The following is a 72,089-nucleotide window of genomic DNA, read 5'->3' as shown; positions in this document are numbered from 1 at the left end:
GCAGGAGTGGGTAGCACTACCTGATTGTATTGGTGTAAATTATGCTTAAATAGTGACAAAAAAAAAGAAGTTAGCCGATGCTTTATCTAGCTTGTTAGCACTTGCCAAGAATAAGGAGCTTATTCTTGGCAAGTGAGCTAGCAGCGCTAACAAGTTAGCAGCGCTAGCTGTTTATTAGCAGGAGTGGGTCGCACTAGCTGATTGTATCGATGTAAATTATGTTTAAATAGTAACAAAAAAAAAAGAAGTTTACCAATGCTTTATCTAGCTTGTTAGCGCTGCTAGCTCATTTGCCAAGAATAATCTCCTTTTTCTTGGCAAGTGAGCTTGCAGCGCTAACAAGTTAGCAGCGCTAGCTGTTTATTAGCAGGAGTGGGTGGCACTACCTGATTGTATTGATGTAAATTATGTTTAAATAATAACAAAAAAAAAAAGAAGTTTACCAATGCTTTATCTAACTTGTTAGTGCTGCTAGCTCACTTGCCAAAAATAAGCTCCGCACTTCCTCTGCTATCTGACACACTCCCAAACCTTACCAGCTTCTGAAAACAACTAACGTGCCAGTAATTTTGTTAAACTACTTTATTTTTCCACTTTTATGGTCAAACAACATTCTCAAAGCCATCTTGAAGACTTGGCATTTCGGCCGCTAGTAAGAAATAAAGGATGTCTAAAGCGAAGGTTGATTTCCATCCAAATGGCCACCGGGCTCCACCGGACTCAGTCTCTCTCTACTCGTCGTCGTCCTTAAAGAACTCATGGCAACAGACGGTAACGACGGCGATGAATGTCATGAACTCCTGGAAGTCACACTCGGCGTCGCCGTTGACGTCCAGACTTTCCATCAGGCCGTCCAACGTGGCCTGGTCTTGTACGTGCTGCGGGAGGAACAGGAGCTCGGGTTTAATAAGTTTGTTTATTTGTCTTGACTTCTACTTTCGGCGTTTGTGCTTATTCCACTTGCTGTGCTTCCATATCCTCTCATTATTTTAACAGAGAATATTTGCTAATACTTAACCACTATTTGCCTTTTTTTTTAAATATAGCATTTGAACATACAATTCCAAATGCTGCTAAAATGTGGTCACTGACAATGCTTAAATAAAAAAAAAAAATAAAAAAAAAAATAATTAAATTAAATAAATTCGTACAGTTTGGAAGTTTAGATTTTACTTTAAATCCAAAGTTTTCAATCACTCCATCGTGAACTAAACATGTGCATCAAGTTTACTTTTGTACTTTCTTGATAAACCTTTTCTCCTTTTTTTAAACTTCAAAGTTTTTTTTAAATGTCAAAGCTTTTAAAATAAATAAAATTCCATATTTATTTTTCACACAGCAGCCTCAAACCTGCTTATTTTTAAGTATTTTTTTTCAGCTATAGCACCCCAACAAAATTAAATTTAAAGGTAAATTAAATAATATTTCATTTATTTTGGGGCAGATTTTTGAGCTTAAAATCTTGATTAAAATTGAATGACAAAGCTCTTCCTAAATTATCTGAAAATAAAAAAGCGCAGGTCCATCTCACCCCCAGCAGGTCCGGCATCTCGTCCTGCAGGAGGTCCTTCAGCTCGCTCTTCTTCAGTTTGTATTTGTCTCCTTCTCGCTCGGAGTACTTTTGAAACACGGCGATGATGGCGGCCATCGAGGTCTCCAGGCCCGTCATTGTCGTTGTTCTGCGGACAAAACCGCAATTGAAGTCCAGCTGGGGAAGAACTCTCTAAAAATAACTCCTTTTTTGTATAATTATAATATTCTAAGGTGTAGTTTAACATGAAAATAAAACTCATATTTTGTTGTCAACAAATAAACATCATTTTAAACTTGAATTTGAAGATGAGCTTTTCTTGTCTTTGCACAAAAATGTTTTTAATATAATTTCATTGATTTTATAAAAAAAAAAAATCGACATGCCAAAAAAAAAAAATAGGATCATTCTGTCGCCAGAATTTTATTTGTACTTAAGAGTTAAAAAGAGTAGAAAAGTGCAGCTTTGGGAGGATGAGGGTGGATCCTGTCTGTGCAGAGATGAGATGCAGAGAGGAGATCTTAATCAAATTTTTTCTTGTCTTTGCAAAAAAAAAAAAAAATGTTTCTAGTATAATTTCATCGATTTAAAAAAAATCGACACGCCAAAAGCCACATGCATTAAAGGAAAAAAAAAAATCATCAAAAAAAAAAAAATAGGATCACTCTGTCGCCAGAATTTTATTTGTTTTTAAGAGTTAAAAAGTGCAGCTTTGGGAGGATGAGGGTGGATCCTGTCTGCGCAGAGATGAGATGCAGAGAGGAGATCTTACCTCAGGCTGCAGGAGCTTCCCGGAGTGGCGGCTGATGCAGGACGCCGGCTTTTATACGCCCGGCGGTTGGCCTGCCTGTCAATCACACCGCCGGCCAATCAGACGCGTCCGCCTCCCCTTCACTCCACTGCAGCCGGGGTAGAAATAAAGCAGAATACTTAGAAAGGGGGAGAAAAACCACGTCACTTTTACGACTTTTAAAATAGAAAGTGTGGAATATTTGTTTTTCCACCCGTAAGGTGCAGGCTAGGATTCAAATACTGGTGTGTTTGTTTGCTGTTTCTAAATCCTCCTCTCTGCAAAGGAAAGATCACAAACTTCATGCTCTTCTACTTCACTTCACTGCAAAAACATTGTTCTCCATCTGAAGCCGCTCGCATTTGTTTTGAATTATTTGCTGGAACTTTAAGCACAAAGGAAACAAGAGGATTAGGTTTCTGAAATAATAATGATGACCTTTAGGGAAAAAAAAAAAAAAAAAATTGAAAAAACTTTTTTCACATTTAAAAAAATTTGACAAAAAAAATGGGGATTTAAAAATAAGGTTTCTGAATCCTGACTCGCTTGATTAAAATGTAATATTTCATTCTCACCGTTGGGATCTGGGGTTATGTGTTTTATATGTCTGAGTGCAGCTCCTTCCAGTTCTTCACCAGTGAGCCTCATTGAGCAGGAGGATGGAGACCATCAGGTCTCATCAAGCAGAGCTTAGAGGAGCTGGCTGTTAGACTTTTGGGGCCAGATTGTGGTCTAGAGTGGGTACCGTCACACGGACACCTCTCTCGGATCCCATTCAGAGTTCCAAGTTCCAGAAGTCTTGCCTTTCCTCAAGAGTTCCACAATCCAAAAGTCAACGTCTTATCTTACCTTGCAAGATCCAGATGTTGAGGCCTCGCTGTTCCTCACGAGTTCCAAGTTCCGGAAGTCGAGGCCTTTCCTTCCCTATAAAGTTCTAGAAGTTGAGGCCTCGCCGTTCCTCGCGAGTTCCATGTTCCAGAAGTCAATGCTTTGTCTTACCTTGCAAGATCCAGATGTCGAGGCCTCGCCGTTCCTTGTAAGTTCTACGATCCAAAAGTCAACGCCTCGCCTTTCCTCATGACTTCCATGTCCCAGAAGTCGAGGCCTCTCCTTCCCTATCAAGTTTCAGAAGTTGAGCCTTTGCCGTTCCTCGCAAGTTCCACGTTTCAGAAGTTGGGGCTTCATCTTTCCTCACGAGTCCAACGTACCACAAGTCAATGCTTTGCAAGATCCAGAAGTTGAAGCTTTGCTGTTCCTCACAAGTTCCACATTTCAGAAGTTGAGGCTTCATCTTTCCTCACAAGTTCCACGTACCACAAGTCAACTCTTGCCTTTCCTCAAACGTTCCACTTTCCCGAAGTTGAGGCCTCATCTTTCCTCACAAGTTCCATGTTCCGGAAGTCAATGCTTCGCCTTCCCTCGCAAGTTCCTCGTTCCGCAAGTTGAGCCCTCGCCTTCCCTTGCAAGTTTCAGAAGTTGAGGCCTCGTCTTTCCTCGCAACTTCCAGAAGTCTTGTCCTTGTCTTCCCTGGCAAGTTCTGCGTACCAGAAGTCAACACCTCACCTTTCCTCACGAGTTCCATGTTCCAGAAGTCGAGGCCTCACTTCGCTTGCAAGTTCCAAGCACCTGAAGTCAATGCCTTGTCTTTCCTCAAGAGTCAATGGCTCTCCTTCCCTTGAGGCGTTGCCTTCCCTTGCAAGTTCCAGAAGTCGAATTCTCGCCGATCCATGCAAGTTCCATTTACCAGAAGTTGAGGTTTTGCCGTTCCTCACAAATTCCACATTCCAGAAGCTGAGGCCCGGCTTTCCCTCGCAAGTTCCGTGTTCCAGAAGTCAATGGTTTGTCTTACCTTGAAAGATCCAGAAGTTGAGGTCTCGGCGCTCCTCGCAAGTTCTATGATCCAAAAGTTTACACCTCGTCTTTCCTCACGAGTTCCATCTTCCAGAAGTCGTGGTCCAACTTTCCCGATCAAGTTCCAGAAGTCGAGGCCTCTGCGTTCCTTGCAAGTTCCACGTACCACAAGTCAACATCTTGTCTTTCCTCAAACGTTCCACGTTCCAGAAGTCTTGTCCTTGTCTTTCCTCGCAAGTTCCACGTACCAGAAGTCAACACCTCATCTTTCCTCACGAGTTCCATGTTTCAGAAGTCAACGCCTCGCCTTCTTTTACATGTTCCAGAAGTCGAGGCCTCGTCTTTCTTCATGAGTTCCAGAAGTCGAGGCCTCACTTCGCTTGCAAGTTCCAAGCACCAGAAGTCAATGGCTTGTCTTTCCTCAAGAGTTCCACGTTACGGAAGTCAATGGCTCTTCTTCCCTTGAGGCGTTGCCTTCCAGAAGTCAAATTCTCGCTGATCCATGCAAGTTCCATCTACCAGAAGTTGAGGCTTTGCCGTTCCTCGCAAGTTCCATGTTTCAGCAGTCAAGGCCCGGCTTTCCCTCGTAGATTCCTCGTTCCAGAAGTTGCCGTTCCTTGAAAGTTCCCAGTTCTTGAGACTCCCGTGAGACGACCCCAGAGGCGACCTGGATCCAGCTCAGTCATCCGTTCACTTCCTTTGTAATAAACCCCTGAAAAGACCTCACCTCCTCAGAGTGTCTTTGCTTTGGGGTCAGACACACCGTCTGAAGAGCACGACACTCACGGGATGAAATCAATGATGCACCACTTATTTATTTCAAAACAAAATGTTATGCATCTTATGCATACGCTACATTCCAGTCAGGTAATGCAACCCATTCACTATAAACCAACTCCATGCTGTGAGGATATCCTGTGAAATAAATGCTTTACTATATAAATATGGAGGTGCAGGCTGTCCTTTCAAAAGTGTTTCATGAACTGAAAGTTTATGGATTTATTAATGTGACCATCAAGTGATATTGACTATAAACAATGCATTATATAATGACTGTTAAAGAAGGCTCGATCTATGACTGTAAACAGTTTATTTACAAAGAAGCGCCGGAAAAGGCGAAGGCCTCCCTCCCTGCGGCCGTCTCTTCGTCACCGACGGCCGACCGTCGATCCGCTCGTCTTCCTCGTGCTCCTGCATCTGCCGGGCGACAAAGAGGCGTTTGAGAGGAAGCGTCTGGCCGTGAATCTCAATGACGGTGCTCTTTTCACCGCCCGAGTTGGCCAGACGTCGCCCCCCCTGCGGCCCGGGCTCACATCGGCTGCCGCGGCCAAGCGGGCGCAGGCTGAGGGGCCGGGATGCCAGAACTTAGCGGTAAACAACCTTCTGAGACTCTTTAAAGGGGAGGCAAGGGGGTGGAGGGGGATCGCTCAATATGCAGAGTCATTTCAGGGGCTCACAAACCCTTACCTGGATTCTATGATAACAATAAAAAGTTATAATAATAATTATTATTATTTTTATTGTTATTATCATCTTTATTATTATTGTTATATTATTATTATTATTACCAGTATATTATTTTTATCATTATTATCATCATCATCATCATCATCATTATTATATTGTTATTGTTATTGTTATTTTTATTTTTTATTGTTTACTATTGTTATTATTTTTATCATTATTATCATCATCACCATTATCATGACACTATTATTGTTATTATTGTCAATGATATATTATTATTATTATTATTATTGTTATTATTATTGTCATAACCATCAGCATGATATTATTATGTTATTATTATTATTTTCATTATCATCATCATCGTTGTATTATTTTTGTTATTATTATTATCTTTATCATTATCGTAGTCAGGATCCTTATATTCTTCTTCTTCTTCTTCTTCTTCTTCTTCTTCTTATTATTATTATTATTATTATTATTATTATTATTATTATTATTACTATTATTGTCATAACCATCAGCATGATATTATTATGTTATTATTATTATAATTATCATCAACATCATTGTATTATTTTTGTTATTATCATTATTTTTATCATTATCATAGTAGGGATCCTCATATTATCATTATTATCATTATTATAATCATTATTATTATTATTATTATCATTATTATTATCACTATCATCATCAGGATCCTTATGTTATTATTAACATTATATTATTATTGTCAACATCATTATCATGATCATGATATTATTATTATTATTATTATTATTATTATTAATAATAATAATAATGATAATAATAGTAATAAAAATATCAATATTAATATTAACTATTTTACAGCAGAATGACATGACAAGTCCACAATGTGCTGAAGTAACCAGATGACTTCCTCCTGCCCCCCTCATCTGACCTCCGACCCCCAAACACACTTCTTCTCTTTTTGGAGAACAGAACCATCTATCAGATGATAAGCCGTTCCTTTGTCTGGTCTTGCAGCGAAAAACTTCTGACTGAGTCTTTGTTTCCAGCCGAACACTGACACTCTATGCGGCCGCCTCGACTCAGAGCCCATTGGGATTCATCACATCTCCCTACTCGGACTTTTGCAGAGTCAGGAGGAGGAGGTGGAGCTCCAAACCACAGGAAAAGAACAGGACAGGACTTTTCGGGGTCGAAGAGGCGGAACCTCGCTGTTTCTGCGCTTCCTGCAGGGGGAGACACAAGGGGCTCCCAGCTGATATCGAAAAAAAAAAAACCCAGAAAATCACCTTTTGTGTAACAAAGTCGTGCTGAAGACAAAAGATAGGAGCAGAAATCACTTGAGAAGAGTGAACTGCAAGGAAAATGTCTCCCCAGAGCAGAAGTGGCAGATATGTATTTTCATGGGTTCATGCGAAAAACGAACAAACAAAAAAATGTAGAAATACTAAATAATAAAAAAAAAAAGTTCAATGAACAAAATGGAACGGAATGGTAAGACTTTATGTTTCTGGTTTCTTCTAATACAAACCTACTAGCAGTAACTTCTGCTCGCTCTAAGCGATCTCAGGCAAAACTGTTCTCAGTTCTACTACCTCAGTGGTGGAACAAACTTCCGGAAGCAACAAGACCTGCATCATCTCTCTCAACCTTCAAGAAACAGCTAAAAACTTTTCTCTTTCAGGACTATTTTCTGCGCTGACGCCCCAGATCAGGTTAGGCACCAAGTTAGGCTATGCAGAGTGTGTGTGTGTGTGTGTACGTATGTCTTTGTGCTAAAAAAAACAAAACAAACCAAAAAAAAAAAAAAAACAGTTTACTGTTCTGTATATTTCCTGTGCATCTTGCATTTGCAAGCGTTATTTGCAGTGCTTATGTCCTCTATTGTAAGTCGCTTTGGATAAAAGCGTCTGCCAAATGTAATGTAATGTAAAGTAATGAAATGTAATGTAATGTAATGTAATGAACAGAAAGAGAAGGAAGGTTGGAGGGTGTGGAAGTGTTTCACAGCTGCAGCCGTGACCTCATCCTCATCCCGTTCGGCCAGGAGAAACCACTTTTTCTATCCCGGGGCTGTCGAAATATCCCCCGTGTTGCAGAACTTTTGAAACGGCGTTTCCCGTCTCAAGACAACTTGTAATAATGTGTATTTTATCCGAATATATTCCCCCCCCCTAAAACCAGGCCCTCGAGTTCCCTCTGCTCTATTCGATCACCGACGCTTTCTCCTCCTCGATTGTGTGTTCCAGCATTTTTCTCCCGAGAGACGAAAAACGATCGAGGCGTCCCGAGAGCCGGCTCGACCGGCTGCGCCGTCGCCGTGGCAACAGCCGAGCATCTCCCGGGGAGGTGGAAAAGGTTTGCCAGGCCGTTGAGTCATCGGCTGGCAGCGGTTCCTCCTCCATTTCCCGGAGTTTTAGCGCTGAGAGCCGGTGTGTTTACACTTAACCCTCGACCCCTAACCTTTGACCTTTGCCTCAGCCAGAGTTTGCAGGAAAAAAAAATGTTTTGGAAACTTTTTTTTTTTTTTTTCATCTACTGCCATTCAAACAGTTGTCCGCTAGAGGGCAGCATTTATTAATATACAAATAAAATACCCTGTAACATGTCAGATCACATGACTCAGCCTTCAACATCCCATAATACTCCAATAAATCCTCATTATCATAATGTAATCATCAATTAAAAGGGATTTGTTGAAACTTCAGACCAAGGAACTTGTTATTAACTTGTTATTTTTCAACTCCAACCGCAAACATAATCAGGGGCGTCTGCTTTCGCTCATCTTTGACTAAAAAAATCAGGTATAAAAATTAGGAGAAATTATTTAATCCTGAAATTATCGCTCGTCGACTTATCGCAATTTGTTTCATGTAACCGAGGCAGCGAGTGAATTGAGTCCTCCAGTCACAGATCTTTAAGATTTCGGGCGGTTGCTGGTTGATTATTTAAAAAAATACAGATTCAAAGAAGCGTCTGATGCGTTCCTTCAAGTGCGTTTGCATAAATATCTTTCGCTTAAAAGACCAAAGCTGTCGTTTTGCACGGTAAAGTGATACGCAAAGTAACGATAGCGTAATTAAACGGAATATGCAAATATTTCACAGAGTGAATAAATGAGGATAAATGAAAAGAAGTGTCTTCACCCCTGTGAAAAAAGTAAATGAATAAGTAAATCGATAAAAGGCGTCGAGAAGAACAAAAGAAGATCAATAAAATTTGCTGTTGTTCAGATAAAAAGAAAGAAAATGACTTCATACCCTGTGGAGGAACTGGAAACCTTTTAAGAGAAAAGAGAAAACTAAATGATAGGGGGACATTAGAATATAACATTTCTTAATCTATTTTCAAGACAGCATAAATAATGTAAAAAATTACATTTTTAAATTGTGAGCTGTTGAACCGAACACATCACATCAACGGTTTGTGGGTTTAAGCGTCCAATTTTTATTAATTTTTTTTGGGTGAATATCCGCAGTGATAAAAGTGTTATATCAGCAAATAAAGGGCTGAAATTGAAAAAAAAAAAAAAAAAAAAAAAATTAAAAAAAAAGAAGTTATAAAAGCTGCTCAGAAGCCTGCAGGAGGAGGAGGGGCGGGAAATTGGTCCCGCCGCCGCCGCCTCCACGCCCAGACGAGGTCGGAAGTCGCGAACCTGAAGCCGAGAGGAGATTATTTCTATCTGCTGGAGTTCACCTCCGCTCTAATCGTCTGGCTGACCTCGGCCGTCAGAGGAGTGTGTGCACGCCGCGCACACGCACACACACACGCACACACACACTCAGAGATAAGTTGTATGAAAACCTGCCTGGTGTGTTTTCACTGGACCGGTTTGCGGAAGAAAGCGCGCGCTGCAAAAATGAAAAAAAAAAAAAATATATATATAACGTCATTTCCAGACTATTGAGCGTGCCTGAATATAAGCCGCACTGGGTAAAAATAACGAAATTAATATATTTGTGCATATATAGGACGCACTTGTCTAAAAAACAAAAACTGTGCAATACTTCATTTCACTGTGCAATATTCAGAACTGTGCAATATTTCATTTCATAACAGCTACACTACAATTTTTCCTTTTATCATACTATTGTGCACTCCTTACCTCACTTGTTACTAAGACACTTATAGTTTTATCACTTGTTTACTAAGACACTTTATAGTTTCACTGAGACACTTTATAGTTTATAGTTTATTTTTATTTCTAATTCTGCCTTTTCTTTTTATTATCTATTACTGTTATATTTTCTGTAACTCTGGCACAACTATTTCCTTCGGGATTAATAAAGTTGTTCTTATCTTATCTTATCTTATCTTATCTTATCTTATCTTATCTTATCTTATCTTATCTTATCTTATCTTATCTTATCTTATAAGCTGCAAGCGCCCATGTTGTAACATGAGATATTTACACAGAATATTTGCACTTTTAATTAAATACACGTAGCCAACATCCACAAATATGTGCAGGAAATGCTTTTTTTTGAATAATCAATATTACAATCCATCCATTTTCCATCCCGTCTTTTTCCTCCTCCAGCTGATGGCTATCTTGGTCTTCCTCCCGCGCACTAAAACCAACAAAGTCGTCTTTTTCGGTGTCGGAATTGAACGGCCTCAGAATTTCACGCTCATTTCATCGCTCCGATGTGACCGGGTTAAATGTTTTGGCGGAATGAAGCTCATTAGCTCAAAAAAAATCCATAAATTAATCACATTGTTGTTCAAAACGTGTGCAAAAAGTAGCGGAAATGATGGTATATCAAATATTGTGTGTCACCCTATGCTGAATTCTTGTGAGTGAGTATGTTTTGTACGCGCTTATAATATATTCATGCAAATATAAACACTGAAGGCAAAAAGGTAAAATAGCACGGTACAAATGGCCGATGTATGCAAATACCGTGCGGTAGAAACGGGTTTCCCAACAACACTTGGACACACCGGGAGGAGCCGGGAATCGAAACAGGAATGTTTGGTTCCATGCAGAAAATACATGTTTCTGTGTTGCATCTTTTTCTGTGTAAATATCTCAAGATACAACGTGGAGACCTGTTTAGAGAAGTGCGACATGTATATGTGCACATTGATTTATTGAGTTATTTCAAGTCGATGCGGCTTTTATTCAGGTGGGCTCAATAGTCCGGAAATTACGGTACTTAGAAATGAGTTTAATGCAAACATTTTCTCTAAAAATTGAAAATTAGTCGTTCACACTTCTTTTAACCCTCTTATTGTGTTAAGGGTCAATTTGACCCATTTCACCCATTGACCCAATGGGTCAAATTGACCCTTAACATATCAAGAGGGTTAATACACATAATATACTTTTAATAAATGTAAAAACATCAATATTAAATCCAATTGTTGTCCATTGCCTATTTATTTGTGGATTTTTTTTTTTTTTTGTCTTGCTATCTCCTGTCTTCTGCCTTTCTATTTATATTTATACTCATAATTATTCATATTTATTTCCTTTTTTTTTTTGCATTATATATGTTCCACTGCTGTGATAAATAAATTTCACGTGTGGGGATCGAAAAAGTTTATCTCAGCTTAAATATGCATGAATGGCATAAAAGTCCGAACATACATTAACATGGGACATTTAAAAAAATGATTGCCTACTTTTTTTTTTTTTTGTCTCGCTATCTCCTATCTTCTGCCTTTCTATTTATATTTATACTCATAATTATTCATATTTATTTCCCTTTTTTTTGCATTATATATGTTCCACTGCTGGGATAAATAAATTTCACGTATGGGGATCGAAAAAAGTTTATCTCATCTTAAATATGCATGAATGGCATAACAGTCCGAACATACATTAACATGGGACATTTAAAAAATGATTGCGCCTACGGTTGAATTACGGGTTTCAGAAAAGTCAGAGTTGAGGTGATAACAAGGTGAAAAAGGTGAAATTCCCGAAACCACTGCAGTGGATTTATCGGCGCCCTCGTCCTGGCGTCCACGGCGACCCAGAACGCGGCGGCGTCGTTGGCTGCGGCTGCCAGAGTGGCCATCTCATGTCGCATCTTCCCCTCCCTAATCCCATAATCCTCTCCAGCCTCCACTCTCACCCCCCCGATCGGATTAGAGCCTCCTGGATCTGAGTGTCTATCCTCCACACACACACACACAAACACACACACATGCACACCTGATGGCCTACATAGCTTTCCTCCTTCCAGTTTGGTCTAATTGGACAGACGGGAAAATAACAAACAGGTTTACGGTCCAACACAACAGAGGAGGAGTGAATAAAGGTCGGCCGTGAATCACCGACCGCGTCAACACGCCGCTTTTAAGCTGTTTACCCTCGCGTTGGCCTTTTGAAACGTTTTCACGGCAGAGAAGCACACGCGTGGAAAAGGCTCGTCAAAAAAATGATTTAATTTTCGCAGTTTTATGCGGGATAGATGGCGAATGAATGAATATTTTCGGTTAAACATCTCGTCTATGTTACTCGAAATTGGTTGTTGTTTAAGTCGTGATTCTAGATTCAAGTGTGTTTGTGAATTTGCGTGCATGTTTGTGTGTGTGTTTTCCTTTTCCTGAGCACAAAGACTGAGGGCAGGCTGATGTTTGGTTGGCTATTAACCCACAAAATCTGAAAAAAAAAAGCAATAACTGAACCCGGGAATAAAATCCAAACTTTGAAAGATTAAAAAGAGATGCTCAAAAACAGTCTGTGTGTACTCCGTGTCCTTGTGTGTGTGTGTGTGTGTGTGTGTGTGTGTGTGGTCCAGGATTGCACCTCATTTCCCAGAAGCCTTTCACTGCTCAGAGCCAAAATGGCCGACGTCAACGAGCCAGTTTCCTGTGCCCCAAAAGCGAAGGTATAAGGCCTAATAAACTGAGAAATATTATGAGAAAGGAAGACAGTTTGAAGATATAAACACAGATGAAACATGAAATAAATGCTATTTTTGATTTTAATATAAATCACTTACTTTTCCATCTGCTGTGAGGATTTATTTTTCAATTCTTATGAATGCCGGGTTAGTCAGTCGCTCCCGTGGCTTAGAAGACCTCAGAGATCTTTACATTAAATTCAGACTTTTCACAGCTTGTGATTGAAAATGCAATTGCAAGCCATAATTCTTATGGAAAAACCAAAGCGTCGGAAACATCCCGTGTACATATTTCATTAGATATCGCCAAACAAAACATTGTTACACTGGTTCTAGAGCTCTTCACTGACCTGTCTAAGTAGATTAACAACTCCAGATCTCCCGAAAAGCTGCGGAAACAGACAAGCTACAACTCGAGGAAACGCAAGAAATAACACAATAAAGGGCTGACAACAACAGAATGATAATAAAAATGAACATAAAAGTATAATAAAAGAACAAAAATAACACAAATAATAATGATAACAATAATAATAATAACAATAATAATAATAATAATAATAATAATGATAAAGCATAATTAGATAACTCAAATAAAACAACAGTAATAACAATAAATAATAAAATAATAATAATAATATAATAAAAAACTAACGCAAATAAAACAACAATAATATTAATAATAAAAATAAAAGAGTAATGATGATAATAATAATAATAATAATAACATGATATAATAATAATGATAATAAACTATAAAATAACTCACATAAAACAATAATAATAAATAATGAAATATAATAATAATAATGATAATAAAAATATGATAAAAACTATATTAAAATAACGCAAATAAAATAATAATAATAATAAATCCAGGAAGTAGGCGCCACGTTTGGAGGAAACTTTCTCCATGATGATCAAAAAGAAGCTTAATTTCCCATCTTTGAATTTCTGTGACAAAAGTCGCTTAACCGTTAACTGTTATCACTTGTTTTGCCTTTTAGTGTCATTCACATCCGCACGTTCACCTGTTCACTCATATTTGCAAATACGGACGTTCCTCATTTGAAGACAGGGTTACGTTTCAAGGAGTCTGTCGTTAAGCGATTTCGTCGTCAAGCGAACCCCTACCTTACGACGGATAACTTCATCGGCACTGTGTTTCACGTGCTTGTCAGTGCTTTGTTTTGAAGTAAATAAAAGATTCATTGGTATTTTTTGGGGCAATTTGGTCATCAAACCAAATGGAAAGCAATTTGTTCCATTTTGTGCACCAAACCTTTTCGCTGCCTGGTTAATAATGCATTATATCCTGTTCATGTTCCTGACATTTCCTTCTCCTTGCTTTTGTCCTCCAGGATACGAGAAGCCATCACTGTTAACAATCACTCGGACCTTCTTCCCTCCTTCATACTCCTTCATTATTTTGCTTTTTATGTTTTTGCTTTTTTATCCTCTCTCACGGCGTCCATAGATCTTCTCATTGGTCTTCCTCTGGACCGGTGTTTCCAAACCTTTTTATCGCCGCGGACCGGTCAACGCTTGACAATTTTACGCGGGAAAACTTAGATTGTTTATATTGCAACTATAATAATAAATGTGAATCCGCTGTGCACCCGTATGCAACATTATTAGTAGCTTCCTCGTAACATTGCGCCAACAACATATCATGAGTTTAATGAAGGCTTCGCTTCCTCATTGCTGCATAAATCCACATTTAAAGTAAAACTGTTAAAACTCTGTCTGTTAAAATCTTTTTTTACATGGAAGTTGTAGGCTTTTCCCCTTCGAAAAGAAACTTTCTCTCCGACTCACTTTGCTAGCTTGTGGGCTACATTTTTGCCGCTCAAGAGACCGAGATGTAACCGAGAAATTCCGGTCATTTTTCAAAACAAAGATTGTTCAGACTCAGATAATAAATCCAACGGAAATAATCAATTATTTCTTGGGCGGCCGGGGACCGATTGATCCCCGGACCGGTGCAGGTCCGCGACCCGTGGGTTTGCCAACCATCTCCGACCTTCTCTCCAAAACATCTAGCATGTGTCGTCCCTCTGATGGACTCGTTCCCGATCCTCTCCATCCTGGTCGCTCCCAGAGAACCTCAACATCTTCATCTCTGCGACCTCCAGCTCTGCCTCCTGTCTTTTGGTCGTTGTTCCTGTTTCTTTGCCATTCAGCATCTCTGGTCCCACAACTCCACTCCCAGTGCATCCACGCGTATTTTAATTTTACCGTAACTCCGAGTCTTCATCAACCGAATACGTCGTCATACATCACCTGTAAAGTTAATTCATCAACTTTATCTTTTTTTTTCTCTTCTTTGACAACTTTTCATGTCGTCAAATTGTATCGTGTTAAACAGCGAGTCCAGAAACATCACGTTATATCTGATCTTTGTTTCCGTGCAGACAAAATAAGGAGACTATTCAGATGATCCGTGCGGTCCAATTTTCAACAATCATTCCCCGCCCGGTTCTAAACCCGTGTCGTGCGAGAAGGGGCACGTATTGCGTTTCCGCGGCGAATGCCCGCCGTGACAGCGACCACACAGGGCTAATCTTCCGCCCGGTCGCCCCCGCCGACGCTAGAAAAGCCCCCGCCGACCACAACACCATATGGTGGACGCTAAGCTGCCGACGGCTCGCAACAACAGGCCTTTCCGGCTCTTAGCGGCCGGAGGATTACCGTCGTCCAGGAAACCGAGCCGGCCCTCGTGTCGGGGATGGCGAGCCCTCCTTGAGGAACGGGGGCGCCAGGAGGACGTGATGGCGAGAAGAATAGGGGTGAATTCAGGAGTCATCGAAAGGTCTCCGTCTGCCGGACGTCCGAGACGGGCTTCTCAAAACCTACCCGACTTTGTCCTCGCCAAGTCTTACTGGCAAGGAGATTAGCGATTTGTTTTAAACTGGTTTAACGGCGCCGCCGCGGTGCCTGGATCAAAACAAAAACCGTCGGGATGCGGCCGATGTTTATCTTTCTAATTTTGTTTGTTTTCTCCAAAAAAATTCGGCACGAGTTGAGATTTTTCTTGGAGTCGAACATCCAGAGTCTGGAACTTTTCATAAACTGAATAAATGATGAAATAAATGAAAGATGAGCTTTGGTTTTCAGCCTGTTCAGATGTGTGGGGGTTACTTTTGATGTTTTTTTTTTTTTTTTTTGGAAACATAAAAACTACGCATTTGGAGTTGTTTTTGCTAAAGGAATTACACTTCTTCTTCTTCTTCTTCTTCTTTTCCTTTGGGCTTTTCCCTTCAAGGGTCTCCACCAACCTTCTCCATCCAGTCCTATTCTCTGGATCCTCCTCTCTCACACCAACTACCTTCATCTCCTCTCTCACAACGTCCATCAATCTTCTCTTTGGTCCTCCTCTGGACCTCCAATTCCAGGATCAGTCTACCAATATCTTCACTCTCCCTCCTCTGTCCATGACCCAACCATCTCTGACCTTCTCCTCAAAACATCTAACATGTGCCGTCATTCTGATGGATCCTGATCCTCTCCATCCTGATCCCTCCAAAGAGAACCTCAGCATCTTCGTCTCTGCGACATCCAGCTCTGCCTCCTGTCTTTTGGTCATTGTCAGTGTTTGTAGAGCATACAAGATCACTTGTATGTCTTGTACACCTTTCCTTTCCTTCTGGCTGATGTTCTTCTATCTCTTCGTACCCCTGACACTTTTCTTCACCCATTCCGACCTGCTTGTGTGTGTGTGTGTGTGTGTGTGTGTGTGTGTGTGTGGGGGGGGGGGGGGGGGGGGGCATAAACACTCCTGTAATCCAGGAGGTGTGGTTATCAGGAACAAAAGAGCAATTTAGTGGGATTACCTGGATTGGAATGTGAAAAGGTGAATCTTATCTTATCTTATCTTATCTTATCTTATCTTATCTTATCTTATCTTATCTTATCTTATCTTATCTTATCTTATTCGTCAAAACAGAAAAACCACCTCTGAGGGGCCTCAGACACAACCTTTCCCGAACCGATAACGCCAAGACGGACTTGCACAAACCGACCAGGACCTTCTGCAGCCTCCAGACAGTCAGGAAAGGTCCACCACCAGAAGCAGCACCCGGTAACGTCCACATGAGCCTCCGTTCATGGGATCCAACAGGTTCTCACACAGGTTTGGCTTCACCTGAGCACAGTTGCTGTTTTGTTCCAACGAACGACACCACCATTAGCATAACAACCACCCTGTTGAGCCGCATTTTGTAATAACAGTGCATTTTGAAATAAACGTCCAAAATGTAATAACTTTTTCATTTCATTTTGGAACTAAAGCCGCATTTTGTAATAAACTGCCCCAACGCATTTTGTAATAAATTTTGCTGCATTATGTAATAAGTTATTACATATTGAGAAGATTATTACCAAATGCACTTGCAACTTTTTTATTTTCTAGGAAATGTAATAACAAGGTGCATTATGTAATAATAATTCTAAAGCATAAGTTTGTTAATTTTATTTTATTTTACTTAAAAGTATTTGTAAAAGCTAGGTCTATTATTAGTGTCACTGTATTAGCCTAGTGGCAGTACTTAGCAATTACTATCGGTACACTATTCAAAGGTTGCATTAACAGAGAATATTCTATAAATTCCATGTTATTACGTTTCCTAGAGAATAAAAAAGTTGCAAGTGCATTTTGTAATAATCTTCTCAAAATGAAATAACTTATTACATAATGCGGCATAATTTATTACAAAATGCGTTGGGGCAGTTTATTACAAAATGCGGCTTTATTACAAAATGCGGCTCAACACACCCTTAGACCTAGTTTTTGAAGTCTTCAAGTGACGAAATTCAAGCCCGGGTGCCAGAAGATCAGAAGACCAGAAGATTTCGATCAGAATTCGCCCCGACCTGGACGACTGGGAACCTCAACACACATTGTAGATGTTCTGGAGATGAAGCCACAGCCAGATGGGACAGTAAAGAGCCCGGTAGAAGGATGCTGAGGTTGGAGGTGCAAGAGGAAGAGGAGATTTATGGATGGACTGAACCAGGACGTGAAGTTTGTCGGGGTGAAAGAAGAGGATGCAGATGATTGGCCGCTGGGAAGCGATCAGATGACCTTGACGGGACGAGGAAAACGTGTAGAATATGGTTTAAATATGACTCGTCAGGTGTTTTTAAACGAGTCTCATTGGATTCGAATGGATTCCTGGTAAATCCCGGACAACAGACGTTCCCTTTATCTCCGTGGAACCCCTCTTTAACCTTTCTTTCATTTCCCTTTAATTCTCGTCCTCGACCAGCTTTTTAACGCCCCGCGTTCGGCGTTTGATGACTTCCTGGAGTGGCGCTGAAAGTGACCGGGCTCATGAAGGCAGACGTCTTGTTCCTTTGGCAGCTTCATCAATCACGAGTGACAACGCTGATCGATGGGGCGGGAGCGCCGCGAAATGAAGGGCAAAAAACATTAAGGTGGCGCGCTGCGAGGAGGTGCCAGACAAACGGCGGTCCCGGAGACAAGAGTAAAGGGGGGGACGAAGGTGCATCGTGTATCTTCGTAACATCATTAAATCATTACGGCATTAATGCTGCAAACGCTGTAAACAAATGAGGCTGTCAGGAGACGATCGTTCAAAAGCGGACACGTCGGCCGCCAAAGCTCGGGAAATCCACGGGTTCTCCGGACGGTGAACTTCAGAGGATCTTCGGAAAGCGAGCGGCTCCAAAATCGACCGCGCGATTGAAAAGGATCTCCTTAAAAGTCACCCTGATACTCCAGACGGACTCTATATGGGTATTAAACTCCACTTTTCCCTCTAACTAATGCCACCTCTTTGTTTCTCATCAAATACCGAAACTACAACATCTGTTACGGTTACATTCCGTCGGCGTGGAAACAATGTCATAGTAAAGTCAATGAGGACTTTGCCTTAAATGGCCAAGCGGCAAAAAGCCATGTGATTGGTCCTTGTTAGTACTGTGTGCTATTTTGAAAAAAAAACAAAAAACACCAAAAATATATCTAATCATTACGCACAAACAAATATGGATTTATGTTGGATTACATTACTTCCACCACAGCGTCCTCATAAAACACAAAAAATGATTTAAAAAAAATACAATTACATTTTGAATACCCGGTAGCCTATATCCTGTACTCTTAATATCATATTAGCATATAACGCTATTACTTCAGCTAACTTGAGCGATGCTAAGGATATATTTGACGATAATTTGTGATTATGTGTTCATGCAGATATTCCATGAAATTATATGAATTAAATGTAAAAAATATTTAACTGTCATCAAGTTCTGGGACGTCAAAAGCTTTAGTGAAAAGCGACCGTGCTTTTATAACCTTCATCTTGTGTTTTTTTTTTTTTTTTAATTGTTATTCTACAGAAATGACTCAGCAGCAGGTGACGCCCGGTCACCCAGACTCCACTCCCCCTCCACCACGCCGCTTTACAAAATAAATAAAAAGCGTCCATTTCCTGCTGTGTCTCTGACTCCTGTGGCAAAATAAAAGAAGCAGGTTCACATCCTTCTACCACTTTGGCTGACCTCTGACCTCTGACCTCTGACCTCTGACCCACATACTGTATCGTCTCCATGACGCCTGAGACTTCAACTAGATTCAGAAAAACTCAGGTGAAAGTGAACTGATGATAAATTGAGGGTTAATTTGCATAATTTTATATCTTTATCTACATTGAATCCATACCGGGGTCGGCAACCTTTACAAAATATGTGTTGCGTTTTTTTTTTTTAAATCAACGAACATCTGCAGAGAAAACAAAATGGTATTTCTGTCGGGTTGAATGTTACTTTTAAGCAAAATACTCAATGTTTATTTGAGTCCTTCTTGTATTTATGTATTCATTTATTTACTGTATTTTTATTTTACTGGCGCTTGCAGTCGCTTATTAAGAGCGGCAAAAATATTTAAACACGTTTTATTTCGCTGTTACAAGATCACCACAATCTGCAAATTTTTAAAATGAAATTTTAAAAATGACCGAACTAAAATCCCAAAAAATGTAATTAAAAACCCGTTCATTCTTTCCAAAAGCAACAGAGAGCTGCATCGGCGGGATGCCGACCCCTGAACTATATCCACCCGTAGCGATAATGGAGGCTTTTCCCTTCATTTCATAAGAGTGGAAAAGGAAAAGCTAAACATCATAATGTTGTTCCCTCCTCCTCTTCCTCCTCCTCCCCCTCTCTCAGCTTCCCTCGCAGCATCCCGACTGTTATTGATCACTCGCTTTCAGCCTTAATCTGCTGTGAATATCGGTTCCAGCCCTATTCCGCCTATTAACCCCTTCAAATCTACATGACAGGTGTTTTTACACGATGCGGTGTTTTGCTACTGTGAAATAAAGCGTCGCGATCCATTTTAAGTGCTTTCCGTTACATCGCCATCAAGGCCGTATTCGTCTTAACCGCCTTTGTCGGTTCATTGGGGATTATTTGTAATCCTGGCACATCTTTAATTTGATTCCTCGCAGATGCAGCCTCTCTTAATCCCAGGTGGAACCCCGATAATTCAAACCCGCGGACAAATAAGATTGCCTCAGATATTAAATCAGAGTGTTAATGAACTCGCATAATGAACCGCCGGTATCATCTTAAATTCTCGCAAGCGATTCACGGCCGAAGCTCAGGTTGCCATTGGAAACCGGCTCAGTGGCGAGGGGCTGGGTGTCAAACTGTGGCGAGGGGAGAAGATGATTTCACAAAGGAGACCTCGGAGGATTCGGGATTATAAAAGTGGAGCGGGCGATCGAGTGCGATCGGAGCGGGCGATCGATCGGCGGGTGTCATCGACGAGGCCGCATGATGAGATTCGCCCGGAAGGTGTGAAGTATATCCTTGAAATCTGTCGCCCGCGATAAAAAGCCGGCCTCTCCAAAAGGCGATGATCCGTTCTGAAATGAAAGGATTCGACGATGACTATTTGCTACCTGGTTAGCTTAGCATGTCACCCCGGAACGGGTCGATTACTTGGCCACAAATAGAGACAGACAGGTGGACGCTTGACTTGGGAAGGCGTCCACTTGCCAATCGTCAGAGCCGTGATGGGCGTTTGACACCGACGTGGTCGCCGCCGCCCGTTAAGCGGCATTTAAAACCGATCGGACGTGCCGCCCGCGACATCATCAGATCACTGAAAACATGAGCGAGGTGTGCGTGACGTCCACTTGTCCATGAAAAGATGGAGAAATTGTTGCAATGTCTGTGAGAGGAGACATTTGGCGGCGGGAATGGCGGGAACGTGGTGAGACACCGAATTCATCACAATCGGATTTACAATCATATGAACCCACCAAATAAGCCGAGATGTCGCCAGAAGAATCCCTGGAATCACGAGCGCCCCCTACCATGAGGCAGGAGAACTGCGTGCCTCACTTGGTGGCTCTACGCAAACAGTTTAAAATCGGTCAGCACAAGAAAATAGTGACACATAAAGTTGTTGACCAAAAATACTGTATATTGGAAATGTAGTTGATATAGCTGAAGTGTTGAAACGTGTTAACGGCGACGGCAATTAGGTCATAGTGCAGAGCATGCCAGCAGTCAGCCTGGAATCTATGTTGAGGCTCAACAGTCCGCAGCCTCACCCCAGGTTTCTTCTCAGTATTTGAGCAGGACATGTGAAAATCCCAAAACAATCTAAAACTGGTGAAGTTCAATGAAAAATACCTTTCCAGTGTAAATCACTGATAAATATAACCATTTCATTCTTTTTCATTTTACATTTTTTTTCTTTCCAAGATTGACAAGTGAGGCACGGCCTGTCCTGCCTCTCCTGGCCGCACCTCACTGGTCGGAAGAGTCACTCAAAGTCGGCAGGGGCCGGTTCGATGCTTTCGAAAAGAGGAGCGGCGTTCAGTCCGGTGCTAAATCAAGTTTAGTGATAAAGCGCTGCAAAGTGTGCAAAGTTAAATTTAGCAATCCATTGTAGCGTTAGGTGTGTAGTGAGTAAGTTAAGCTAAGCGATGGAGCATGAAATGAAAAACTCCCCCAAACCTCCTCCGCCCATCTTCCCCCGGCGCCCGATCTTCGGGGTAAATACAAAATAAAACCAGTTTATGTCTTTGTATTCTCTTCTATCACGTTCTATTTTTTTTTATACATTATTTATTGAATTGAGTGTACATGTAGCCGAACCAGAAACCTTGCTATGAGGCAGAGGCGCTAACGGCTGCGCCGTACTCCCGAATACAAGAATTTCATTTATTCTAGACTCATTTTCAGGAAGTACGATCCGTAAAAATGAACGTTTCTCAGAGAAGACTTTGCTCCGCGAACTTTTACCGAACGACGTTCCTCTTGTCGGCGTTCGTCCCGTTTCTCTCCGACGCCTCGAAAACAACTCAATTAACCGAGACGACAAACAGATCATGCAGGAAAGCTTTGCTCGGGGAACGCTTTCTTTGCGGTGGCGGTTATTCAAAGATAGCCAGACGTTTTCCCGCCCGTCCTTCGGTCCTGAATGTCAGACAGGACTGTTGATCATCCGCCGTATCTCATCTCTGAACCGCGAGTTAAAACACTAAATCCCTTCTTCTCACTCTCTTTGCAAGCTGCCCCGGATAAAAGAGGCGGAGGATGAGTGCTGTTGGTGCAGAGGGTCTCAGCAGGAAATGGTAATCATTTAGCACCCGGGGATTTGTGGATTTAAGGATTTAAAGGCTGACCTTGAGAGGAGCATCATTTGGTTTCATCACGTCGGGAGTTCGGAAGAAATCTGCTGCCGGAAAACCGCAAGAAACGGCAGAAAAACAACGGTTCTTTTTTTTTTTCCTGAAACTGACCCCCATCCCGGAGGATTTATGACTCGCTGAAAATTCTTATTTATCATCAGCAATTAAAACTAAATCCTGAAAAGGCTGCAGATTTCCAGGTGTGTGTGTGTGTGTGTGTGTGTGTGTGGGGGTCACGTTGATGTGTGTTTGTCTGGTAGATACAGACAGCTAATCCGTTGCCTTTTCCCACCGAGGAAATGATGAATAAGTAATTTGACGTGAACAGGTTGAGCAGCCTGAAGTGTGAGGCTAAACGGACAGATGGCGGCGGGATGGAGGGGCGGCGAGAAACGCAGGAAGAAGGTGAAAACTCTTGTTCGATGAGTTCCTGGGTTGGTAAACGTGACGCCTCATTCGAATGACCTCCGCCTCCACTTCCGCCTCCAACCCTGAAAAATAAAATGATAACGATGACAACATGGCTGCGGAGGTTCTCGGTCATCCAGATGGTGAATTCTTGAATTTCCGGACATGAGTTTCTGCCTCTCGTCCCAAAGGATTCTGCGGTTCCAATGACCTGTAGGGAGTTTCCCTAAATATCCGCCAGTTTTAGAAACCCGGCTGTTATATTTGGGAAGTGAAATAAAGAAAATGAAGAAATTCAAGTCCAGTTACTGTGACAGGAATATTTCCACTGGAAAACAACGATGACAATAATAATAACAACAATAATAAACACAATAATAAACATAATAACAATAACAATAATGATATTGAAACATATAATAAAAATAATAATGAAACATAAACATATACATATACAAACATATACAATAATAATAATAACAACAATACTGATAATACAAACAATAACAATAACCACAATCAACAATAGTAATAATGAAACATATAATAATACTAATAATGATAAAAGTAATAATAATAAAATTAATCATAGTAACAGTAATAATGATAATACTAGTAACAACAACAACAATAATATTGATAATAATGAAAATAGTAATTATAGTAATAATAGTAATAATAATGATAATAGTAACAATAATAATAATAATAATAGTACTAGTAACAACAACAACAATAATAATGATAATAATGATAATAATAATAATAATCGTAATAATAGTAACAATAATAATAATAATAATTATAATAATAAAGATGATACTAGTAACAACAACAATAATGATAATAATAATAATAATAATAATAATAATAATAATAATAATAATAATAATAATAATAATGGACAAAGATACACAGTCTGTTCATTTGATTTTTTTTTCTCATTTTCCGGGGAACTTGAAGAGAAAATAAATGGTTTAACTGCCAAATAACCAATTTATGTTATAAATATTTCAAATCTCCGGGGACCAGACGCAGCCAACCGAAAAGCTCGGACACCCCCGAGCATTTGCATTCAGGATCCGAAAGAAATCCTGGTTTCTTCCCAGAACCAACCTGGCTGACAGGCCGCCATTCTGATGCAAAGCGAGCGGCGCTGATAGCGAGGCTCCTTGATAAAGCAGCGGGAGAAAAGAAGGCCGCTTTTCAGCTCCCACTGCTCCCATTCAGCCCGGCTGAATAGACGCGTCCAATCCAGTCTGGGCCTCAAACAAGAGCTGAACTGCAGGGCAGCAACGCTCCGCGGAAAACATTCTCCTCTTTGTACGATTCGGCTTTTTGTGACGGCGTTCTCAGGAGGCGCCCGAACCCTCCGCTCGCTCGTAGGGCGGCGGCGGCGAATCGGCTTTATCCGTGCGCGACCGATTAAACATTCAGGTACGGGAACTCGAACTGCCCCCTCCAGGTTACAATGCGCTCATAAAAACAACAATGAAATGGCAAAAACAAACAAAAAAATAGAGGAGAAAAAAAATAGCTTTCGGGGAGAGGTTTCAGATTTTCTACCGCGGTCATTGCATCACAAATTTAGAAGATCTACAAGGACTTATTGCCTCATGCATGAGTGATTCTGCATTTTGAACGATTTTTCACCCAAGATGAATATTTCCAGGAAACACTCCGGGTTATTTTGCAATCTTCGTTCCCCGGAGCCCCTTCATCCACGCTTCCACTCACGTCCTCACAGGTTCTTCTGGAAGAAGCGTTAACATGTGTTAGCACTCAAGGTTAACACCGCGTGAGTGATCTCTGGACACGTTCAGGTTCTGAACCATCGCTGCCATGGTAACCATGTCTACGTCAGGCCATGTAGAGGTCCTCTTTGCTTTGCTGAAGACCGTGGAAACAAGAAAGATGCTGTGCAACATGGGGCCGTTGGCAATGCGGGGCCAAGGGAACATCAGACCAGGAGAACATCAGACCAGATGAAGATCCAAGCTGGGGAACATCAGATCGGGAGAACATTGGAAGAGGGGAACGTCAGACAAGAGGATAATCAGACCTGAAGAACCTCAAAGCTGAAGAACATCAGACCAGGAACATCAGACTAGGAGGACATCAGACGAGAGGAACATTGGAAGTGGGGAACATCAGACCAGAGGAACATCAGACCAGAGGAACCTCAAAGCTGAGGAACATCAGACCAGGAGAACATCGGACCAGATGAAGATCCAAGCTGGGGAACATCAGACCAGGAGAACATCAGACCAGATGAAGATCCAAGCTGGGGAACATCAGATCGGGAGAACATTGGACGAGGGGAACGTCAGACAAGAGGATAATCAGACCTGAAGAACCTCAAAGCTGAAGAACATCAGACCAGGAACATCAGACTAGGAGGACATCAGACGAGAGGAACATTGGAAGTGGGGAACATCAGACCAGAGGAACATCAGACCAGAGGAACCTCAAAGCTGAGGAACATCAGACCAGGAGAACATCAGACCAGATGAAGATCCAAGCTGGGGAACATCAGACCAGGAGAACATCAGACCAGAAGAACCTCAAAGCTGAGGAACATCGGACCAGGAGAACATCAGACCAGAAGAAGATCCAAGCTGGGGAACATCAGATCAGCGAGGTGGATAAACGACCAGAGGATCAACAGATCAGGGGTTCATTAAACCAGACGAACCTCCAAGTAGGGGAACATCAGACCAGAGGAACATTGGACGTGGGGAACATCAGACGAGAGGATCATCAGACCAGAAGAACCTCTAAGCTGAGGAACATCAGACCAGGAGAACATCAGACCAGAGGAACATTGGACGTGGTGAACATCAGACAAGGAGAACATCAGACCAGAGGAACATTGGAAGTGGGGAACATCAGACAAGAAGATAATCAGGTCGGAGGAACTTTGGACCTGATGACTTCGGATGAACATCAGACCAGGAGAGCATTAGACTAAGGGATAAGGATTAGAGGAACGTTGGACCTGATGAACATCAGAGCGTGGACATGTAGGACATGGAGATTATGAGTCTACGGGACCTTTTACTGCTCCATAACCTCTCAGAAGCTCCTCTTCAGAATCTATTAAAACAAACCGCTTTAAAAAAAAACGACCGTTAAAAACCCGGGATTTTAAATCGCTTGTTCATCGCCGTTGCCGCGGCAACGACATCTTCTCACGACAAACGCGACCGTCGCCGCTCTTTTTCGGTGAAAGTAAAAGACGTCAACTCTCCGCGGGCCTAGATGAAGTTCTTCCAGGAGTCAAGAAGTCAGTTCTCGAAGCTTCTTCGGTGTAGATTAAGAGAGAATTTAAAGCTAAACCCTCCATATTTTAGTTTGTCTGACTTTCACCGGGCTTTTATCAAACTGTCTGACTTTAAATGAAGACAGAGGCGAACGATGCGGCAAATGCGGGCCGGGATTCTGTCCGCTGAAGCGCATCCGGCTTTCCATCATGTGGAATAAATGAAAACTTCAGCAGTTTTGATTTAGCCGGTGGTCACCTCAGCTCCGGGAATATTCACCGGGTCCAAGGTGACTCCGGCCGGCGGGATGGATGGGACAGACCTTCATTCCTCGCAGATATTCATCATGTCGCCTTTCTGCCTCTGAGCCTCGTGAAAAAGTGCGGGGGTGGTAAGTCTTTCTCCCGTCTCAAGTTGTTTGGGAGTTTCACAAGGCTGGACAAACAAAACAAAAAAAAAGCGGTATGTAGCCGAGAACCTGGCGATAAATCAATATATATCTCGTACCCGTCTACTGTGAGGCGCAAGGGTTGATAAAATAGAGAAATTTGTTAAAGATAACATCTTGTCCAACCACTGATCACTGTCTGGTGGAAGAAATAGAATTTTTTTGTTTTTTATTTTTAATTCTCTGTTTTTTTTTTTTTTTCTCCCTCACCGATTCCCGTCTCAATTTTATACCTCAGTAAATTCAAAATCAAAGAAATTAGGGATAAATCTGTAATAATTTGCCTGTCAATCGTCTGTAATGGATTCCAACGGACAAAGTTATCAAGGACTGTATTTCAAAAACATCATTATACATTTCACTAATCTACTGTGAGGCACAAGGGTTGATAAAATAGAGAAATTTGTTAAAGATAACCACTGATCACTGTCTGGTAGAAGAAATAGAATTTTTTTGTTTTTTATTTTTAATTCTCTGTTTTTTTTTTTTTTCTCCCTCACCGATTCCCGTCTCAATTTTATACCTCGGTAAATTCAAAATCAAAGAAATTAGGGATAAATCTGTAATAATTTGCCTGTCAATCGTCTGTAATGGATTCCAACGGACAAAGTTATCAAGGACTGTATTTCAAAAACATCATTATACATTTCACTAATCTACTGTGAGGCACAAGGGTGGATAAAATAGAGAAATTTGTTAAAGATAACCACTGATCACTGTCTGGTAGAAGAAATAGAATTTTTTTGTTTTTTATTTTTAATTCTCTGTTTTTTTTCTTTTTCTCCCTCACCGATTCCCGTCTCAATTTTATACCTCGGTAAATTCAAAATCAAAGAAATTAGGGATAAATCTGTGATAATTTGCCTGTCAATCATCTGTAATGGATTAGAACGGACAAAGTTATCAAGGACTGTATTTCAAAAACATCATTATACATTTCACTAATCTACTGTGAGGCACAAGGGTGGATAAAATAGAGAAATTTGTTCGAGGTAACATCATTGTGTGATGACAAATCACTGTCTGGTAGAAGAAATAGATTTTTTAAATTTTTTTTCTTATTTCTGTTTTTCTTTTTCCCCTCACCGATTCCCGTCTCAATTTTAAACCTCGATAAATTCAGAATCTAAGAAATTTGCAATAAATCTGTGATAATTTGGCTGTAAATCATCTGTAATGGATAAGAACGGACAAAGTTATCAAGGAATTTATTCAAAAACAGCAAGAAGGCAATTCCAGCACAATTAAAACACAAGTAGACATGGAGCGTGACCTGATTAAATAAGAAACAAATGATGGGTGAAAATTGCATTAACAAGGTTTAACCTGAAGTTGACATTTCTGATAGACCAGCTAAAACTTCCATTAAAAACTAAGCGGGAAAGCCAAAGATAAATGTTAAAAGGTAGATAAGAAAACTAGAAGAACGATCCTATGAAGCTATAAAGATATATGATGAGATAACTAAGGGTCTGATGTATTATATTCTCAGATTATCTCTCATTTTACGCAAACAAAAATCTCCATTTGACATTAACTAACATCGGACATGTCATTTGCTCGTGATTGAGTGCGTTATCCAAATCACACACACACACACACACACACACACACACACGCCCTGGTCGTCCAGCTGTTGCTGTAATAAGCAGCCTGGTTGCGAACTTCCCCGCCGTGGGGCCGCGGCAGGCGACGGCGCTGCAGGGCGCCATCTTTTTCCGCTGTTCACATCTGATGGTCGGGATTTTAAAACCCTCACATCCGAGGCATTTGTTTTCTTTGAGCTTTTGTACAGTTGCTACAGCCAGACAGCTTAAAGTGTTTATTTCCACGGCGGGATTTAATGGATGGAGGCCAGAAAATGAAGCAGGATGTTATTTTGTGTTTTTGTATATCCAAACTAGATTTATATTGAGCTGCTCAAAGAGTCCTGGGAGCTGTTTGGGACTGTTATGGTCTAAAGCGATCATTTTCCCAGCATGATTCGCATCCTTCCAGGTGATTTTTTTGTTCCTGACAGAAGAAAGCTAAAATTAGCATCATTGTTTTCGTGTATATGTATATGTATATGTATATGTATATGTATATGTATATGTATATGTATATGTATATGTATATGGACAATATTATTTTGCTGCATATTAGCCAAACTATTCTATTGTTTATTTTCCCACTGTCTTCCGATTGGTTTGTTGGATCGTTACATCGACAAATGTAGTTTTCAAATTTCCCGTGTCTTTAATTCAAAATATTAAAATGAAGAAATTAGAATGAGGCAGATTCAGAGTTAAAAGTGGTTTCCTCCCACTAGTTTTAGTGGAAGGAAACTTCTGAACAGAAGCATCGATAACATTGTCAACAAGAGGAATCCCTGGAATCGCGAGCGCCCCCTACCATGAGGCAGGAGAACTGCGTGCCTCACTTAGTGGCTCTTCATAACTGTTTTATGATCGTTCAGCACAAGAAAATATTGACACACATACAGTTGTTTACAAAATACGCTGTACATTGGAAATGTAGTTGATATAGCAAAGTGTTGAAACATGTTAATAACTGCAGAGGATGCCAGCATTTAGTCTACTTTGAGGTGCAACAGTTGGTGCCACACTGTATGTCTCTTCTCAGGATTCGAACAATAAATGTGAAAATAAAAAACTATCTAAAGCTGGTGAAGTTCAGTGAAAAATACCTTAATAGTGTAAATGACTGAAAAATGTAACCATTTCATTCTTTTACTCATTTGATATTTTTTTCTTTCCAAGATTGACAAGTGAGGCACGGCCCCTCCTGCCTCTCGTGACTGCAAGTCACTGGTCGGGGCTGGTTTGATGGTTCTGAAAAGAAACTATACAGTTGTTGACAAAGTACGCCGTACATTGGAAATGTAGTTGATATAGCAAAGTGTTGAAAAATGTTAATAACTGCAGAGGATGCCAGCATTTAGTCTACTTTGAGGTGCAACAGTTGGTGCCATACTGCATGTCTCTTCTCGGTATTTGATCAGTAAATGTGAAAATCCTTCAAATTTGGATAAAAGACTGGGGAAGTTAGATGAAAAACACCTTTATAGTGCAAATCACAGATAAAAATTCTTTATAAAAAGTCTTTTTCCATGTTTTTCTTTTCAAGATTGGCAAGAGAGGCACGGCCTTTCCTGCCTCCCCTGACTGCACCTCACTGTCGGTCTCTGACGTTGACAAAGCATCGCAACGTTTCCGTGATGACTACAACTGCTGTGACCAATCTTGAAAATCTTAACTCATTCAACTGACCCGTAAACCAACCAGATTATTGAAACATGGTAAGTCTAGTTAGTTATGACTTGTCCCCAAGCCATTCAGTTTGGTTTATTTATCAAGCTGCGCTTTGACAAACAAATTGTTTCATTCTTCGTCTCTGGTTTGTAGGAGGTCAGTGACAAAGTTCAGGCTAGTCATTGCGACATTCTGAGAGGAAGAACACATGGCAAAAATAAACAGCATATAGTATGCAGTGATACACAAGTTTTTGCAGTTTTTTGCCGTATCAAGCAGTTTTGGGCAGCTGAAATTGGAAAATTTCGTCGCCTGGATTCACACAAAATGACATTATTCGATCGATATTTTCCCAGATTGACCTCTTAATCGAATTTTCCCGCAGGAAACAGCAGGAGCAAGCCAGCCATTAACAAGCCATAACTTTAAAGTATCTAATTCATATTTTTGCTTCATTTTTTTTTTTTTTTTTTTTTTGTGCCAACTTGTGTTTTTTCTTATTTTACAAATCATTGTGCAGTCTTTTTATCCGTATGAAGATGAGCTCTTGGGAGGGGAGGATGGGGAGGGTGCATGGGATGCATGTAAAGTTCATTATTTTGAGTTCACTGGAAGTCCATGCGGTGTTACGGAGTAAAGTGCATTTCAGAAAGATGCTACAGCGGCGGTGTGTGGCGTCTGAATCCGAGTTTCCCGCTCCAGTCATGAGCTGCTGGGTATTGTTGCAGCCTCAGACAGCAGGGGCATCCTGGAGTGGGTTTTGTCAATGAGATGAAAGAGGAAGGTCTATTAGACTGATGAAAGCTGTTCTCCTCCATTTCCTGCAGCTCGCATAAAACTATTATTTATATATTTAGATATAAACACCCGAGCAGCCTTTCATGCAATTCGAGAGAGGAAAAACTCCTTGATACGCCTCCGCAGATCCCATCTGTTTGAGAGAGGTGTGTGTGTGTGTGTGTGTTTTTTTTTTAATCTAACAGTGTGCTTTGTTACAAAAAATATCAATTCTTCCATGTTTTTATCTTTTTTTTTTGTGGTTCCTGTCATTTTTCTCCTTCATGAGAAAAAGCTATCCTTTTCACAAATGTGTGAATTTAAAAGAAAGTAAAATGAAACAAGTGCATTTGTAAATTTACATAATTCCTGATAAAATAGATTTTTACTTCCTTGCCTTCCCAATTTTAAAACAAATCAGTGATAAATAATATACACCTAAAAAAAGCATCACAACTGATCACATCACAACTATGAATTGACTTTTTTTTTTATTTTTCTGATATACTATTCTTGTTGCCATTGTCTCAACATATATTTACATTGGAATGTAATGTTTATGTACATTTAATGTAATGTAATGTAAGCTGCAGGGAATCTTCAATCTTTGTAGTTACAGTTAACAGTTAGGACAATTCATCTCATCTCATCTCATGTATGCGCAGATAAGAATGGTTGTAGAGGGCTAAGAGGGTTGTAAGTTTACACTATTATCATTGATCTATTCACATATCTTTACAATTTGAATGTTTATAGCATGTTTTATTTTTTCAGTGTTCAAGTAAAAGTATATTTGTGTATGTGGTCATTGTAACCGTTGTTTTTTTCATTTCAAATACATCAAGTAATTGAATTATCTACATAATTTTATTCAAATTTCATTTTTCCGACCATCTTTAATGAGCTAGTTCTTAAATGGTTTTGGCTCATTAGCAAAGGCACATTCCACCACTAGAGCCATTTACCCCTCAGCCCCGCTAAATTTTATATATAGTGTCAGTGAACGCATCGCTTCACAGGCCGGCATGATGATCATTACCACAACGCTTTTGGCTGCAACTGTGAAAATATTTTTATTAACCTCCAGCTGCTGCCGTCGCAATAGTTTTCACTGTAATGGTTCTTTCTTTTGTCTGTTAAAGTGTGACAAAGACTCATACTCTCGGCCGGTCAGTCTAGTATTACAGATTATTGACCAGTAATGGATGGAAAGCAGAGTTCAGGGAGGACAAATATTTTTGAATGTTGAAGATGAAGTTGAACTGTTAAATTTAGTTTGTCTTTTTTCCTTTCTTTTAATTCCCATTGCAAATACAGTTGCCATAGTACATTGTTTTTCTGTGAAACTCAATCCATCCTTAGCTGCCAGTAAAAAAATATCCTGTGGAGAAATTGTTCAGATCTTGTTTCTACAAATGATGAAAAGTCACCTGAAATTAGCAATTAATTGTAATCAATCAAATATGAATTAATCTCAGGATAACCAAGAAGCTAGTTGGATTTGAGATTAAGATGGTCCTTGAATAATCCTGCAATGGTGGAAAAAAAAGTGCAGAATGCAACTGACACTGTTAAGTTAGCAAGAAAATACATAAAATGTGCAAGAAGATGGCCTTGGAAAAAAAACAAAAATTTAAAAAACGATGAGAAAATACCAAGCATGAGCTGATGAATATCGGTGTTTTGTTATGCTTGATCACCAGTGCACAGGTTCAGTCACTCAACAGGCTGATTTCAGGACAGAATATCAAATTATCCAAATCCAATGAGTCCAGGTGTACAGCCTTTTCACAGATGTAGTTTATCTACAGATATTGGGGTCAAGAATCACCACTCTATTCTTCACTTCATTTTGATCTTATTTTTGGGTTTTACCTGATTGTTATTTTTATTTGATTGTTATGTTACCCTCATTCTTTTTTGCTTATTTGTATATTCATGGATATTTGATTTGCTACCCCTTGTACCCCCCAAGTGATTCTGACAATATTTTCTGCAGCAGTCTATGCATACATGTCCACAATACTGTTAGAATATCTGCAAAAAAAGTTTGACATGCAGTTTAAGGATGCTTGTAGTGACAATTATCCAAAAAACTAGTCAATTTTTGCAAACAGACAGAAGTAGCTTTGGTTATAATGACGTAGTTGAAATGGGACGCGTCGGGATGGCCCCGCCCCTTTTCGTGACGTCAGAGTCGCTGTCCACTCAGCGCGCCGGGAGTCTCCTCCCCCGCCCCCTCCCGCTCCAGTTCGCCGGCAGACCGGAGCGGAGACGGACGGAGTAGCTGCTGCTGCCAAACTTCTGGGACCGAAGAGAGGAAATTAAATTTGTTTGTTTTTATTCTTCGCCGCCTGTCATCCCAACTTCGACGAGGAGGCGACGGGCGGATATTCACCCGCATCCCGTCAGCGGGCGGTAAGTTGAGCGGCTGTCTTGTTTCCCCCGCGAGGCGAATGGAACTCTTCCCCGGCTGATGATTGGACGGTTACGGAGCGGAGCGCACGCGTCCGCGGTTCCACCTGTCGTTCCTCCGTGTTTTATGCTAATCTCTTATTATCCCCCCAATTCATTTATCCACGCTTTATTACTGTTACCGTCCTCCTCCGCCGCTCTTCATGCACTATTAAGGCTTGAATGTCGATGAATATTCAGGAGTCAAACAAAGAGCCTTTGCGGGCGGAGTGCGAATGAGAAGTTGTCAATTAGCGCTTATTGACCCGCGCGCGCACAAGGGAGCGAGAGAACGCGCGCGCTAAGGTCATGTGATAAGCTGAAAATCCCCCCGCGCTCCCCTTTTCCCCGCGCGCACACACACACATACACACACACACACACACACACACACACACACACACACACACACACACACAGGTCTCGTTAATTAGATACTCGGTTGTATATATGTGTGTGTGTCTTTCTTTGCATCACACACACACACACACACACACACATATCTATATACATCCGAGTATCTAATTTACGAGACCTGTGTGTGTGTGTGTGTGTGTGTGTGTGTGTGTGTGTGTGTGTGTGTGTGTGTGTCATTGCATCTCCCTCTCACACACACACACACACACACATGCACACACACACTGATAGTCCCCTTGAATTCGTGTCATCTTCTTGCCACATCTTCACCTTCACATCCTCCTCCTCATCGTTCTCAGATAAAAGCTAACAAACTCCACTTTCTGGGTTTATACTGGTGTGTATTGTGTGTGTGTGTGTGTGTGTGTGTGTGTGTGTGTGTGTGTGTGTGTGTGTCTTATTCCCTCGGAGTTGCCAAATAAGTTTCTCATTTTTATATACTCTATCGTAACATTTACTTGATTTGTCGTGAAATTTCAGGCATTTTGGAGATTTTTTTTTTTTTGTTTCACAATAAAAGATCAGACTGGTGTTCACCCTGGTGTGTATTGTGTGTGTGTGTGTTTTTGTGTGTGTGTGTGTGTCATAATACCCCGTAGTTGAAATTTTTTTTTTCTTTTTTATATAATGTATCGTAACATTTCCTTGATTTTTTTTAATGAAATTTCAGGCATTTTGAACATTATTTTTAATTTTTATTTTCACAATAAAAGATTACACTGGTGTTCACACTAGTGTGTATTGTGTGTGTATTTGTGTGTGTGTGTGTGTGTGTGTGTCATATTCCCCCGGACTTGCCAGTTAAGTTTCTCATTTTTATCCGCTGTATCGTAACATTTACTGGATTTCTCGTGAAATTACAGACATTTCGGAGGAGAAAAAATTCATAATAAAAGATCAGATTTTCAGAATAATCTTAAAGTCGGCTTCAGTTGAGCTTGTGAGCACCTGCTGTTGATTCTTAAGTTTCACACATTGTCTGTCATTGAAACCTATGGGAATTGCTTAAGTAGTTTTAATGCATTTAATTTAATTTCTTGATGTTTTATTTTTAGGAAATTTCTGGCAGATTTTTTAGATATTTATCTGTATTATTACCTGTTATTTCACTATGTTTTTCTGCAGTGTCCTTATCCTTGAAAGGTAATTTCTTCGGGAGTTTTATTTATTTCCGTTTAAGTTTTCTTTCTGTCAACTTTCAGGTGATTTTCCTGTTTCCAAAAATTTTGGCCCAGTTACTGTGGATAATCCACAGGCCTTGTTGTGAGCGCATCCAGGCAGGGAGTTCGAGTGTGTTGTTTGATAAAAAGGAAAGAGTCTTTTGCTTGAAAGCGCCTCCATTGAGAGCGTTCCCTTCGAGTTTTAAACAATATGTTTTTTTTTTTTTCCTGCTCGTGTTGCACAGCCGGCATAAATCACATCAGCAGGATCTAGACGGCTAACTGACGCTGCTCTTTCTGACTTTATCGCAGAACAGTCCTTTTTAATGCCTGAACTTAAAGGCAGTTAAACTGCTGACGTCTTGAAACCCCTTCACCCCAACGCCGCCCCCCTTCATCAGGACCCAGGATATATCAGTGGTTAACGGCCTCATTTACCTGGACGGTCACTCTGAGGGGAGTCATTGCCATATTTTACCAATGACGTGATGGATGACGGCGGTCGACTCAGCCTAATGTATCTTGACCGACCGCCAAGCAGGAGACCCCCTCTGACCCCATGTTTTTTTACTTTCCCAAACTTTTATGTACATTTTGTTCATGTCCTAATAAGTGATGCAGCTGCGTTTTTTTTTTTTTTGTTTTGTTTTTTTTTGTTTTTTATTGAGCCGGGATTCCGTTGCTTTCTTCGTGAGAGAAGGAAAGGACTTCATCCCGAGGGACAAAAGGACATATTTTGCAAGAGCCGGCTCGGTAATGTAAAAATTCAGAAGTCTCTTAGAACTGAGGTCACGCTCAGGAAAAAGAACCACATCCTTTTTAATGACCCAATAATCTAGCCGTGTGATTAGACCTTTTCGTGACTCCAAGGTTAGTCCATGTTTTTATAATCATCCCAAGCAAATGAAGCTACTCTTTTCGCGATTTCCATTTGTAGAAAAAAGAAGCCCCTAGACGTCCATTAGTATCAGAATGGTCTTTTTCTTCTCAGTTATTTCCCTTTCTCTTTGCCAGTCGGTTTGTTTTTAGGCAGCAGAAATAAAAAAAAATACTGGTTATGTTGGTTTGGATGATAAAATGTAGTTGTCAGTGACCTGAATGGGTTTATAAAAAAAAAAAAAACAGCAAGTTGTCCGGGTAGGACATTAAATCCATTCCCAGGTTCATTTCTGCAGAGATGAGTTTGCATCCTCCCAGGAGTGAATGTCTGAAGCTCACTTGCTGTGGGCCGGCCGGCTGCGAGGAAGAGGTGCTGATTCTTGCACTTGGGGTTTACTGTGTTTATTGCGCTGGCAACAAAGGTGATATTCAAAACAACCGCTCTCCCACCTGAGGAACCTGTATGAGCTGTTTAATATTAACAGCGAACATAATGCATACAAAGCAATTTATGTCCAAATGAAAAATGGAAAGTGAGAAAAATACTCCAATACGTGTGAAAATTTTAGCTGTTCCCACTGCAGTAAGTCCGGATACTGAAGTCAGCAAACTAGAAAAATGGCTTAACTGATACGTACAAGAATTTTATTTTGTTATGTTTATCAATGTGTAAATCAATTAGGGTTGTGTAGCTGCTATTGATCACATGACACGCCAAAGCTCGGGCGTCTGGAGGTTTAGCCCCTCTCCAACGCTGCAGAGTCCGTTTTATATTTCCCCAACGGGAATATTCTTATTTATCAGTGAGGTAATTTAACTTATTTTCAAGAAATATCAGGAGAAAACCAGCCAAAGCTCAGCAAAAATGTATGTAAATGAAAAATCAGAACATGATGCAAACCCCCCTGTAAACTCACAATAAAACAGGAACTGAAGAAAAAGACGGTGTTTGCTGTTGCAACCTTTCTCGAGTTTCACGCAAACCACCGTGTTTTCTGTTTCTCTCTAAGCCCAAACCTAACCAGACCTAAACCCCATCAAATTTTTGAGAAAAGCATTCAAACTCATCATTTTATAATCAAGTTTTTAAACTGACATTTAACGCGAATCAAGGGGTGACGATCCAGTGAGCTTAGGTTACAAGGGAATCACTTCATGTTCGCCAAACCCGTCTCCGTCAAGTAAACCTCTGTGAATGATATTATATAAAATAAGTAAGTAAAACAGATAAATCAAGGTATGACATGAGCTCTGAGGTATATTTGTTGGCACAAACATGTAACGATTATCTGTCTTCCTCAAGCAACAACATGATGCAGCTAATAAATAACTCCCAGGCCCGCATCACATCGCTCACAGAACTGAATTTTAAAGGAAAATTGGATCATTTGTTCAGTTTTGACGTCGTCGTTGTAAATCTGGGAGACAGGGCACCGCGGGGCAACGTCGTACTTTGTTCGGCGGCACCCCTGTCCTTTCCCGTAGCGGCATTTGACGAATGGCAGACAATGAAAGCCGGTATTCATTTTCATATTCCTGCCCGGGCTAAATGACTTGGCGGGCCCTCAGAAATCATCCGCTGCGCTCCAGCTAAATGAATGTAAGCAGCTAATTACAGCGGCGGATGAGCTCCAAAGGTTATTTGTTTCCCGGAGCTGCTGTCACTTTCTGCCGCGGCCGCGCAGGTGTGAAAGCAGCATGGCGTCCGGACAGCCGTGGACTCAGCAACACCTTAATGCTCGGGACACTTTCCTCAAAATACGAGCTTAACTGTGCCAAAGCAGAGACGGGAGCAAGGTTGGGCTTCGGTGTCCGAATTAGCCGGCGAGACCAGGCGAGCTTTCGGTCACCTCTAACCTTTGGGTTGCAGAGGGTGAAATAGGAAGACGGTATCCAATATAGCAGGTGGCGTCACTCTTTCTGCAGAATAATGTGATTGATTTTAAAATCGCGATAGTACGGTGAATAAACTCACAAAGAATTGCTTCGTCAATCACGTTATTTTTGCAAAAAGCACGTAGGAAGGTGCAGGAAATCAACTGTTCATTCCAGATTGGTTGGGAATCATGAGTCCACCAGATCTTTTTCGGGGAGAGGATTATGAGAAGCGGTTAAAGCTCCGGTCAAAACAAAAATATGGGATGGTCTCATGAACAAACCAGAGGAAAAATAACCTTTGCGGGGGTGAAATTGATGAAAAGAAAACAGCGGAATGATTCCACTGCTTGAGGCTGCAGAGGCTTTGGCTTCACCCTGGATTAATTATCTGTTTCCATTCTGATAAACCAGAAGTGAAGTCGGGGTCGTTCTTTGATCTGAGATCCCCGGCTGTCCGACAGTCTCATGTGTAAAGCCAATATCGATATTGGGAAATATCTGCTAGCACCGCCGCTGCTCTCGCCTCTGAAATCCGCTCTTTTTTTTTTTTTTAACAGCCGCGATTGGACAAACGATTCACTGTGTGCGAGCGTACGGCCAGCGGACGCCGTTATTACAGCAACGCTCATCCAGAGATTAGACCCGGACGATTCTGCGCTAATTAAACCGCATGAATCAGATTGTCATGCAGCAACAGAGGAGCCCTCCGGCACTTTGCGGCAGATCCTCCGGAAGATCCTTTTTTTTTAACTGAATGCAATTTTCTGCTCGCATGAAATTAAAACAAAAGTTCAGTTTCATGTCTTTCACCTGCAGCATGTGCTCTCCATCATCTCAGTGTTGCTTCCTCCTCCTTTTCTGAAAAGTTGTGCGTCTTGTACTGAGGCTTTAGGACTGCGAGAACCGCTGTATCTCCTCATGTAGCCGTTCTTCAAGTACAAGTACAACCCTTGTTTTTCGCAGGGGCCACGTTCCAAAAATAGCCCGTAATAGGCAAAATCTGTGAAGTGGAATCCTTTAGTTTTTTTACAATTATTATACAGTTAAATACTCTATTATACATTGAAAAGAAAGAAGAAACCATTTTACAGGCTCAATCATTTGTTTTACAAATAAAACTACTGTACTTTAGAAACGTTTTTTTCAACAAATAACTTCTGTACTGTGCTGTCAAATAATAATTTTAATCATCAATGTGAACAGAAGGCTTCGAATTGCGGAGATCAGCACCGCCCACCGCGACCTTATTGCTGCTGCGAAACTTATCGCTGCTGTCGTCTTTATGTTTTTTTCTTCCTTTTTTTATGGAACGAACGGAAGATTCATTAATTCCGTAATGCCGACCTACAGCCGCATAGCTTTTAGCTTCCCTTAGCATGTCCTGAAGTTTAACTTTATCTGCGATAGATAGCATCTTCCACCTGGCGCAGGGGCTTTTGTCGCTCCAGAGCATTTTGTCAACATTATGGGTTTTAGAGAGACTGGAAATTGAAAGAGAATTTGCACGTACGTCATGTAAATTTGGCAAGCTGTTTTACGTACGTGAACATATTAAACTGCAACGTTATTGACGCACAGGTAGAGAAGAAGCGGAGTGACTTTTTAGCCAATCAGAATGCAGAACACAATGCACCATGCAAATCCGTGAAGTTGCGAAACCGTGAAAAGTAAACCGCGTTATAGCGAGGGATCACTGTATACTTTCTTTCACCCCCTGCAGGGATTAGCAGGAGTCGCCTCGGCGGCGGAGTCCCAGTGCGCAGGCTTGTATTGATCTTCTGTGTCGCAGGGGTTTTATTGATGGGCAGGAGAGGTAGATACAGGACAGCCAGAGTCACCTGGCAGCAGCCGGGACAAGAACAGAGAGGACGTTAAACCGGCCTCGTCGAGGCGCAGAGTGCAGGGGAAGGTCACAACGAAAGAGCAAAAACTCACATCGCTCACAATTCTGATCCAGCTAATGAGGAAATGGTGATAGGACATTTGTTCTACATTTGCTTGGCAGAGCTGAGCTGTGATTGGTTGCCTTGAAATAATGTCCTGCTGCACTGTCACCTGTTCTCCAAACTGCCAGCTGTGACCGCGCTGCTCACATGGACGCTATTTACAAGACTTTTAGCGGAGTATAGGGTTCTACCAAAAACTGTTTTAGTGTTTTGATAATATTGCAAACAAATTTTATTCATGGAAGAAATAGCTCATTTTTTTTCCGCAGCAAAAATATTTCATTTCCAATATCATCAAACACCACGGGTACGTTTGCAAGGAAGTCGTAATCAGTCAGAACCAAATGGTGATAAAATAGCAAATTTTTCCAGCGAACGATGAATCAGTTGTGGAAAAGAATGTTTGTGCAGGTTTTTCTATTTACTTCATAAGTTACCAGGACAAAAATGCAGAACTTTGATTCACAATAAGATTTTTCTTCAATATTCTGCCACACTGGGGTCGCACCCCTGCCGCCGTTTTCTTCCGGGTGCCTCGAATCAGCATGGTTTTAACCTCCATCCTGGCCGGGTTCCCCTCGCGCGCCGCGGCTCAGTGCGTTCGGAGCATTTTCATCCCTGATAGCACCAAACCGAGTTACCCGTTTTAATTTGTGCATGAAAACACACAGTCAGCAGGGGCCTGTAATCTGATTAGACCGTCAGCAAGAAATTGTTCTGCGACGAAACCTTGTTCCCTTCAGTCACAAGAGAGTTTAATATCCCTCCAGGATGTGGCGAACACTGACAGCGGGGACATTTGCATACACACACTAATGATGCCTTTTTAATCTGATTAAGGGCGCCATGTAAAAGCCTTTCTCTGATTATCTTCATTAGCTCTTTCATGTTCGGAGCTCAGGGTCTTTCACATCGTGCCGTGATTTTGATTCAGATATTTGTTTTCTGATGAAAAACTTTGCAACACCACTTTACATGGCGGCAGAGAGTTTAAGAGGTCTGTAGTGACACAGGACTCTGCTGCTCGGAGAAATAGTCATTCATTTCGTCCAATTTATTCTTCATCACCGAGCACGTTATCTCGTTTTGCAGTAAGCAGTTTCGTTTAGTAACATCACTTACAAGGGGTTTCTGTTTGTAGTGGGCAAAATATTTCTATGGTGCTTTTTTTTTTTTTTTTTTCCTTCACTAAAGCCTTTAAAAACAGCTGAATGGCTAAGAAGGCAGAACGAATAACAATGACTCCTTGTTAGGTTCGGGCAAAAACTGCTTGTTATATTTCCACAGCAGACCTACCTGTCAAGGCAAGAAAAACAACAACTTGTGAGGTTTAAGATGTCAAAACCACTCATTAGAACAAATGTCGACTTGTGCGTCTGATACAACACATTTCCATATCGCAGTTCCACAACAGGGCAGCCGAATTATTGCAAACACCATTTTTCATTGTCAGAAGCCTCAAAAACCATCCTTTTTTTTTTTGTTTGTTTTTTCTTAAACATGTCTTTCTCAAAACCTAAAATCCAATCTGAATGACAATTAGAAGCTGAAGCGCCAATTGAAATTCAAACCTTCATTCAAACTTTGGTTTTCTTCTGTACTTTTCTTGAAATGCTTCCGCCACATTTGCACTTTTCAGCTCCCGCTGTAGTTTGAGCTTCTTCTCGGTCACTGTCACTCGCGAGGGAAATATTATTTCGGTTCGAGCAAAGATTGCATTTCGATTGCCGTCTACTGTATTTCTCCTCACGGCTCACATCTCTTTGAATCGGGGAAAAAAAAAAAAAAAAAAGTTATTCAGCCGGGAGCTCAATCTCCCCAGCACACCACGTTCCTCAGTGCAGATAGTTATCATGTTGTTTTATTTTATTTTTTTTACTGATTCTTTGTATCACGTCGCTCCAGTCCGAACCGGGATCTCTTCTTTGTGTTATCTCCCCAGATGTCAGGCTGCCGATGATCCGTGCGACAAGGCTCGGCCATGGCTGCGCATCGGATCAGGGTGACGAACAACAACAACGTCCTCCCTCGCTGCAAGTCCGAGGGGACGCTCATCGAGCTCAGCGAAGGGGTGGGAGGGGTCAGTCTCACCGATGTCAAAGGTCAGCGGCCGCAGAATTAAATCATTCATGTAGAACATTCGCTTCAAGTTTATTTCAGGAACGCTCCCTCTGTTAAAATGCGCTCTGTGATAATACTCGTTTTCCTTTAACATCAGAAATGTTTGCCCTTTGAAAGAAGCCGGGTTTATCACCCCACGTTGCAGTTTTGTTTATGAGCAGAGCTAAAAATAGTAAATTATGCAGCGAGTAAATTTACCCAGTCATCTGAACAGATTTTGCTTTTAGCTGCATTCAGGATAATCTCCTTTTGCTTTTGACCACGGCTCCAGAATAACCTCTTCCCCCTCCTTCTGTTTCTGACTCTTTAAAAAAAAAAAAAAAACTTAGTTAAGACCAGTCAAAAGTAATTATTTCTCCTCCAAAAATGTTAAAAAGCATCAAAACTTCTTCAGAAAAAATTGATGACCCTTTTCTAAAGTGGCTGTGTGTCATGAACAAGTTAGATAGTCAAATAATGGACGGATGGATTGATGAATGATAATATTTAGCTGCTTCTTCCCTATCTAGCTTCCCTAACTTTTAACAAGAGGATGTTTTTTCATATTAGTTGAATATGGACCGCATGAAGTGTTGGACACTAAAATATATCCGTTCATTCTGGCAGGAGGAAAGTGTATATGTGGATGGTCTCCTCTGGTTCCAACTTGGTGTTACTTTGCACCAAAGATGGACTAGAACTGAGCATCCTCTGTACGATGCAAACATCTTTGCATTCAAAACAGTAAATGCTATCCGGTCTTTCCTTTTTCTCCTTTTTCAGTGCCTTCTCCTAGTGCCTTAAGACTCGACAACTCAGCCTCCATTGAAGCTGCGCAGGAAGTAGTCGCCATCAAGGACTATTGTCCTAGCAGCTTCACCACGCTGAAGTTCTCCAAAGGAGATCACCTCTATGTTCTTGACACTTCAGGCGGGGAATGGTGGTATGCACACAACAACACAGAAATGGGCTACATCCCAGCCGCCTACGTCCAGCCCGTGAACTTCAGGAACTCATCACTTAGTGACAGTGGGATGATTGACAGTCTTGTGGAAGGCTACGAGGAGGGGACGAAAGAGTCGGAAGGTTTGGGGGAATGGACGGGAATGTCTCTCGAACCCTCCCCGCTTTGCAACAACTCTGTGAACCCCTTTTTCTGTCTGTTAGACCAAAACTGCAAAGACACGGGTGGGAGGAAGTCCGCTGATCTTATTCTTTTTGACACACTAGCATCTCCGTCCACCGGCTCTCATTTTGACACCGGTAAAATCATGTTAAATGGGTTCAGCGGTTGTCATTTCAACGCCCCGACCAGTCCGAACCAAGAAGTCACGCCAAACCTCCACCGGGACAACCCCTTTTTCAGGAGTAAAAGATCTCACAGTCTTTCAGAACTGTCCGTTCTCCAGGCGCAGTCCAATCAAAACTTACCATCTTCCGGTTTCTTCACCGGGCTCAAAGCTCCCGCACCGGAGCAGTTTCAGAGCCGAGAGGATTTTAGGACTGCGTGGTTAAACCACCGCAAGTTAGCCAGGTCTTGTCATGACCTGGAATCCCTGGGACAGAGTCCCGGTTGGGGCCAGACACAGCCGGTGGAGACAAACATCGTCTGCAGGCTGGACAGCAATGGAGGCGTGGTTCAGCTACCGGACACGCAGATCAGCATGCACATCCCGGAAGGCCACATCAGTCATGGAGACCACCAGCAGATCTCCATGAAAGCCTTGCTCGATCCTCCTCTGGAGCTCAACAGTGACCACCGCTCTACGATAAGCCCCGTGGTGGAGATCAAGCTCAGCAACATGGAGACCAAGTCCTTCATCACCCTGGAAATGAAAGTATCCGTGTCACTGAAGAAGGAGAGCTGTCACACCGCTGAGATGCTCTGCGTTCGGAGTGACTGCAAGGAGGGGCCTTACACACCGATCCTGAACGCTTACATTTACAAGGATACAGTCCAGGTCCAGTTGGACAGTCTGGAGCCCTGCATGTACGTGGCGATTGTGGTTCAGTCCCAGTACTTGAGCCACAACGCTACTGTTTGGGACCACATGCAAAGGAAAGTAACCCTTGGCGTCTACGGACCCAAGCACATCCACCCTTGCTTCAAGACGGTGGTGGCCATGTTCGGCCATGACTGCGCTCCAAAGATGTTGTTGGTGAGCGAGATGGGGAGGCCGTCTTGCTCCGCCCCGCCTGTTTCGCTTCAGCTGTGGGGGAAGCACCAGTTCGTCCTGGGGTATCCTCAGGATCTCCAGGTGGGATTGTACTCCAACATGTCAAACTATCAGGTGAAGCTGAGCGACGGTGACGGGGTGATTCGGGGATTCCAGCTCAGACTGGGGAAGGTCAGTCGGCTCTTGTACATGATCTCATCGCACAACGCCAACGCCATCTCAGACTTCACTCTTCGGGTCCAGGTCAAGGATGCCCTGGACTGTATCCTCACCCAGTTCTGCGTTCAGACGCCGCAACCTCCGCCAAAGACTGGAGCAAGGATAACAGGCCACAGGAGGTTCTTGAAGAAGAAGGAGGTGGATAAGATCGTCCTCTCTCCGTTGGCTGTGACCTCCAAATACCCAAAGTTTCAGGATCGTTGTATTATGAATTTAAAATTTGGCAAGTTGATCAAAACTGTGATCAGGCAGCACAAAAGCACCTATCTGTTGGAGTACAAAAAGGGGGATGTTATTGCTTTGCTTAGCGAGGAGAAAATCAAACTGCGGGGGCAGTTACGGACCAAAGAGTGGTATATCGGATACTATCAGGGCAAGATCGGCCTCGTCCATGCCAAGAATGTTTTGGTGCTAGGCAAGGTCAAGCCCATTTATTGGTGTGGGCCGGACCTGTCCACCACAATCCTGCTGGAGCAAATCCTCAAACCTTGCAAATTTCTCACATACATCTACGCCACTGTGAGGACTGTCTTAATGGAGAACGTGGGAAACTGGAGGATGTTTGCTGACGCCCTGGGCTACGGGAATTTGCCACTGAATTATTTCTGTCGGACCGAGTTGGACAACGAGGCGGAGAAAGTGGCGTCGGTTCTGGAAAAACTAAAAGAGGAATGCACCAACCTAGAAAATAAGGAGCGGAAGTCTTTTCAGAGGGAGCTGATGATGGTAAGACAAATGTGTCTGATGTGCCTAGTGAGAGTTTGACGGGTTAAAAGAAAAAACAATTAATTGACCAACTTCTCAAATTGCTTAGGGTTGTGTGAGGAACGTAAATGATGCCAAAAGAATCAAGTGATTAGCGAAAGCATTAAAGTCAGAATTGCGTTCTTTAAAGTTGACAAAGTTTGCTCTCATGTGCCTGAGGATCCTAAAGGGGGCCCGCAAGAAGCAGCGTATTCTCTTCATAATTTTTTCCCCAAAGATACCAAAAAGGATTTGAAATCGGTTATTTTTCATTTTGTAATTGCTATCAGTAAACCCATACCTAAGCTGCAAAGCCATAAAAAAATCAACCACACAGTAAAGTCGACAAGAAATCCTGGGAAATGACCTCGTAGCGACAAAGAAAAGGCCTGAAGAACTTCTGTAGACAATCGCTGGAGACATTTGCATGGGTTTTGAGTTTGTACCTGAATCGTTTGAAAACTCGCAATACCCGAATAAAAGGAGAAGAACTGAAAGCTGCTTCATGTTCAAGTTCAACAATTCTGTTGTAACAGCGATGTTTCTCTGACAATATTAAGCATTCGGATTGTGAAGTTTACAATCACAAACCCAGATATTCACATATTTCGTAGATCGGGGGCGCCCACACTTTTTTTTTTTTTTTTTTTGGCTTGCAAGCTACTTTTAAAATGACGGATGCAAATGCTAAAGGCAGCGTTCCACGATCGACCTGCGTCGCCTTTGCAATTGACCCATAGATCACAATCGAGCTGTCGGGCACCGCCGTTATAGAGTCTTGTCGCTTAAGGTCAGTCAGATTTGACTTTAAGCCGCCACAGTCCAACCTGCCTGGTCTGAAATTTTTCTGATTTTTAAAAGTGTTTTCCTGAGAACTACAAGGTCTTGAATTGGTGACATTAGAGATTTTCCCTGGAGTATTTCCCTCTCTGCCCTTTTGTGCTTTTTTTCTTGATTTTGTCCTTTTTTCATTGTCCTCATTTGTCTTATCAGTTAATGAGTCTCCTGTTCCCAACCAATCAGCTCCTTGCTTTCCCCGAGGTCTCCCCCCCTCCGGGCACTTGCACCGGAGACCAATTCAGATGTCAAGGATAAACGAGACAGGCCTGACAAGGAATGATTGTCAATAGAAAGAACGCTTAGAACAAAGCTGTATTCTCGGGGAAATTTTCTCTTCAGGTCCTTTCCGGATGTTTAATTTCAGAAGTTCAGCAAGATTCTTTTTAAGTGATACTGTTCCATAAGTTTGGGCTGTGTGGAGGACAACAGAACGCAACCCGACGGTCGTAAAATCCCGAAGCAGGCTAGAAGTGATAGTTAAGCGTGCTTAAGCAGGAACAGGTGACTAGTTGACTAGTTACCGTCAGCATTCTGCACATGGAGGCAAAGAGAGGAAGCAGTTGGCCCAGTGATCTGACAGTGTCAGCTTATTATGGTGCTTTTCTTTGGCTGTGCATTTTAAAAAAGGTTAAGTAATGTTTCAAATGGAGAAGATTTAATTCAAAAAGGTCAGAAGTCACAACTCGATATTGTTAACATCGCCAAACTTAAACTGATTGAGGAGGATAGATATATATCTTAAAAGTAGATGAGTCAGAGGCACAGCTGGAAATGTATCTTGATCTATCTATCTATCCATCCATCAATCCATCCATCGTTTAAGTATTAAAGAGTTCCAGTGGATAAATTATTTGTAAGATTTCAGAATGTCTCTTGGTGGGTAACTGGAGAAAAAGCATGGAAAGGAACTCAGTGCAAACAGGTCTATGGGATGTTGACCCGGGTGCTTGTCACAGTGATGTTTGGACAACAAGTCCGACTTTTCCCGAACCCTTCGTATTTGTGACACCGTCTTTATGCCGCAGTCTCGGAAAAGAAAGACGAAAATGTATTGGAAGGAAGCAGAAGTGGATGGTACATTGTAATGACTGTAATGGCAACTATTATTGAAAAACAATCATGTTTGCAATTTAGATCGCAGCAGTGGGTCGGTTTTAGCCCCCGTCGGTGTCTGTGGTCTTCTCATCCATAGAGAATTTCAATCCGTCGAGTGTAAAACATGCATTTCTTTCCAGTGTTTTCCGCTTTGCATTCAGCCAGAATAAGTGGAACATCCCAGCATATAATCCCCTATCTTGCTTGTCAATAGCCCTCTGTACTTCACTGTTTCATTGTTCCGCCTTTATTTCCGTCCCATGCTATCTTTCCCTCGATTGATTGGTCATGGGCGTGTTTCCGTCGTTCTGTTAGATTTGCTCATGAGCTCAGACTGAAAAAAAAAACACACATTTTCAATCCAAACTGTCTAAATACCTGGTATTTATCTCAAACTTTAAACACTTTCCCGAGTTCATCCTTAACGTTCTTGCAATCTGTCGGACGAAAAAACACAAATATATTCAACCAGTGATGATATAAAGCCAGGAAAAGCTGCAAATCCTCCTAATGGGAAACACAGTGTTTTGCATTTAAGATATAATTTGTCGCTGCTGGAATATCTCCTGATGTTCTTCTGCTGAATAACCTTTGCGGAGAGAAATACAGTCTTAAAATAGGCGCCGTCCCTCCATGCCTTTCAAGCGGTCACAGCTGGATGGATGCCGCTCGTGCGTCGCTAATTGTGAGTACGATAACCGACATCGCTCCGCTGCGGCATCTTCCAACGAGACGTTTATCTGAGTTTGTCAGACGCTCGGAGAACAAAAACAATCACTGGCTGTCTGATCCGCCGGCGGTCGGGAGTCACTCGTCCCCGCACTGACGTTTGACACCATCGGGATCCCGGCCCCCCGTCGCATGAATGCTAAGCATGTTGTGTTTTCACCCCGGGGCAGCTTCCTGAGGCACTATATGAAAAAATGGCGACGGACACCCTGGAAAGGGAAGCGTAGAAATGGAACTCGGGGCGTGATCGCCCTCCTCTCTAGACGCCTCCCCGAGAGAGGTGAAATAGTCCCGAGATGAGCATCTTTGCCATTTCTGAAACCGCTGTTTATCACGAAAGGACTAATGCAGTGTGCCGCTTCTGATGCAGCGACACCGCAGCCTGCTTTGGCTTTTGGCCACTCGTGGGAAGTGGGGGGAGGACGTGCAGCAGCTGTCGGGGGGAATAAACGTGCACAGCACATGCTGTTTTCCGGAGGGACTCACCTGAAGTCATGTGAGCAGGCCATCATCTCCGAGAGCCGACGGAAGAGAAGCTTTTATGTTTTTTTTTTTTTTTTTTTTTTCTGAAGGCTTTTATCCGCGCGGGGGCTTCCTGCTGCTCCGACGCAGGCCTTTTAACTCCTGCACAAAGACAGCGTCTCGGCGCGTCGCTTATCTTGGTAGCAGGTAGCATCCACGGCGTCGCCGAGCTTTTAACCGTCGCCAGAGACATTTCCTGCTCCGGTCCGGCAGCCGTTTCCTTCTGAAGCACTTAAATCATCAAGCACAAGGTTCAGGTTCAGGAGAGTTGAAGGTGGAAGATTGGCTTGTTTGGCAGACAGACGGACAGACAGACGCTGAATCTCCAAGCATGTTCTGATTATTTTTGTTTTTTGGTGCTTCATCACCTCAACTTACTGCTGACTGTCAGGCGCTGTCTTGAAAATTTCAAATTTCTCTTTTTTTGGGTTGATTTGGGGTTTTTATCCAATTTTTTTGTACTGTCTTATATGATGATGATGATGACGACATTGTACAAAGATAAAAAATTAGAAATTCATTCATTCATTAGCGATAGCACTGACCCCTCACTTAGGAGCCTGTGAACCTTTTTATTTCTCAACTAAATGTCTAAGATAAGATAAACTTTATTAATTCGCATAGGGGAAATTCTTTTAATGTATATATATATATATATATATATATATGTCATTGACATATATATGTCATTGTTTGAAAATATGAAGATATATATATATATATGTATCATATTTTCATACAATGACAATGCAGCTTGTTCTGTTTTTGTTTGTACATTTATTTAGATTCCTCCCAAAAAGTTTGAAAAAAAAAAAAAAACATCTGAAATGATAGCTGAACAAACAAAACAGAAATGATAAATTTCCAGGAAAATAGACATAAAACATTTCATGAAAATGATAAACATTGATAAACCAAAAATGATGATAAAAATTATGCAGTTTTTTTCCATTAATTCCCAACCTGACTTGTGTTTTGATTTTTTATTTTATTTTATTTTTTTTAAGGTTAAAGGTAGATAACGAGGTGAAATATTCAGATCTTTTTTGTGGAGTGCGCTCCTGTGTGTGGGAAGGTGGGCTTTACACCGCTCTGTAAACCTAAGCTCGGGTACATCATTACAATTCTGCATAATGATCTGCAAACAGCCTGGAGCAGGAAGAGCCAGGTTAAGAAAATAAATAGGAGCGGTTGGAGGGGCAGCGAGGCTCCGGTGGCCGGCGGCCATCAGATCAGGCTCTGAGCAAGAACAAAACCTCTCTTCTGATTTCCTCAAAGTCCTCGTCTCTTTGATCAATTTTGTGCTCGGACCTTTCAGCGGCGAGACGAGAGATTGATCGCAGGGGGTTTTCGTGGAAAATCCACGAAAAATCCGGCTTATAGCCCTCCGCTGTAAGCCGTGAGTTCGTGCCACATTGTCGTCGTTCCCCCCCCCCCCCCCCCCCCCCAAACCGCCATCGAGGTCCAGTGAGTCAGAAAGCGTCCAGTCACCAGATCCCGTCCTGGCTGCAAGAAAAAATAGTTGGTCTTATATAATAGTTGCCCCTTTTACAAAACTCTGACATTAAAATTAACAAACAAGCCGTCCTTTTTTTTTTCATAATAAAGCCACCGCAAAGTGATTATCCCGAGGCTTCTTCTTTTTTTTTTTTTTTTTTAAGTTTTCCAAGTCAAGTCTGTAATTGACTTCTAAATCAGTCAAATAGCACGGACGGCAAAATAATCAGATCAGTGTAGCAACAATTCCTTGAAATACAATTTTTTATGAATCTACACTTGATCTCGAAGATTTTCTCTCACGTCATAAATGTAACTTTTTAAAGAAACTTAAATGCAGAATGCAAGTTTTTTTTTTTTTTTTTTTTTTACTGCATTAATGCAGACAGGAAATAAACTGAAGTCATTCAGAATTTAGCTTGAACAATGATTTGAAATAGAAATAAGCATTATTCTTGCAATTATTCTGTGCAATATTTCATTTCATAACAGTACACTACAATTTTTCCTTTTATCATACTATTGTGCACTCCTTACCTCACTTGTTACTAAGACACTTATGGTTTTATCACTTGTTTACTAAGACACTTTATAGTTTCACTGAGACACTTTATAGTTTATAGTTTATTTTATTTCTAATTCTGCCTTTTCTTTTTATTATTTATTACTGTTATATTTTCTGTAACTCTGGCACAACTATTTCCTTCGGGATTAATAAAGTTGTTCTTATCTTATCTTATCTTCTTACAAAGACTTCTGCTGAAATACTTTGTTATAACTACCAAACAAAAAATTATAATAAACCAAAAATAGAAGGAGTCCCTTATATAGAAGCAGTATGCATTATATAGGAATACCAAAGTGTGAGTCACTTCCTATCCAATCATTTTTCAGATTTCTTTTTTCTAAATCATCAGATATGTGTGAAGAAATCGCTTTATTATGAAAGGCTCCTTCTACATTTGAACGGTGGGGGTCCACTGTCTTTCTGGTGGGAGTCGGGGGTGAAGCAGCTTCAGATAGATTATTATTGACCGCAAGAGTGGCTGGAGAAACCTTGCTCACGCGTCTCGGATCAGACTAAAACTGGCTTCCAGAGGGGAAAAACCCGTGTTGAAACGCAAACATACGTGAGGATTGGCTTGGGAAGAAGAAAACAAAAACGAAAGTGTCTCCTCAGAGCGAGGGGTCGTCCTTCTTCCTTTCCACCGGCCGATAACTATCCCCATGTGAAACGCGAGCGGCCATTGATCAGGGGGGCATCCGACACCAACGCCCAGCCAGGTCCTCTGACGCCCCAGATTAAGTTACGCGAGACAAAGGAGAGAGCGCAGTAAAAGAGCAAAGGCTGGGAGAGTATTTTTAATAATAGACTAAGTGTGAGGAGCCGCCCCGGACGGAAACAAGACAGAACCGGCACGGTCACGGAGGGAAATGAGAAGCCTTCTCCACGAACGCACCGCCACTTTGATCATCTTTGACAGACGATAAAAAAAACATTTTAATGAAGCGATTAATATTTTACAGCCGGGGCCGGTTATGGTGGCGGCGGCGGCGGCGGCGCTGCAACGCCAGAAACACGAGAGCCTCTGAAGCGGAGACCTTTAGAGTCCACAGAAAACACACACAATCCTCTTTCTGGACTAAATTGTTTCTGGGATTTATTAGTGTGATTAAATGGTCCTTCGGATTTAATATCGCACATATATCTGGTCCGGTATTTGTTTTTCAATCAGGAGCGAGGAGCTGGAAAGGCCGCATGTTTACATTTTATTTCTGTTTATTTGACGTCGTCGACAGAAAATCAAACACGCTGAGATTTATCCAGAGCTGATCTGGAAGGCTCGAAATCGTCCCGGACCGTGGAGTATCAAAGGTCAGAGGTCACATTAAGAGCGTTTTAAGAATCCGAGATATTCTTAAAAGATATTTCTATTTGATAATGGATCCCTGTTGAAGCAGTTATTGGAATTGTGATAAATTTGATTGAAAGTTGGTGTTTTTGCGGAACGCGGCTTTTGAACCCTGCAGCACACGGGGGGCTAATGAAATGTAGCTTAGCATCTCTTGATGGACGGAGCCACGGATAGACAGAGTTTGAGTTTGATCCTTGAATTCATCATTTTAAAACAGGAACACAGAAGCTTTTCTCCGCGCCGTTAAGCAAACCCTCCTCTTCCCCGAGCCCTCGCTCGCATGTTGTTCACACGCCGGCCGCCGGAGACCCCCTTCCCCCCCTCCTCTCTACCTGTCAGTCCTATCATCCTCCACTCCGTCCAAGCGTTTGGAAACGAAGCTCTTTTATTCGACGGCTGTCAGCTCCGTCTGTCCGTCTGCTCCGGGGGCTTCCCGCATCTTGTACTTTATCTCACGCTTCCCCCCCTTTCAAGCCGCACGCGCTTGTCTTTTTTAAAAAAAAAAAAAAAAAAAATGTCATCTGGTCATGACTTCATCCCGGGAGCGGCAAAGCCAGCAGACGATCTGGAAATACAGGGAATAAGAGAATAAAGGTCCAGATACTTCATGTAGTGTGGAAGTGAAATGTAAATGACTCCAGCTGGGAATGAAACAGCCAAAGGCGTCTTTAAGAAGCACTTCCACCTTTGACCCGCGGTATCTCTTAACCTCTACCAAGATTCATGCCACGTTCTCAAGAGTTCAATTTGGGTCCCTGACCTCCCAAACTTTATTTTCAAACTCCTCCCACTTTCCTATCATGTCCCCCGTTTAAATCCTTTCCGGCTTAAAGGACTCGTCTCTCACCCGCACGAACCTTGCGATTTGCATTTGAACCCGTCACAGGGTTGAGGTACTGAACCTGGGTGTGTGTGTGTGTGTGTGTGTGTGTGTGTGTGTGTGCTTGGCCGGCCTCTATATTTAGGTGGCTGAATCAGCAGTCGTCACCTTAGGAGACCAAAGCTGTGCTGGTGCAGGTGCTGCAGGGAAGGAGACAAACTGAGGCGTTTCGCCTCGTTTCTTTCTCGCTAATTTATCGCTAACCTGCAGACGTCGGCACAGTTTGAACTCTGTGTTTGGATGATTGCAAAAAAAAAAAAATACTTGAGCAGGAGAATTATGAAGTATTAAAACAATACGTATAATAAAAAGCAATTAAAGACTCAGCACTTTTTCCAAGCAAGGAATTAAAGTGTGAGATGAGGAGAAAAAAAAAAAAAATCGGAACACTTTTTGATAAATAGCAAGTGAATACAACAATACAAATTACAGTTCACACATATCTATGTGTTTATCAAAAAAACATTTAATCTTAAACTGCTTATTGTTAACTATTAAACTATGCAGAAGATTTTCAAATCTGTTCACCAGCCAGTGAAAATAGAAACGTTGATCCAAATGTTAATCACACGACTTTGAAATTATGAAAAACAATTCCTAGATGTAGGAATGATTTGCTTCAGGGCACAATAAAATCAGCGCGACGTTCCTTTTCAAGCCTGTTTATTTGCCGTTTATGCCTTTTAACTCGGCGTGAAATCAGAGGGAAGCTGGTGTCATTACCCAAGTAAATAATCTGAACCTACACGAACATGAACAATTTGGATTGAGAAAGCGAAATATAGAGATGGTTAACTCAAATTTCACTTGAGCAACATTGGACATAAATAAGTATAGATTGGCATAATTTATCTGAGGACGTCATTACTCCGCTACAGTGGGCTTAGACTACTATATATTATGATTGAGTTCAGATTTAAGTGTTTCTTTAGCATCCCATGTTCCGGACTATTGAGCGCGAATATATCAGTACAAATATAGGCCACACTTGTCTATAAGCCACAGGTGTAAACGTTGTAACATGAGATATTTATACAAAAAGATGTTACACAGAACATTTTTTTACTTTTAATTAAATACATACTGGTAACATCCACAAATACATACAGTATTTTTTTTTTTTTTTTTTTTCCGAACAGTGCCTGTAACATCCCTGATGAAGAAGATGAATAATAAATAACACAATACACATTCATCCATCCATTTTCTATCCCCGCTTTGTCCTACTCCAGCTGGTTGCTATCTTTGTCTTCCCCCTGCGTACTAAACCGTACTAAAAGTCTTCTTCTTCAATGTCTGAATTGAACGGCCTCAGAATATCATCGGTCCGATGAAAATGTTTTGGCGACGTGAAGCTCATTAGTCCAAAAAAAATCCATACATTAGCCGCATCATTCTTTAAACCACAGTGTTCAAAGTGTATTAAAAAAGTAGCCGCTTATAGTCCGGAAATGACGGTAGATAAACAGAAAAACATTACACATTGCTTTGACGTATTCTTGTTTATATTTCATTTTATGGTAATTGAATAATAATAAATTATTGATAAGAAAAAAAAGAATAATAATTAGTTTCATTTCATGATAAGCCATCACCTATTGCTTCTGCTTCCACTAGGGGGCACCATTGGGCGAATGTGAGAACAACGTCGGAAGTGAAAAATAGCTCAAATTCAGGCCTCAGGTTGCAACAGGTGAAGCCATGTTTAATTTTCTTCCTGTCATTTGAGAGTAAATAATCTGATAGAGTTTCAATTTGTAAAAAGCTCTCCATCAATCTTTATCTCCTAAATATTCTCAGGAAATTTCCTAAAGGTAGCCACAGTTGTCCTCCGCACATGGACTGTTGAAAAACTGCTCAGAAGATGCGCTGGCATTTTTATACATCCAGCAAAAGCAAAATGCTGCATTAATCTACAATATTGAGATCCGGTGTTTTGACTCAACCCCCCCCCCCCCCCCCCGTCCTCCGAGGGAGTCGACGCCAAACTGTCACTCAACTCGGCATTAAAAGGATCACGGCAGGCGCCACATTCATCCGGGCAGAAGGTCGAGTAGTTTGACCTACATGCAACTGCGACGTCCTCATATGAGGACACGGGTTCACGAGACGTTAACCGCAGTTAACCGATTCAGAGAAAGGGTGGTTTTCTGATGCCGAGAGTTTATTTATTTCCGAATGACACCTCAAACTGAATCACAGCGTTGCCGTTAGCGATGTTAATTATGGATGGGGAACAACGATTGATGAATAATTGATGATCCCCAGGTGTTTTTGATCAGGTGATTGGAAAACACTTAGAAAAGTTGCAGGTCTACTTTGATCCAGGGAAACATCCCGTCTCGCCAGCTGTCCCTTTCATCTTCTCTCCCTGTGAAAAAAAAAAAAAAAGAATCCCACGCTTTGTTTTGTTTTTTGTTTTTTTTTTCCGTTTTATTTTGTTTTATCAGGAGCCTGACACTTCTCTTATTACTTCCTGTAGATACGTGACTGCTTTTAATTAAAAGTCTAGAGAAATGTCAGTTTGACTGCAGCGTCATTTTAGCACGCCTTAATGGGCTGTGGCAGCTAAATTCACTTTAAGTATCGCTTGTTTTTATGGTTGGGAAACTGCCTTGGTGGAGGTGGAGGTGGAGGTTGAAGTGGAGGTGGAGTTAGAAGTGGAAGTTAATGTGAAGGTAGACGTGGAGGTGGAAGTTCATGTAAAGGTTGAAGTGGCGTTAGATGTAGATGTGGAGGTGGAGGTGTTAACTGATGAATTAAAGAGCTCTTGTTATGTTTTATGTTCTGTTGAGACTTTTTTTTGCCATCAATTGGATTCATCAAAGCTGGAAGAGCAAATGATTTTATCTTCGTTTTGTAAGAGCAAAAACATGCATCCATGAGGATGAGACTTTCTTTTTTTTTTTTGCTTCATAAGTAACCGCATCCCCTGTAGTAAATAATACTCCAGAACTCAGAATTAATATTAAACCCAACATATATATTTGTATTTATTAATCTCAAGGGAGTAGTCAAAAGGAAGAGAAGAGTTTATGTTCAGCTAATTTCCCCTTAACTCCTCTCCCATATTATCTTTTCTTAGCTTAAATCTAACAAATGGCTTTCCAGATTCATCGGTGAAAAAGAAATAACTTGGAGTCTAAATCCAATAAAGCTGAAACAGCTATGCATTCAAGGCAAGTGTCCCCAACAGATTTTTATTTTTTATTAAAACTCAACAAATACGCTGATGATATGCTCATGTTTCAGATCAGCGCATTTTCTCCAATGAAACATTAACTTTTTTTTGAGTCGTGTGTGTGTGTGTGTGTGTGTGTGTGGGGGGGCTGTCTAAAAGCTTCAGTTTACCAAATACAAGTTTCTTCATATAAAAACCCCGATATGTTTGTTCCTAGAAAGAAAAGATTTACGTATAAATAATCAGAACCAGCGAGAAATGACTGGATTTCCCGTCTCTCTTCTTCCCGCCCACTCAGGCCTTGCTGAAGATGGACTGCCAGGGTCTGGTGGCCCGGCTGGTCCTCGACTTCGTCTTGTTGACCACGGCGGTTGAAGTGGCGTCCAGGTGGAGGGAGCTGGCGGAGAAACTGGTCCGGGTGTCGCGGCAGCAGATGGAAGCGTACGAGGCTCCGCACCGAGACAGGAACGGCCTGCTGGACAGCGAGGTAACGCTTCGGAGCATCTAGTTACTGCTGCTTCCAGCCCAGTTTGACGCAAACACAACCAGAGAATCAAGAAAGAGACCATAATAAATAACAAGGGGTTAAAACGCTGAAACTCAAAATGGTCTCTTTCGCAAATGATTTCCTTTTCTTTTTCTAATTCACAAAAAAATACTAATTCAGGAAAACCGAGACTTCCATGAAATATTATAGTTAAAAAGTGACTTTCTGCTTCCGTTATTCATAGCAAAAAAATCTCCATCGCGTCAAACATGATAGAATACTATCAATATCTGGGAATTGATTTTAATCAAATCCAGCGCCTGATTCAAACCGATGACGGTGTTTCCGCTTCCAGTCCATGTGGAAACCCGCCTACGACTTCCTGCTCACGTGGGCCGCCCACATCGGCGACAGCTACCGCGACGTGATCCAGGAGCTGCACCTGGGCCTGGACAAGATGAGGAACCCCATCACCAAGAGGTGGAAGCACTTGACCGGCACGCTCATTCTCGTCAATTGCCTGGATACCCTCCGAGGCGCCGCCTTCTGCCCCACCGGGTACGGGGATTTCGCCGTCTGAACGTTTCAAGGTCGCGGGAGCTTCAGTCAGAGCGAGTCTGGACGGGGGGGGGTCCGGACCCGGGTTCTTCCCGGAACCGTCCCGGATCTGGTTCCCGAAAGGTTCCGGAAGCAGAAGCGCCACCCGACATCTCTCCACTCTGACCCGTCCGTCCTCGTCTTTCTCTCTCTACCTCTCTTTCGCTTCCGATCCTCTCTTTCTACCTCAGCCTTTCCCAGCGTTCGCACGGGGACTCGTTCCGGACGCCGGATGAAAACCTGGATTATTCCTGTCGAAATCTCCACGTTGTGAAACTGGTATTTACTCTAGCGGCAGATTCTTTTTTCCAGGGGTCGCTGAAAGATTGCGATGTCACTTCCGCTTCACACGAGTACATTTTAGTTACTTCCTGTTTGAATATAATACTTAAGATTTTTGTCTTTGTCGCCGTTATCATTGACATTTTTGCGAAACAATTACGTACCGCAGGTGGTCCCCTTATGAAATAGCTGTTTGAAAGATTTGACCAATAAATATCTTCTGTGAATGGGGTTACATAATAGTGTTTCCATTTTATGCGATGTTTTGATTTGTATGTCAGATCCCGGTTTTCTCGATGTTTCATTACCACCGTTGAATATTTAACGGCGGCGATCAAATGTTTCTAACTGAAGTAATGCAAGGATTTCACGTCTCGCTTTGATATTTCTTTCCTTTTTTTTTTTTTGACCGAAACACTGATCATTTCCAATTAGTGTGTTCTTTCTGGGTTCCTGTGCACCCATTTTCACTTCACACTGTTTTCAGATTAAAAAAGGCAGAATGGATGATCTTCTCTATCCCGGTTGTTGTTTGGTGTATTCAATGACTTCGCTAGTTGTTTCCCGGAGGCGACGTTCTAACCGTTAGCTCATATTTCCTCTATGAACACACACTTCCTGTCATTTCTTTCCTCTCCTCCTCTCGCACCCGTTACCCACTATTTGCTATTTTTGTTGGATTTTCCCCACCCGTCACCCTCGTGACACCAGCTCTGCAGCTGCCGTACATAAACACATCCAAAACTTTAACCTTTGACCTTTTCGGCGACTAGAAACTTTTAATAAGTGAATATATTTTGGCGAGCGGGCTTTGAAATCCACCCAATCCATTTCTCCGCAGGCGAGATTTCAGACTCCGGCTGCCTCGTTTCTACAAAAGATGATGTTGTCTGATCCGATCAAAGGCTTTTTGGAGCATCGGGAGCATTTGATGGTAACTTACATGCCAAAAAATATGCTACGGCTACATGTGCAGTTTATACCAGATATATTTAGAATTTTTGCTACACGCTGAACAAAAACGCTTCCTTTGTTGTCGGTTCCTCGAGGGAAGAGGATCTAGAGCAGTGGTTCTCAACCTGGGTTCGATCGAACCCCAGGGGTTCGGCGGAGGTCGAGACAAACACCCGACTCGTAAAATAAGTGATGACCCGCGCCGCTCGGCCATCACCGGCTGCAGGCGCTGCCTTGAAAAAAGTAAGTGGTATGACGAATATGTACAATGTGGAGTCACATGTATAACGGAACGTGATGGGAGTTGACGTCCTAACTGTTTTTGTTTTTGTGTGAAAACCACGTTTTGCTGGTTTTGTTCTTTGAACACAGTGGTGTCGATGCACGGTTCATTTTGTACACCCGTAAAACATCTACCTTTGTCTTGAATTTGACCAAAAACGTATTTTTCCAATAAGGAAGGGTTGGGTGAATGCTCGTACGAAACTGGTGGGGTTCAGTACCTCCAACAAGGTTAAGAACCACTGATCTAGAGTGTGTTTTCTCATCATTTGGTCACATTTCATTTCAAAAACGGATCAGGCACGTGGAAAATTGAGAGAAATCTCAAGCTACCCTGGCTAGTTGGCATGTAGCTAGCGGGAAACAAACAGGAAAAATCCGACCGATAAAGAGACGTTTCATAAGCGCAGAATGACAACACATGATGCTGCAGAGCAGGTCTGGACCACACTCTTTAAAATGATTGACAATTCCTCATCAAATGTCACTTTTTCCCAGGGAAAAATTTCTGTTTCAACTGGTTGGAAAGAGAAAGAGAAGGACAGAGATGTCTGTGGTGGTTTCAGTCATCCAGGTTATGGGGAATTCTTGTCGACATCTTCTCGTCTTGGCAACTGGACTTGTATTTCTTCACTTGAAGATAATCTCAGAACCGAAGAGGCCTCTTGGATGAGGCTTCAAGTGAAGAAATTCAAGTCCAGTTGCTTAGACAAAAAGATGCGGACAAGAATAGGGGATAGAGTTTCAGTGTTTGCTCATGTTTTTGTGAGTTATTGCCCGTGTAGTTTCAGTTATTGCACGTTATTGCACATCATCTCTTACCGATAATCACAGCAGGGCCGACAGCCGCATAGCAATAGCTGGAATGATCCATCAGTTACTCCGGATATTCATAAAAGAAATAACAATAATGGACGCCCTGCAGTAGATAAAGCCGCGCCGCCTGGGGAACTCCGAAATGAAAGGCCAAAACAACGTTGTAGAGTGTTTACAGTGTTTGAATGGAAAAAACAAATATGCTCAAGTGAATTAGAGAAACATCCTCCGTCTTAAAAATCGATCAAAACATTAGCATTTCAGCTCGTGTTAAATGAGGACTCAAAAGCCACAATACAGGAAAAATAAGCCCTCAGACAGGAAACCGAATATGCGGCAGGCGTTGGAACTTTGTTCAAAAAATACTTGCAGGGAAAGCAGTTCATTCAGTTTTATCTTTTATTTTCAAGTGCTTTTTTGTTGATCAATGAAATCAATTCAACATCATTTTTTATTCAGTGAATCTTCCGTGAGTTTGAATTGGATTGTAAGGAAACAAGTGCGTCGCCTGCATACGTGTTTTATGGTGTTTGAAATTCAAATGATTTTCAGACGCAAAGTCTCAAAAAACACAATAGTCCAGCTGGACTAACCAAAACCTAACCCCATTTTTAAAATTAAAAAGATAAATAGAAATATTATAAAGCTTTAATCGGGACAATACCTGTCCAGCAAGTTTTACATTCATACTCTTTCTTCGGAATCATGGAAGTTGCTGCAAGGAACCCAATCGAGAAGTTCTTTAAATATTAGCAAGATGCTAAATCTAAATTTGTCAAAAAAAAAAAACTTTAGAATGACCACAGAAATATTCTTTCCAGATACTACTTGAAAATCTGTACCAAATTACCAAAGAAAGACAAAATGTGGAATTATCTCCAAATATTGCTGTTGTGATTGTCATGTAATTCCAAATTTAAAGTTGTATCTGAAAAAATATTGACATAGATAATTCGGCTTTTCTCCGTTTTCCAGGTGTGAATCTATAATCCCTGTGTCTTCCCTGCTCGGCAGAGATTAGAGATGAGTTGGTCTGAGGTTAAACCCCACGTTCGGAATAATAAGCACGTCAACGTGCTCGGAAAACGAATCACTGCAACGTCTTGAAAGTCCAACCTTTAAGCTTAAATCAGTCTCAGATGAAACGGAAATGTCTTTTTTCTTAAAAAAAAAAAAAAAAAAAAAAGAACGGTGGAAAGACGGGATAATCCGTGTTTTAAGATGCTTGTTTTTTCCCCCGGTGACTCCAATCCATCATCTGTATTGTTATTTAGTCCTAAATTGAATTCCCTCTGGCCTCAGTCAGGTGTGTTTTCTTGTTTTGAGACTCTACGAGCTCCCTAATCCCTCTGGATTACGGAATCTGTTAGAGTTATTCTTCAGGATGGGTCACTTTGGTGTGTGTGTGTGCTCGCAATGTATTTGGAAATGTCCTGCCTTTTATGAAACTTCAAATTATTATAATCCCAGTGTCACATGTGAGTTAATAAGCTTGATTAATGAAATCAAAAAGGGGAAAAAAAACAAGAAAATCCATTCTTTTATGGCCGGATTTCCCGTCATAATGTTTCTTTTTCTTAATCTCATGAATTCCGACTTGTTTGTTGACGTTTTGACCGTACATTTCATTCTTCCGTCCTCAATCCCACAGTCGTGATCATTTTGACGCTTGACTTCAGTGCAAACGTAAAGACGTCTCCGTGCCTAAAATGACACGTTCGGTTATGAAAATAATCTCGGGGTAAAAGGCAGTCGTGAAATTAAAAAGTCAGATTATTAAGAGAAACCGGCCAACATTAAGTCCAATCAATGACGATCTATGATTTATCACTATTTCAAAATTTACACGTGCAACTCAGGGAAATGAAGGGTCTCCGATAAACCTGATGTTCTCGAACTGAAGAACCAGGAGGAACCGCACGCTGTCTTGTTCGTCTTTTTGACGAGGGTTCGTGTTTGCAATCTCGTAATCCCGTTTTTTCTTCTAAAGGCTATTCCGGATCTCAAAAACACAGGTTTTCATCGCCGCATTTGGATGTTCAGAATAACTTCTCCCATTTAGACGTCTCTCCATCACAAAGGAGCTATTATTACATCACCTGACTGTTCATCTGTAGTTGTTTTATTTTTGTTAATCTCACATCGTGACTAAACCCGGATGATAAATATAATCCCGCGGTAATTATATCGGAATCTTGGTGATTCACCGGCGTCATCGGAGCCGTTACACATGAACGGCACACATGAATGCACAATGTTCACGTATAGAAATATCCCGGCATCACACATCAGCGCACACCCATCCTGTGTGCTCATCCTCCCCTCACACACACACACGCACACACACACACACACACACACACACACACACACGATGATAATTATTCAGGCACCTTGACTGACTCGTCCTTCGCCCCTTGACGACTCAAATCCCGAGTGTTTACGACTCCACATTATTCATGAGGTGGAAGATGATAAAAGTCAAGACTTTTACAAGCTGCCGTCTCACAAAAGTGCAGCTGTTTGTGTTTCTTCACGCCCGATGAGACGTCGGCCGGGAGATTAAAAGAAAAAAATTGATAAATAAATGAAATGGATGAATGAATCAGGCCGAAGCCACCTGACGCTCGGATAAGTCACCCCATCGCCTGGATCGGGTTTTTTTTTGGAACACGGGATGAAATTTTATCAGCTTTTAAAATGATAAGAAAATGACAACCGTGACCGTCAGTAAGAGATAAAAATGTTTTATTTTATTTTTATTTTATTGGCAAGTCGGCAGAAAATAGCAAGCTTAAAATGGTCAATAGAGAAAGAAATTACTGAAAAATGAGGAAGAAATCTTTTTAAATTTATATATAATATTTAAATAAAAAAATACATAATATATACATAAATATTATATATATAAGAAGCTGCTTTTGAAAAGAAAAAAAAACGATGAAAAGGTGATTAAAATTGAATAAGATGACCTAAAATCAAGGCAGAAAATTGCTTAAAATGAGACATGCAAGATAATCTCCTGGTCTTCCCTCATCTGATCCAAGACTTTTTTTTTTTTTTTTTGGGAAGAGGAAACTTTCCAGAGCAGCTCCGACCAAAAAGCGCGGCTGCTGTTTTCATCCATGCCGGTTGTAGCGGGCGGAGGCGGGAGACGAGGCGCCGGAGATAAAGGAGGTAACGCTCTTCATCTCCTCGGCTGCAGCCCCTGAGATTATCAGTCTGAAAAACCCCCGCAGAGTATTAATCTGTTCCATAAAAGATCTTTGACAGCAACACCAGCAGGGAGATAAACTGCTCGTACTTCATCTCAGCAGCGTGATGAGTTTTTGTACCGAAAAATAAAACTTTGGGAGTTTTTCTTCTTCACCCAAATATATAAGAATGAGTTTCATGCGGCCCAGGAGTGTGTCCTTTTATTTTTATTTTTGCTTTAGTTTTGTGTGTTTGTGGCACCTTGATAGTGGCCTGTTTTCGCGAATGTGACTTTAACTTTCATCGTCAGTTTAAAAAAAAAAATCTGATTCTGTTTTACAAAAAAAAAAAAATCATCTCCTTGATCAAGACCACATTTCTTGAAGCATTGGGTGATTTTTTTTTTCTTTTAATGGTTTTTTAATTTATTTTTTTTTTATTGCAATTTTGTTTTTTGATTGCATAATTGGGGATGAAGCATGTGTTAGATGTTTTGGAGAGAAAAAGTCAGAGACGGTTGGGTCATGTAGTGAATATATTGGTAGAAGGATGCTGGAATTGGAGGTCTAGAGGAAGACCGAAGGGAATATTGATGGACGCCGTAAGAGAGGATATGAAGGGAGTTGGTGTGAGAGAGGAGGAGACAGAGAATCGGGTTAGATGAAGGCTGATTCACTGTGGAGAAGAGAAAAGCCCTAAGGAGAAGAATTTGTCACAGGGGTGCAGGACATGTATGACCGAGACCAAGTGATGACTGAGATAGAAGGTTGCTGAAGGTGGAGCTGCCAGGCAGGTGGTCTAGATCAGGAGTCGGGAGCCTTTTTGACTGAGAGAGCCAAAAAACCCACATATTTTAAAATCTGATCCTAAGAGAGCCATATGTATATTTTAATACCAAAAACAGCAAGATGGAAGAGAAAGACCGACAATTTTAGAGTACAAAAAGACAGAATTTATTTTGAACAACATACTTTGCTATAACAAAGTAACTTAATAACAAGAAAAGTGCTTCTTAATTATAATGCTACTAAACGTGACCGCAGGTTCGTCGTAATGTTTTCTTGGTGCGAGAACGACTGTCCATTATCAATATCATAACGAGCAGCTGGTCTGCAGGCTGAAGTTTTTTTCTGTCCATTTGTGTTTACTTGCCAGCTCTGCTTATTTACCCACATGTCCGAAAACGACTGAAATACTTCGCTGCATTTCTGTCATTCACCTGTTGTTTCTCCACTTGATTTGACATCATAACGGTACGATCGTGTACAGTTCTTGCTGAGAAAGGCATATCTTTTATCCGTTTGATTATCTTGTCTTTATCCTTAAAGTCCTCAAAAAGCTCGTCGGCCACATCAAGCATGAATGATTTGGCGTATTCGCCATCTGTAAACGGCTTCCCGCTTCTCACAACTGTCAAAGAACCAGCAAAGCTAGCCGAATTGTAATCACCTTGTTTGGCCCAGACACGAGCTGCTGCTGACTAGCTGCACTCTGGACACTCGTTCTTGACAGGCCTTCGTTCTGTCGTCTCCCGCTGGATATTTCTCTGCAAATGTGGCACGGCGTGTGTCAAAGTGTCGCTTTATATTTGACCGTTTCATCGATGAAATTTTATCATGGCATAAAAGACACACTGCACAACCCGCTCTCTCCACGAAGGCGAATTCTTCTGTCCATTCCTGCTGAAACGTACGGTAGTCCTCATTATTTTTTCTTTTCGTCATCTTCTTGGTTAGAAGGGTTCACTCTGCATGAACAAGCTAACCAAAAACGAGGGAATATTACTTCTTGGCCTCAAAGTGACGTGTGCAGGCTGTTGTAAATTATCCAATAAAATGAGACTTTTAGGGTATCGGACCCTCCCGCACACCGGAGTACAGAAAGGATTGGCTCTTTGTTGCGTGCCAGCGCGAAAAGTTGCGGGTGAAAATATCTTAAGATTAAAATGTGTGTGGATTTTTTTTTTTTATTGTGATGGCTTTTCCTGTAATTTTTTTTTTTTACTAAAGTAACATTATTAGTAAAATTATTGATCAATTTTTCTGTTAAGAAATTTTCAAAGAGCCAGAGGCAGTCATCAAAAGAGCCACATCTGGCTCGCGAGCCATAGGTTCCCGACCCCTGGTCCGGATGAAGACCAAAGAGAAGATTCATGAACACTGTGAGAGAGGATATGAAGGGAGGATCCAGAAAATAGGGTTAGATGAAGGCCAATTCAGCGTGGAGACCCTGAAGGGAAAAGCCCAAAGGAGAAGAGGGGTGCAGGACATGTATGACCGAGACAAAGTGATGGTTTGGACATGAACCCTCCTCTGTTCATGTCCGAACCATGGTGAAGATCTGGGTAGAAGGTTGCTGAAGGTGGAGCTGCCAGGCAGGTGGTCTAGAGGAAGACCAAAGAGAAGATTCATGGACATCATGAGAGAGGATATGAAGTGAGTTGGTGAGAGAGAGGAGGATCCAGAGAGTAGGGTTAGATAGAGAAGGTGGGATTTACTGTGGAGACCCTGAGGGAAAAACCCCAAAGAAGTCATTTTCAAAAACATGTCTTAGAATTTTCAGGATTTTTTTTTCTCATTTCTGTGTACCCTGATTTCCAGACGATTGAGCGCACCCGAAAATGAGCCGCACCGCTAAAAAATAACAAAATTGATCGATGTGTACATATATGGGCCACACTTGTCTACAGGAGCGTCTCGGAAAATTAGAATATTGTGATAAAGTTCTTTATCTTCTGTAATGCAATTAAAAAAACAAAAGTGTCCTACATTCTGGATTCATTACAAATCAACTGAAATATTGCAAGCCTTTTATTATTTTAATATTGCCGATTATGGCTTACATCTTAAGAAAACTCAAAAATCCTATCTCAAAATATTAGAATATCATGAAAATGTAATTTTTGTTTTTTTAATTGCACAATATTCTAATTTTCTGAGACAGTCCTGTATAAGCCGCAGGTGTCCACGTTGTAACATGAGATATTTACACAGAAACTTTTTTTTTAACTTTTAATGAAATACATAACAGTAATATCCACAATTATATACCGGAAATGCTTTATTCCCCACGAGAGTTATTTGTTTATCGTTTATTATTGAAAGATTAATAATAAATGGCTGTAACATGCCTGATGAAAAAGATGAATAATAAATAACGCAATCCATCCACTTTCTATCCCCTGCTTTGTCCTCCAGCTGATGGTTATCTTGGTCTTCCTCCTGCGCACTAAAACCGTTAAAAACGTCTTCTTCGGCGTCGCAAATGAACGGCCTCAGAATTTCACGGTCATTTCATGGGTCCGCTGTGACCAGGAGAAATGTTTTAGCGCCTGAAGTTTGCTGGCCTTAAAAAAATCCACAAATTAGCCGCGTCTTTGTTTAAGCCTTCAAACGTGTGAAAAAAGTAGCGGCTTATAGACCGGAAATTACAGTCATTTCTTGCAGCATATATATATATATATATATATATATATATATATATACACACACACACACATACACATACATACATACATACATACATACATATATATATATATAGGACTGTCTCAGAAAATTCTTTATCTTCTGAAATGCAATTACAAAAACAAAAATGTCCTACATTCTGGATTCATTACAAATCAACTGAAATATTGCAAGCCTTTTATTATTTTAATATTGCTGATTATGGCTTACATCTTAAGAAAACTCAAAAAATCTTATATCAAAATATTAGAATATCATGGAAAAAGTCATTTTTGTTTTTTTAATTGAAGATAAAGAACTTTATGACAATATTCTAATTTTCCAAGACAGTCCTGTATACATATTTTTTTTTAATATATTTCTAATTTTTCCTGTAAGTACAATATTTAAGCATTTCTGGCAAGTCCTGGTGTAAATCCTTCCACGTGTGTGAGGAAAGTATCGCTGCACTTCTTCTTCTCAGATTATTCTCTCAGTTCTCTTCAGATTATTTTTTTTTTTACCTGAATCCCCGAATCTCCCGTGGAAACGTTTGCTTATCAGGAACCACCGGGTCGGTCCGGCCTCAGACGGGGTCCTCGGGGTCACGGGGTCATCACACACTCCTGTTTCATGGATCGGAGGAGGCGTTCAGGTGACTCAACCCCGCCGGGAGGAGGGAGTGTACGCAGCAGATGTACCCTCTTTATAATTTGTTGCATCGATTACACACACACACGCGCACACACACACACACTCGTCGGAGGGGAATCGATGGCGGTGGGAAGATGAGGGTCGACCTGATGACTCAGGATGAAGCCGCTGCTTTTCGCTCATCGACTTTCCAGCGTAAAGAGGTGAAAACACACTCCTGTGTTTCCTCTCTTCACACACCAGCGACGGCTTCTTTAAACCGGACTTTGCCGGATCGCTGCGTGGTTTTCCGATCAATTCTTTTATCTGCATGAATTTTCTCGTTTTTTAGCGGGATTCCCGAGAGGATTGTTTATGAATATTTTTGCATTTGTTTTCCGTGTCTTGCTGCTCGCAGGGAGATTTATTAACGGTTTTAATGTCATTTAACATCTTTACATTTGAGAAATTATTTAAAATAAACCTTTTCTTTCCTGAGCGGCAGAAACTCTCTGTCACTGTTACGACACCCCACTGCCATCTAGTGGCTTCTGTGTTAAAGTGGTCAATTTAACTTGAGGCCAAACGAAGTGAAGTCTAGGAGGAACTGTTTATTTAATTCTAAATAATTCAGAAATATGTAGAATATTGATGTTTAAATTCTGGCCACCTTTTAATTCTTTTACTTACATATGTAGAAATTTTTGTAATGATCCACTGGTTTTGTTTTGATCGGTTTTCCAGTTCCAGCTGTTCTTTTGGTTTTTCTATTACATTACATTACATTATATTATATTATCAGAATAACTTTATGGATCCCAAAAGGCAAACTGCTGTTTGCTGCAGCAACTCCAACTCAAAAGTGCAAGATAAGATGTGTTTTTGTACATAAAAATTAAATATAAATAAAATGTAAAAGAATTTACTATTATTATGAAATAATAACAAATATTTATTATAATATAATATATATTATATATACATGCATGTATATGTAATATACATGCAAATAATACATATAGTTATATATAAATATATATGTATATAAATGATTTTATATGTGATATTATATATATATATATATATATACACATATATATATACATATATATATATATTCATTATTTTATTTTATATATTCACTATTTAATAACCCATATTTAACCCATTAAATATGGGTTTATGCAGAGGAATTGTTGCAATAATTACAATAATTCCATCAAGTGCAATCATTGCATGATTCCATTTAAGGTCCACTCGGGAATCCAATGTATAAAAATGTGATTCCAAATATAATTTTTATGACTTAATTTGCACCTGGACGTCTTCGCAGCGGTGTGTGACCACCGGGCGGCGGCGGCAGCAGAAGCCTTGACGGGTTTGTGCGCAGCGGAAACACACTAGATAACGTAGTGTGGGTCCTTTTTCAAAGTAAGAGTCTGCAGGATGTTTTTGGATGCAATTTTAATGTTTTGAGCGAGGATAGAACAGAATGATGATTCGGAAATAAAATTATATGCGCCTATTAAAATCGCATTGTCATTCAAGAATACACGAGCAAAATCACAGGATAGGAATAAACTCATGTCATAAAACGAAGATTTATTATTTTTTAGAAATACAACACCTCTCTCCACACGAAAATGATACAAGTCGTTTGATTTTAGATTTTTATTGCAATTATGTGGATCAATAAGACGTTTATAATAAATATAACAAAGATGTGTTTTCCTAATGTTCTCACAGATTCAACAAGTAAATGAAATCACTCGGTGAAGGCCATTTGTTTGTAGCACCTGGTGTTAAATGGATCAATGAAAGATTTATTTATTAGAAAAGAAGAGAATCCACCTTTTTGATAGGGATAAAATACGCTTCTTGAAACGAAAACGCCATGCTTTTATTTTGTAGGATCACGACCGCGCCGGAAGTAGTTTCCTACCTTCCTTCCTGAACTTGACGGATTTCATACGCCCGCGTCCAGAGGCTTGTCCACGCGTCACCAATCGTGTGTGTGTTTTTATGTCGACGTGCACGCCCACACGCACACGCACACACCCAGCTGCAAAGTCATGATGTGACTCTCCGCGTCGTCGGTGCATCGGCGCTCACACCGATCCCCTCCTCCTCCTCCTCCTCCGGGGTCCCCGGCGCCCAAATCCGGGCGGGGATGCATCCGGGCCGCCGGAGCGCCGCCGCGCAACGAGGACCCGAAGCGGACCCGGAATCGAGCCGGATTTGAATTCGCAGGCTTCCCTCTTGCCTTTCCCCGGACCGGACCGGCTGCATGGACGGATAGCCGGCCGCGGGTGGATGCGCCCCCCCGCCGCAGGGCTGCAGGATGGGGAACACCTTCTCCAACCTGGCCGCCTTCCAGTCCCTGCACATCGTCATGCTCGGCTTGGACTCCGCCGGGAAAACCACCGTCCTGTACCGGCTCAAATTCAACGAGTTCGTCAACACGGTGCCCACCATCGGCTTCAACACCGAGCGCATCCGGCTGGGCGGAGCGGGGGCCTCCCGGGGCATCAGCTGTCACTTCTGGGACGTGGGCGGCCAGGAGAAGCTGCGGCCCCTGTGGAAGCCCTACAGCCGCTGCACGGACGGCATCGTGTACGTGGTGGACTCCGTGGACGCAGAGCGCCTGGAGGAGGCCCGAACGGAGCTGCACCGCATCACCCGCTTCTCCGAGAACCAGGGGACCCCCTTGCTGGTCATCGCCAACAAGCAGGACCTGCCCCGGGCGCTGGACGTCCGGGAGATCGAGCTGCAGCTGGCCCTGGCAGAGCTCAGCCCGGCCACCTCCTACCACATCCAGCCGGCCTGCGCCATCATCGGGGAGGGTCTGGAGGAAGGCATGGATAAGCTTTACGAGCTGATCGTCAAGAGGAGGAAGAGCCTGAAGCAGAGGAAGAAGAAGCAGTGACTCAGAAGTTTCACTTTTTCCGCCTCCTCCCGCGAGTCTGACCTTTCACTTTTAACCCGGGATATCGTCGAGCTCGGACCGGCGGCGGTTTTCGTCGGTTCCATCGAATCCCGGAATAATTCAAAAAAAATCAACAGATGAACCAGAAATTAGGCGGAGAATCGCAACGATGAGATTATCTTCGAGGCCGTCGGGCGAAAGGTCGGCTCTTGTGTCCTTTGGACGCCGCCTCCGAAAAAAAAAAACAGACAGAGAGACGGAAAATCTACCGGAAAAGTCTTCCCGCGAATATTATCGAGAAAGAAGTTCGGGATCGTCTGACGGATCCGTCGCTTCGGATCAGCACCTCTGACTGTTCCGACGCTGCTGCCGTGGCAACGCCGCCTCGATCGCGAAACGCTTCCCACACTTTCAGGTGAATCCGAAACGGATGAGAGTTCTGACGAGATCCGGCCGTTTGTACACTGACTTACATTTCTTGTCTTGTATTTGCCAAAACGAAAGGATGCCTGCACTTTACCCACTGCTGCAACACACACACACACACACACACACACACACACACGTAAATCTGCATCGGACATTGTTTAGACATTCAGGATTGGTTCAGGACACCCGGTTCTTCTCTCAGAAGGTTGACGGAAAGTGTCGTCACGCCGTTCGTAGGCCGACGTTTTGCTGTTTTTCAGTTCAACCTGAATTTTATTTCCAACTCAAATGCCTTCGGGCCTTAAATTGTGGCGGACGTTGTCGAAAAACGTCCGACTTAAACCCCATTTGGGCCGTTTTGCTCGCCGGGTACTGCGGATGGAGATACTTGTGCTACTCCTGAGTACAAGCGGGACAAACAAGCATCAGAAACAAATTTAAAAATGTAATTTTTTTTTTTTTCCAATTCTTTTTAACCCTTATATTTGGTCGCTCATATTTGTTTTTTTGCAGTCATTTATGAAATATTGACTTCTATATACACCGAGACAGAGAGAGAGAGTAGGTAGTCGTCTGCATAGAGAAAGATTTAACGAATGAATCGACTGTTAAAACTTTACGAAAGTATTCGGCGTCGACCCGAAATGGATGAAGTGTCTTCCTGTAAAAAAAAAAAACAAAAAAACGACGTGACAAACTAACCGACAGGCTGGAACCTGTTTATCCGCTTTCTCTCACATGGTGTGTGAATGTGTGTGTCGGGAGTGTGTTGATTTCATGGTAACATACTAACATACTTTTATTCCGCTCTTTGCAGAACAATGAACTGGAAGTTTAGTTTTTTTTTTTGTTTTTCCCACTCAGCTCATCATCGACGGGACTTTTGAATGTCTCACACGGACTCTTCTTCGTATCAAAACAGAAAAAAAAAAGTGTCGTCGCTGCCGCTTCATCTCCACGTGTAAATAAAAACACAACTGAACGACAACTAAACCCAGCATGTTGGCCAAAATATCCAAAAGCCGATTGCCGTTTAAACTCTTCTCGTGTAGGAATGCTGCAGAATCCGCCGCACGTCTCCTACTTAGAATTACAAACATGAATGTTTATATCAGGATTAACGATATCTCGACTCCGGCGTTCAGCAAACGCGAATGTGGGTTTCCTCTTTTCCAGTGTTCAAGGCTGCATGACCGCCGGCACTTCAGACAATGTCAAGTCCCAGTGTGATGTAATATACAGCAACACCAAATTACATGTTACATGCCAAAATAGATCAGAAAGGAGGGGGTGGGGGTGTTTTGGGGAATAAAATCTTTATAACTGATGTTGCATTGGTTGTGGTTCATGTGCTCGTCTCCAAAAAAATGCCCTCACGCTGTTTTTTTGTTTTTTTTTTGTTGTTTTTTATTTTCTTTTTGTAACAACCAAACACCAGCTCAGAGCGTCTTTAGCAGAATTTTATCTGTTCATTTATTAAACTAAAAAAAAAAACAAAAAAAAACTCAAACGTTTTTTTTTTTTTTTTCCCATGAGTTTGTGGTTTCGTGACGGGGAACAGAAAGACGGACGCTCGACTTTTATCGGGGACGAAAACAGGTCAGCGCCTTCTTAAGGAGTGCGACGTCTGACTCGTGTTCATTCGAAGGCCGGTTGTTCATCATAAAACCAAGAGACGGTTTAGTTTGCATTTAAAATCACCAAATAATACAAAGTATTACAAATATTCAAGCGTTTGGCTTGGTAATCATCACTGATTTTTCAGTGATTTTCATACCTGGTCTTAAGAACAGGACTGTTTGGACAATCAATGACAAATATCCTTTTTGTTTCAGCTATTATTCATCAAAATCAATATCGTCTTTCATTCTCATCTGGTAAATATGGTGCCCAATACCTTGCAATCTTCCGAGAGAATGGTATTGTGCAATATGGGTTCATGCACTTATGCAAGGTACACTAACATATATTGTACATGGAAAGAATTCTCAATATATTTATAAAAAAATATATGTTTTGCATTATTAAAGCAGATAGATCATTTTGACTTGGACAATTTATAAGTAGCTGGCATGCTGAAAAAGTGTGTCCATCCCTGCTGTAGAACATGCAGGAACTACGATCCAAAAACTACCGACAATCTATGAACTACAAACACAGTCCAGGAACTACAAAAACAATCAGGAACTGCAAAAATAATCTAGGAACTACAAAAACAATGCAAGAACTAAAAACACAATCTAGGAACTACAAAAACAAACAAGAACCGCAAAAATAATCTCACAACTACAAACACAATGTAGAAACTACAAAAACAGTCTAAGAACTACAAAAACAATCTAGGAACTAGACACACAATCCAGGAACTACAAAAACAATCCAGGAACTACAAACACAGTCTAGGAACTACAAAAATAATCTTGGAACTACAACCACAATCCAGGAACTACAAACACAATCCAGGAAATACAAAAACAGTCTAAGAATTACAAAAACAATCTAGAAACTAGAAACACAATCCAGGAACTACAAAAACAATCTGGGAACCACACAAATAATCTTGGAACTACAAATACAATTTAGGAACTACAAAAACAATTCAGGAACTACAAACACAATCCAGGAACTACAAAAGCAATCTAAGAACTACAAAAACAGTCTAGGAACTACAAAAATAATCTTGGAACTACATACACAATCTAGGAACCACAAAACCAGGCTAGGAACTACAAATGCAGTCTCGGAACTACACAAATAATCTTGGAACTACAAATACAATTTAGGAACTACAAAAACAATTCAGGAACTACAAACACAATCCAGGAACTACAAAAGCAATATAAGAACTACAAAAACAGTCTAGGAACTACAAAAATAATCTTGGAACTACAAACACAATGTAGGAACTACAAAACCAGGCTAGGAACTACAAAAATAATCTTGGAGCTACAAACACAATCTAGGAACTACAAAACCAGGCTAGGAACTACAAAAATAATCTTGGAACTACAAACACAATCTAGGAACTACAAAACCAGGCTAGGAACTACAAAAATAATCTTGGAACTACAAACACAATCTAGGAACTACAAAA

At 41.4% G+C, this 72,089-nt stretch overlaps 3 protein-coding genes across 3 annotated transcripts in view; 2 read left to right on the top strand and 1 right to left on the bottom strand.

The window, feature by feature from the left end:
- Positions 1-2,356, bottom strand: part of s100b (S100 calcium binding protein, beta (neural)) — a 2,813-nt gene extending 457 nt beyond the window's left edge. Inside the window, exons 1-3 of the mRNA XM_086148546.1 lie at positions 2,304-2,356; positions 1,532-1,679; positions 1-878 (exon numbers count right to left, since the gene is read on the bottom strand). The exon at positions 1-878 is cut by the window's left edge and continues 457 nt beyond it. Coding sequence (XP_086004672.1) covers positions 732-878; positions 1,532-1,669 — 285 coding nt within the window. The 5' untranslated portion in view covers positions 1,670-1,679; positions 2,304-2,356 and the 3' untranslated portion in view covers positions 1-731. The remainder of the gene's footprint in view (positions 879-1,531; positions 1,680-2,303) is intronic.
- Positions 2,357-32,583: 30,227 nt separating this feature from the next.
- LOC147233572 (SH3 domain-binding protein 4-A-like) lies at positions 32,584-56,807 on the top strand. The gene is made up of 5 exons (XM_086148544.1): positions 32,584-32,732; positions 40,991-41,150; positions 41,932-44,270; positions 55,247-55,435; positions 55,791-56,807. Exons 2-5 carry the CDS (start codon positions 41,030-41,032, stop codon positions 56,013-56,015), a joined length of 2,874 nt encoding a protein of 957 aa, XP_086004670.1. The 5' UTR covers positions 32,584-32,732; positions 40,991-41,029; the 3' UTR covers positions 56,016-56,807.
- Positions 56,808-67,604: 10,797 nt separating this feature from the next.
- LOC147233571 (ADP-ribosylation factor-like protein 4C) lies at positions 67,605-70,322 on the top strand. Its single transcript, XM_086148543.1, has 2 exons — positions 67,605-68,981; positions 69,813-70,322. Exon 1 carries the CDS (start codon positions 67,982-67,984, stop codon positions 68,564-68,566), a length of 585 nt encoding a protein of 194 aa, XP_086004669.1. The 5' UTR covers positions 67,605-67,981; the 3' UTR covers positions 68,567-68,981; positions 69,813-70,322.
- The last annotated feature ends 1,767 nt before the right edge of the window (positions 70,323-72,089 follow it).

Source organism: Fistularia commersonii, chromosome 6, assembly GCF_037954325.1.
Source record: "Fistularia commersonii isolate RoL2024-O1a breed Wild chromosome 6, RoL_Fcom_v1.0, whole genome shotgun sequence".
In the NCBI taxonomy this organism is placed as follows: domain Eukaryota; kingdom Metazoa; phylum Chordata; class Actinopteri; order Syngnathiformes; family Fistulariidae; genus Fistularia; species Fistularia commersonii.
Note: the sequence above shows the minus strand (reverse complement) of the source record. Positions and strands in the feature narration are given on the sequence as shown.

Coding starts and splice junctions, on each gene's coding strand:
- LOC147233572 (XM_086148544.1), top strand. CDS start 41,030: ATGGCTGCGCATCGGATCAGGGTGACGAACAACAACAACGTCCTCCCT. Junction 41,151..41,931: donor CAGTCTCACCGATGTCAAAG/GTCAGCGGCCGC, acceptor CTCCTTTTTCAG/TGCCTTCTCCTAGTGCCTTA. Junction 44,271..55,246: donor TTCAGAGGGAGCTGATGATG/GTAAGACAAATG, acceptor CCGCCCACTCAG/GCCTTGCTGAAGATGGACTG.
- LOC147233571 (XM_086148543.1), top strand. CDS start 67,982: ATGGGGAACACCTTCTCCAACCTGGCCGCCTTCCAGTCCCTGCACATC.